At 43.9% G+C, this 72089-nt stretch overlaps 2 protein-coding genes across 2 annotated transcripts in view; both read right to left on the reverse strand.

Moving 5' to 3' along the window:
* Positions 1-20349: 20349 nt before the first annotated feature.
* LOC142209912 (urokinase plasminogen activator surface receptor-like) lies at positions 20350-49549 on the reverse strand. Its single transcript, XM_075278951.1, has 7 exons — positions 49482-49549; positions 39746-39859; positions 34213-34353; positions 33337-33474; positions 24479-24640; positions 22662-22793; positions 20350-20597 (listed from the first exon to the last, which is right to left on the reverse strand). Exons 1-7 carry the CDS (start codon positions 49534-49536, stop codon positions 20350-20352), a joined length of 990 nt encoding a protein of 329 aa, XP_075135052.1. The 5' UTR covers positions 49537-49549.
* A 16828-nt stretch (positions 49550-66377) lies between these two features.
* LYPD3 (LY6/PLAUR domain containing 3) overlaps positions 66378-72089 on the reverse strand; it is a 22831-nt gene continuing 17119 nt past the window's right edge. The window contains exons 5-9 of the mRNA XM_075278144.1: positions 70196-70360; positions 69518-69652; positions 69296-69439; positions 69030-69155; positions 66378-66644 (exon numbers count right to left, since the gene is read on the reverse strand). Coding sequence (XP_075134245.1) covers positions 66409-66644; positions 69030-69155; positions 69296-69439; positions 69518-69652; positions 70196-70360 — 806 coding nt within the window. The 3' untranslated portion in view covers positions 66378-66408. The remainder of the gene's footprint in view (positions 66645-69029; positions 69156-69295; positions 69440-69517; positions 69653-70195; positions 70361-72089) is intronic.

Genomic DNA, 72089 nt, shown 5'->3' on the forward strand with positions numbered 1-72089 from the left:
TCCTATGTACAAGAATATAACTACTATAATACTACCTCCTATGTACAAGAATATAACTACTATAATACTGCCTCCTATGTACAAGAATATAACTACTATAATACTACTCCTATGTACAAGAATATAACTACTATAATACTGCTTCTATGTACAAGAATATAACTACTATAATACTACTCCTATGTACAAGAATATAACTACTATAATGCTGCTCCTATGTACAAGAATATAACTACTATAATACTACCTCCTATGTACAAGAATATAACTACTATAATACTACCTCCTATGTACAGGAATATAACTACTATAATACTACTACTATGTACAAGAATATAACTACTATAATACTGCTCCTAAGTACAAGAATATAATGACTACAATACTGCTCCTATGTACAAGAATATGACTACTATAATACTACCTCCTATGTACAAGAATATAACTGCTAAAATACTGCTCCTATGTACAAGAATATAACTACTATAATACTACTCCTATGTACAAGAATATAACTACTATAATGCTACTCCTATGTACAAGAATATAACTACTATAATACTACTCCTATGTACAAGAATATAACTACTATAATACTGCTCCCATGTACAAGAATGTAACTACTATAATACTGCTCCTATGTACAAGAATATAACTACTATAATACTGCTCCTATGTACAAGAATATAACTACTGTAATACTGCCCCCTATGTACAGGAATATAACTACTATAATACTGCTCCTATGTTCAAGAATATAACTACTATAATACTACTCCTATGTACAAGAATATAACTACTATAATACTACTCCTATGTACAAGAATATAACTACTATAATACTACCTCCTATGTACAAGAATATAACTACTATAATACTGCTCCTATGTACAAGAATATAACTACTATAATACTACTCCTATGTACAGGAATATAACTACTATAATACTACCTCCTATGTACAAGAATATAACTACTATAATACTACCTCCTATGTACAGGAATATAACTACTATAATACTACTCCTATGTACAAGAATATAACTACTATAATACTGCTCCTATGTACAAGAATATAACTACTATAATACTGCTCCTATGTACAAGAATATAACTACTATAATACTGCTCCTATGTACAAGAATATAACTACTATAATACTTCTCCTATGTACAAGAATGTAACTACTATAATACTGCTCCTATGTACAAGAATATAACTACTATAATACTACTCCTATGTATAAGAATATAACTACTATAATACTACCTCCTATGTACAAGAATATAACTACTATAGTTCTGCTCCTATGTACAAGAATATAACTACTATAATACTACTCCTATGTACAAGAATATAACTACTATAATACTGCTCCTATGTACAAGAATATAACTACTATAATACTGCTCCTATGTACAAGAATATAACTACTATAATACTGCTCCTATGTACAAGAATATAACTACTATAATACTTCTCCTATGTACAAGAATGTAACTACTATAATACTGCTCCTATGTACAAGAATATAACTACTATAATACTACTCCTATGTATAAGAATATAACTACTATAATACTACCTCCTATGTACAAGAATATAACTACTATAGTTCTGCTCCTATGTACAAGAATATAACTACTATAATACTACTCCTATGTACAAGAATATAACTACTATAAGGGTGCATTCACACTGAGTAAACACTAGCTTATTTTGTAGAGTAAAATTACACTTGTAAATTTTGCTATCCCATTGACTTCAATGATATTTTTTTACAAGTGTAAAAATACGCCTGTAAAAAATACGCCTGTAAAAAATACGCCTGTAAAAATATGCCTGTAAAATGTCATTGAAGTCAATGGGATAGCAAAATTTACAAGTGTAATTTTACTCTACAGAATAAGCTAGCGTTTACTCAGTGTGAATGCACCCTAATACTAGCTCCTATGTACAGGAATATAACTACTATAAAACTACTCCTATGTACAAGAATATAACTACTATAATACTGCTCCTATGTACAAGAATATAACTACTATAATAGTGCTCCTATGTACAAGAATATAACTACTATAATACTGCTCCTATGTACAAGAATATAACTACTATAATACTACTCCTATGTACAAGAATATAACTACTATAATACTACCTCCTATGTACAAGAATATAACTACTATAATACTACCTCCTATGTACAAGAATATAACTACTATAATACTGCTCCTATGTACAAGAATATAACTATTATAATACTACTCCTATGTACAAGAATATAACTACTATAATACTGCTACTATGTACAAGAATATAACTACTATAATACTACTCCTATGTATAAGAATATAACTACTATAATACTACGCCCATGTACAAGAATATAACTACTATAATACTACCTCCTATGTACAAGAATATAACTACTATAATATTGCTGCTATGTACAAGAATATAACTACTATAATACTGCTCCTATGTACAAGAATATAACTACTATAATACTACTCCTATGTACAGGAATATAACTACTATAATACTACCTCCTATGTACAAGAATATAACTACTATAATACTACCTCCTATGTACAAGAATATAACTACTATAATACTGCTCCTATGTACAAGAATATAACTACTATAATATTGCTGCTATGTACAAGAATATAACTACTATAATACTACCTCCTATGTACAAGAATATAACTACTATAATACTGCTCCTATGTAAAAGAATATAACTACTATAATACTACCTCCTATGTACAAGAATATAACTACTATAATATTGCTCCTATGTGCAAGAATATAACTACTATAATACTGCTCCTATGTACAAGAATATAACTACTATAATACTGCCTCCTATGTACAAGAATATAACTACTATAATACTACCTCCTATGTACAAGAATATAACTGCTATAATACTGCTCCTATGTACAAGAATATAACTACTATAATACTACTCCTATGTACAAGAATATAACTACTATAATACTGCTCCTATGTACAAGAATATAACTACTATAATACTGCTCCTATGTACAAGAATATAACTACTATAATACTACTCCTATGTACAGGAATATAACTACTATAATACTACTCCTATGTACAAGAATATAACTACTATAACACTACTCCTATGTACAAGAATATAACTACTATAATACTGCTCCTATGTACAAGAATATAACTACTATAATACTGCTCCTATGTACAAGAATATAACTACTATAATACTACCTCCTATGTACAAGAATATAACTACTATAATACTGCCCCCTATGTACAAGAATATAACTACTATAATAATACCTCCTATGTACAAGAATATAACTACTATAATACTGCTCCTATGTAGAAGAATATAACTACTATAATACTACTCCTATATACAAGAATATAACTACTATAATACTGCCCCCTATGTACAAGAATATAACTACTATAATACTACCTCCTATGTACAAGAATATAACTACTATAATACTGCCCTCTATGTACAAGAATATAACTACTATAATACTGCCTCCTATGTACAAGAATATAACTACTATAGTACTACTCCTATATACAAGAATATAACTACTATAATACTACCTCCTATGTACAAGAATATAACTACTATAATACTGCTCCTATGTACAAGAATATAACTACTATAATACTACCTCCTATGTACAAGAATATAACTACTATAATACTACGCCTATGTACAAGAATATAACTACTATAATACTACTCCTATGTACAAGAATATAACTACTATAATACTACCTCCTATGTACAAGAATATAACTACTATAATACTGCTCCTATGTACAACAATATAACTACTATATTACTCCTCCTATGTACAAGAATATAACTACTATAATACTGCTCCTATGTACAGGTATATAACTGCTATAATATTACCTCCTATGTAAAAGAATATAACTACTATAATACTACTCCTATGTACAGGAATATAACTACTATAATACTACCTCCTATGTACAAGAATATAACTACTATAATACTACCTCCTATGTACAAGAATATAACTACTATAATACTGCCCCCTATGTACAAGAATATAACTACTATAATACTACCTCCTATGTACAAGAATATAACTACTATAATACTGCCCCCTATGTACAAGAATATAACTACTATAATACTACCTCCTATGTACAAGAATATAACTACTATAAAACTGCTCCTATGTACAAGAATATAACTACTATAATACTGCTCCTATGTACAAGAATATAACTACTATAATACTGCCTCCTATGTACAAGAATATAACTATTATAATACTACTCCTATGTACAAGAATATAACTACTATAATACTGCTCCTATGTACAAGAATATAACTACTATAATACTACCTCCTATGTACAAGAATATAACTACTATAATACGCCTATGTACAAGAATATAACTACTATAATACTACTCCTATGTTCAAGAATATAACTACTATAATACTACCCCCTATGTACAAGAATATAACTACTATAATACTACTCCTATGTACAAGAATATAACTACTATAATACTACCTCCTATGTACAAGAATATAACTACTATAATACTGCTCCTATGTACAAGAATATAACTACTATAATACTACTCCTATGTATAAGAATATAACTACTATAATACTGCTCCTATGTACAAGAATATAACTACTATAATACTGCTCCTATGTACAAGAATATAACTACTATAATACTACTCCTATGTATAAGAATATAACTACTATAATACTGCTCCTATGTACAAGAATATAACTACTATAATACTACTCCTATGTACAAGAATATAGCTACTATAATACGCCTATGTACAAGAATATAACTACTATAATACTACCTCCTATGTACAAGAATATAGCTACTATAATACTGCCCCCTATGTACAAGAATATAACTACTATAATACTACCTCCTATGTACAAGAATATAACTACTATAATACTACCTCCTATGTACAAGAATATAACTACTATAATACTGCCCGCTATGTACAAGAATATAACTACTATAATACTACTCCTATGTACAAGAATATAACTACTATAATACTACTCCTATGTACAAGAATATAGCTACTATAATACTACTCCTATGTACAAGAATATGACTACTATAATACTGCTCCTATGTACAAGAATATAACTACTATAATACTACTCCTATGTACAAGAATATAACTACTATAATACTGCCCCCTATGTACAAGAATATAACTACTATAATACTACCTCCTATGTACAAGAATATAACTACTCTAATACTGCTCCTATGTACAAGAATATAACTACTATAATACTGATCCTATGTACAAGAATATAACTACTATAATACTGCCTCCTATGTACAAGAATATAACTACTATAATACTACTCCTATGTTCAAGAATATAACTACTATAATACTGCTCCTATGTACAAGAATATAACTACTATAATACTACCTCCTATGTACAAGAATATAACTACTATAATACTACGCCTATGTACAAGAATATAACTACTATAATACTACTCCTATGTACAAGAATATAACTACTATAATACTGCCCCCTATGTACAAGAATATAACTACTATAATACTACTCCTATGTACAAGAATATAACTACTATAATACTACCTCCTATGTACAAGAATATAACTACTATAATACTGCTTCTATGTACAAGAATATAACTACTATAATACTACTCCTATGTACAAGAATATAACTACTATAATACTGCTCCTATGTACAAGAATATAACTACTATAATACTACTCCTATGTACAAGAATATATCTACTATAATACTACCTCCTATGTACAAGAATATAACTACTATAATACTGCCCCCTATGTACAAGAATATAACTACTATAATACTACTCCTATGTACAAGAATATAACTACTATAATACTACTCCTATGTACAACAATATAACTACTATAATACTACTCCTATGTACAACAATATAACTACTATAATACTGCAGCCTATGTACAAGAATATAACTACTATAATACTACTCCTATGTACAAGAATATAACTACTATAATACTACTCCTATGTACAAGAATATAACTACTATAATACTGCTCCTATGTACAAGAATATAACTACTATAATACTACCTCCTATGTACAGGAATATAACTACTATAATACTGCAGCCTATGTACAAGAATATAACTACTATAATACTACTCCTATGTACAAGAATATAACTACTATAATACTACTCCTATGTACAAGAATATAACTACTATAATACTCCTCCTATGTACAAGAATATAACTACTATAATACTGCAGCCTATGTACAAGAATATAACTACTATAATACTGCTCCTATGTACAAGAATATAACTACTATAATACTGCTCCTATGTACAAGAATATAACTACTATAATACTGCTCCTATGTACAAGAATATAACTACTATAATACTACTCCTATGTACAAGAATATAACTACTATAATACTGCTCCTATGTACAAGAATATAACTACTATAATAGTACTCCTATGTACAAGAATATAACTACTATAATACTACTCCTATGTACAGGAATGTAAGTAATGTAATGTATGTACACAGTGACTGTAGCAGCAGAATAGTGAGCGCAGCTCTGGGGTATAATACAGGATATAACTCAGGATCAGTATAGGATATGTATTTTAGGGTGACCTGATATATGGTTCTATATTCCAGGCTTACTGTAAGTAATGAGCACATATAGTGAGCTGTGTTGCAGGAGACAGTTTGTTACATCTATAACATGTTGCTCAGAGTGTTTGTCTCCTTCCTATTGTCTCGCAGTCACTTCGCTGTCACCTTGTTATAGACCCTGATGGTTAATAACCCTCATCACTTCCCCGGTCACTATATACATGTATATACTATATACAAGGTCTCCACAACTAGGTATATTTTGTATTTCTCTCTTTTCACTTGTGCCACATCATCGCCCTCTGCTGGTTAGTAGGGGAATGACTGCAGCCTGTAGTGAGTGATACGAACTCCAATATAAGACACAGAACATCTATAACAATGTCATCTTATAATTCTTGTTCTCGCTGAGGTTTTGTTACAGTTTCAGTTTTTCCATCTTTGCGGACACAGATCGCCCCATGCTGGAGTATCTGGAGCTCTCTTGAGTTCTTTCCCAGTATTCCTTGTATATTTTGGCATCTTGTACCTGTTGTGGTTGTATTATGATCCTTGTAGTCCTTCTGCGCTTTCTGGGTTTAGCTTTGCTGTGTTTTTGTCCCTGGGTCCTAGTGCTGGTCATGTTTGATTTAGGGGGTTGTATTGTATATTAGGGTTCAGGGCTGTCTAATGTTAAGGTTAATGTTCAGGATAGATATAGATATAGATTCAGGAAGACTCTGGGTTCAGTTTTTATGATTATGGGTCTACTCCATAGCCTTACTGTCTCCATCTTCTCTACACCTAATATCATCTCCATATGTTCCTCATCTATTGCTCACATCTCCTGGCTCGTCTTGTTACTTATACGTGTATACCCATTCTATAGTCTTCTAACTATCTGTCATTACTGTAAGTCCTTGAGGAGACATTGTTAGTACCAGGGAACAGTGACGGCTATAGGTGAAGTCCTCTCCATATGGTCCTCATCTATTCCTGAGCTCACTTCTCCTCGCTCTTCCTCTTACCTATTACTGTATAAGTATACATACTGTATATTATCACTCACGTGCCTGTCTTGTCCTGGTGTAAGTCCTTGGGGTATCTGAGCACCAGGAGACATTGTTACTACCAGGAAAGATGACTTTTATAGGTGACGTCTACGGGTGGACAAAGCAGTTTGTAACCAACCATTATTACCCCTGTACCAACCACCATCAGTGGTACCAGGAAGAGCCAGGTACGGTCCAGTATCTGACTATGTATTAAAGTTGGAGGCAGCTGCAGGTTGTTTATAGGTTGGGAAAGCCCTAAAACCACGTGTTTTCCCACCATGATAAGGTCAGGTTGCGGCTACTGGGTTGTATCTGGCAACTTGTGAAAAATGGGGACCCCCAAGTCATTTAAAAGAAAATAATAATAATTGTAAATATGTTGTGGTGTCCCCACCAGTTCACAGACAGGTACCATAAAGCAGCTGCCAGGCATTACCAGAGTGGAAGCTCTGGCCTTTGGCCTCTGGCCTATATGGTGATATCTCAGACTTGACATCTGGGAATTACTATATAGGCCCAAAGCCTGCTAGGAGTAACATCGGATCGCGAAGAGGTGAGTAACACAGTTTATTATGTTCTCTCACCCTCCCTGGGGCTCCCTGAAAAGACCCCCGAGTATAATAATAGAGTTAGTGGCATCATGGCGCGGGCCTATTCACTACCGCCCTCCGCGGCCTATAGTATAAGGTGAAGTGGGGGCAGCAGTGAATAGGTCCGGGGAGGTTGGTAAATAGGCCACTCCCTGCAGGGGATACTCCAGCAGGTAGCGGCGTATTATAAAGTTCTCATACTTACCGCCCTCGATGCTGATGCTGCTCCCGCTGCCGCATCCTCTTCTCCTGGCAATCATCTGCATATCAGCGTAGTTGGCGTGATGATACCTAGACGTCTGGTTCAAAGAAAAAAAATAATAAAAAAAAAAATCTCCTGGGCTGCCGCCCCCCTCCGGTTCGCCGCACAAGGCGGCTGCCTCACCTTGGCTCATTAGAGGTGCTGCGCTGAATGTAGTGCATATTGGGGGGTTTGTAGGTCAGAGTGCAGGGACTCTTTTTCCTTCTGAAGGGGTCCCCACACTAACGACCACAATTAGCTGGAATCCCTGCTGACAGGAGGCCTGGGGAGCAGAGGAGGATTTTGTCAGTCGTTGCTCCCCAGACACATTCATAATAGGGTCTATTTGCTTTATATCTTTGTTCATGGGGTCCGGTGCCTAAATCTTCATGAACACCATGTCCAGTAAGAGCTCTGTCCGGGTCGTAGTGCGCCCAGAGGTTTATCTGAGGTCTCGTCTGATCTGCTTCTCCACAGTAATGAGGCTGATAATGGGAATAATGTAACGAGGTTTTATGTAATCTCATTTCCAGATCGTCGGCGGTGCTGGTGATGGACTGTCTGCTCCTCGGGGATTATTACCATCCTATGGAGAGCTGAGGCTGACCCGCACGGTGACCCCACCTGCCCAGGGAGCTGTTTGGGGGGTCCTGACACTCTGCAGCTGCTGTCCATAGTCTGCCCCCGACATAGGTCATCCATTATTAATCCTGAGGGTGCCCTAGGGACTCCCTATGACATAGATATAGATAGCACATGGTAATTTAGGGTCCCATTACGTGTTTTGCATAGGGCCCGGGAGCTTTATGTTATGACTCTGGACACTATCCACCCCACACCATAGATAACTATAGGACCAATCCAGGAGCCGCCAGCAGCAGCGGGCACCGCGGGCCGCATACACAAGACACAGTCATAAGGCGGCACATAGTAGCCATATATAATTCATATCCCTGACTGAGGTGACGAATTACACTCCAGATATAGAAACCGCCGCCGTCCGCTAACAGGAAGCCGCACAGCCATTCACATGTCCCTGCCGGCAGGATTCTTCATAAAATGTTCTGTGCCCATAAAATTCGGATACAACATGCATCACCGACTGCGTTCATGACAGTCCTAAATGGCCGGGGGGACTGGGAGCGATTCCAGATTTGCTTAGCGTAGAAGTGTTCAGCATCAGAATATTACGGGTCAGAACCCGAGTTATGGAGGGTGTGTAGGGTTGAGCGATCGGGATCGGGAAAGATCGGATCCTGATCGGCGATCGAGCAAATTTCACGAACGGGATCGGCTGGAAAATGATCGAAAATCTCAAGATCGGCTCAACCCTAATGGTGTGGATGCAGCAACTCTCCAGAGTGGGGGAGGCCAGGGGGTTTGACAGGGAGTTAAAATTGAATGGTTTCATCCAGGAGCATCACTAGAGGCACAAGGACCCGGGTGCTAAAAATTCACCTTGGACCTCCCTGCAGAACCATCACCCGGCTGGATAAAATCAGAGGACCCCCATAGCCGTACATGTATATGGTTATCCATGGTGGTCATCTTCTGGATGTAATAGGGTGGCGGCCCCTACACATGGCTTAAAACATACATGACCACCCAGACCAGAACACGGGTCCATGCATGATCCAGGAATGGGTTAAACATGTTTCCTGGCCATAAAATCCTGATATTTGTCAGTAGGAGGAATTATCTGAGGTGGTGATGACATCATCGGTTCTTCTAATGCCACGAGGCTGGATGACATGATATCATCACACTCACTGACCGCGTCCTGTGTGTCTGAGCTCAGCGCCGGCGCTGCGGCACACTAATGGGGTCTCGCCCCAGCAAACATTATGGGATGTTCAGAAGTCATCTCATTAACTATTTACTACCCGGGATTGTATTGGAAAGCCATTATAGAATAATGTAATGTATGGAATTCAGTGAGATGGTATATACCCCCCCGGGGGACGTGTAGCGTACAGCGCAGTGTGCGAGACTATACAGAAGTCAATAATATAGATGGGTAATGTAATCGCCCGGCAGACGTCTGCGCTCCAGAGGGCTCCAAATCTCAGATTGTAGAAGAGGAAGTAGCTGCAAACTACCATAATACCTGACAACCCCCATAGCGATCTGACAACCACCATAATACGTAATATAATACCTGACAACCTTCATAGAAGTCTGACAACCACCATAATACCTAACATAATACCTGACAACCTTCATAGCAGTCTGACAACCACCATAATACCTAACATAATACCTGACAACCCCTATAGCAGTCTGACAACCACCATAATACCTAACATAATACCTGACAACCCCTATAGCAGTCTGACAACCACCATAATACCTAACATAATACCTGACAACCCCTATAGCAGTCTGACAACCACCATAATACCTAACATAATACCTGACAACCTTCATAGCAGTCTGACAACCACCATAATACCTAACATAGTACCTGACAACCCCTATAGCAGTCTGACAACCACCATAATACCTAACATAATACCTGACAACCCCTATAGCAGTCTGACAACCACCATAATACCTAACATAATACCTGACAACCCCTATAGCAGTCTGACAACCACCATAATACCTAACATAATACCTGACAACCCCCATAGCAGTCTGACAACCACCATAATACCTAACATAATACCTGACAACCCCCATAGCAGTCTGACAACCACCATAATACCTAACATAATACCTGACAACCCCCATAGCGATCTGACAACCACCATAATACCTAACATAATACCTGACAACCCCTATAGCAGTCTGACAACCACCATAATACCTAACATAATACCTGACAACCCCTATAGCAGTCTGACAACCACCATAATACCTAACATAATACCTGACAACCCCCATAGCGATCTGACAACCACCATAATACCTAACATAATACCTGACAACCTTCATAGAAGTCTGACAACCACCATAATACCTAACATAATACCTGACAACCTTCATAGCAGTCTGACAACCACCATAATACCTAACATAATACCTGACAACCCCCATAGCAGTCTGACAACCACCATAATACCTAACATAATACCTGACAACCCCTATAGCAGTCTGACAACCACCATAATACCTAACATAATACCTGACAACCCCTATAGCAGTCTGACAACCACCATAATACCTAACATAATACCTGACAACCCTCATAGCAGTCTGACAACCACCATAATACCTAACATAATACCTCACAACCCCTATAGCAGTCTGACAACCACCATAATACCTAACATAATACCTGACAACCCCTATAGCAGTCTGACAACCACCATAATACCTAACATAATACCTGACAACCTTCATAGCAGTCTGACAACCACCATAATACCTAACATAATACCTGACAACCCCTATAGCAGTCTGACAACCACCATAATACCTAACATAATACCTGACAACCCCTATAGCAGTCTGACAACCACCATAATACCTAACATAATACCTGACAACCCCTATAGCAGTCTGACAACCACCATAATACCTAACATAATACCTGACAACCCCTATAGCAGTCTGACAACCACCATAATACGTAATATAATACCTGACAACCCTCATAGCAGTCTGACAACCACCATAATACCTAACATAATACCTGACAACCCCCATAGCAGTCTGACAAGCACCATAATACCTAACATAATACCTGACAACCCCTATAGCAGTCTGACAACCACCATAATACCTAACATAATACCTGACAACCTTCATAGCAGTCTGACAACCACCATAATACCTAACATAGTACCTGACAACCCCTATAGCAGTCTGACAACCACCATAATACCTAACATAATACCTGACAACCCCTATAGCAGTCTGACAACCACCATAATACCTAACATAATACCTGACAACCCCTATAGCAGTCTGACAACCACCATAATACCTAACATAATACCTGACAACCCCCATAGCAGTCTGACAACCACCATAATACCTAACATAATACCTGACAACCCCCATAGCAGTCTGACAACCACCATAATACCTAACATAATACCTGACAACCCCCATAGCGATCTGACAACCACCATAATACCTAACATAATACCTGACAACCTTCATAGCAGTCTGACAACCACCATAATACCTAACATAATACCTGACAACCCCCATAGCGATCTGACAACCACCATAATACGTAATATAATACCTGACAACCCTCATAGCAGTCTGACAACCACCATAATACCTAACATAATACCTGACAACCTTCATAGCAGTCTGACAACCACCATAATACCTAACATAATACCTGACAACCCTCATAGCAGTCTGACAACCACCATAATACCTAACATAATACCTGACAACCCTCATAGCAGTCTGACAACCACCATAATACCTAACATAATACCTGACAACCCCTATAGCAGTCTGACAACCACCATAATACGTAATATAATACCTGACAACCCTCATAGCAGTCTGACAACCACCATAATACCTAACATAATACCTGACAACCCCCATAGCAGTCTGACAACCACCATAATACCTAACATAATACCTGACAACCCCTATAGCAGTCTGACAACCACCATAATACCTAACATAATACCTGACAACCCCCATAGCAGTCTGACAACCACCATAATACATAATATAATACCTGACAACCCTCATAGCAGTCTGACAACCACCATAATACCTAACATAATACCTGACAACCCCCATAGCAGTCTGACAACCACCATAATACCTAACATAATACCTGACAACCCCTATAGCAGTCTGACAACCACCATAATACCTAACATAATACCTGACAACCTTCATAGCAGTCTGACAACCACCATAATACCTAACATAATACCTGACAACCCTCATAGCAGTCTGACAACCACCATAATACCTAACATAGTACCTGACAACCCTCATAGCAGTCTGACAACCACCATAATACCTAACATAATACCTGACAACCCCCATAGCAGTCTGACAACCACCATAATACCTAACATAATACCTGACAACCCCTATAGCAGTCTGACAACCACCATAATACCTAACATAATACCTGACAACCTTCATAGCAGTCTGACAACCACCATAATACCTAACATAATACCTGACAACCCCCATAGCAGTCTGACAACCACCATAATACCTAACATAATACCTGACAACCCTCATAGCAGTCTGACAACCACCATAATACCTAACATAATACCTGACAACCCCCATAGCAGTCTGACAACCACCATAATACCTAACATAATACCTGACAACCCTCATAGCAGTCTGACAACCACCATAATACCTAACATAATACCTGACAACCCCCATAGCAGTCTGACAACCACCATAATACGTAATATAATACCTGACAACCCTCATAGCAGTCTGACAACCACCATAATACCTAACATAATACCTGACAACCTTCATAGCAGTCTGACAACCACCATAATACCTAACATAATACCTGACAACCCTCATAGCAGTCTGACAACCACCATAATACCTAACATAATACCTGACAACCCTCATAGCAGTCTGACAACCACCATAATACGTAATATAATACCTGACAACCCCCATAGCAGTCTGACAACCACCATAATACATAATATAATACCTGACAACCCTCATAGCAGTCTGACAACCACCATAATACCTAACATAATACCTGACAACCCCCATAGCAGTCTGACAACCACCATAATACGTAATATAATACCTGACAACCCTCATAGCAGTCTGACAACCACCATAATACCTAACATAATACCTGACAACCCCCATAGCAGTCTGACAACCACCATAATACGTAATATAATACCTGACAACCCTCATAGCAGTCTGACAACCACCATAATACCTAACATAGTACCTGACAACCCCCATAGCAGTCTGACAACCACCATAATACGTAATATAATACCTGACAACCCCCATAGCAGTCTGACAACCACCATAATACATAATATAATACCTGACAACCCCCATAGCAGTCTGACAACCACCATAATACCTAACATAATACCTGACAACCCCTATAGCAGTCTGACAACCACCATAATACGTAATATAATACCTGACAACCCCTATAGCAGTCTGACAACCACCATAATACCTAACATAATACCTGACAACCCCTATAGCAGTCTGACAACCACCATAATACCTAACATAATACCTGACAACCCTCATAGCAGTCTGACAACCACCATAATACGTAATATAATACCTGACAACCCCTATAGCAGTCTGACAACCACCATAATACATAATATAATACCTGACAACCCCCATAGCAGTCTGACAACCACCATAATACCTAACATAATACCTGACAACCCTCATAGCAGTCTGACAACCACCATAATACGTAATATAATACCTGACAACCCTCATAGCAGTCTGACAACCACCATAATACGTAATATAATACCTGACAACCCCTATAGCAGTCTGACAACCACCATAATACCTAACATAATACCTGACAACCCCTATAGCAGTCTGACAACCACCATAATACCTAACATAATACCTGACAACCCTCATAGCAGTCTGACAACCACCATAATACGTAATATAATACCTGACAACCCCTATAGCAGTCTGACAACCACCATAATACCTAACATAATACCGTTTTTCTTTTGTGTGTCCTTGATTTCTGTAATGGCGACATCCGAGATACACATCGAAAAACTAAAATTTGAGTTTCGTTGAAAAATGAGTGTGTAAGTGTTATTCCAAATCATCCGAATCCCCCGCCCAACCCTGCACATATCATACAGTATACATCATATAAGGAGGAGGCGGGTCCTCAGAGATTCACAGGCACAAATGTCTCCAAGGAGCCGCTCATATCTACAGAGAGGGGCAAATACTGTATATAAGAAGGGAAAGAACTAGGTATATACATAGTAACCAATGTATCTGTCCTGTTACTGGTTATATTATATCCCAGAGCTGGAATCATAGTTCTGTAATGTAATGTATGTACACAGTGGCTGCACCAGCAGAATAGTGAGCGCAGCTCTGGAGTATAATACAGGATAAGTAATGTAATGTATGTACACAGTGACTGTACCAGCAGAATAGTGAGCGCAGCTCTGGAGTATAATACAGGATAAGTAATGTAATGTATGTACACAGTGACTGTACCAGCAGAATAGTGAGCGCAGCTCTGGAGTATAATACAGGATAAGTAATGTAACGTATGTACACAGTGACTGTACCAGCAGAATAGTGAGCGCAGCTCTGGAGTATAATACAGGATAAGTAATGTAATGTATGTACACAGTGACTGCACCAGCAGAATAGTGAGCGCAGCTCTGGAGTATAATACAGGATAAGTAATGTAATGTATGTACACAGTGACTGTACCAGCAGAATAGTGAGCGCAGCTCTGGAGTATAATACAGGATAAGTACTGTAATGTATGTACACAGTGACTGTACCAGCAGAATAGTGAGCACAGCTCTGGAGTATAATACAGGATAAGTACTGTAATGTATGTACACAGTGACTGTACCAGCAGAATAGTGAGCGCAGCTCTGGAGTATAATACAGGATAAGTAATGTGATGTATGTACACAGTGACTGCACCAGCAGAATAGTGAGCGCAGCTCTGGAGTATAATACAGGATAAGTAATGTAATGTATGTACACAGTGACTGTACCAGCAGAATAGTGAGCGCAGCTCTGGAGTATAATACAGGATAAGTAATGTAATGTATGTACACAGTGACTGTACCAGCAGAATAGTGAGTGCAGCTCTGGAGAATAATACAGGATAAGTAATGTGATGTATGTACACAGTGACTGTACCAGCAGAATAGTGAGTGCAGCTCTGGAGTATAATACAGGATAAGTAATGTAATGTATGTACACAGTGACTGCACCAGCAGAATAGTGAGTGCAGCTCTGGAGAATAATACAGGATAATCATACCCTTTGAATATGAGATGTATTTTAATATTTGCTTTTATTCTGATTTATCTTTTACTCTGAATCATGTGACCTGTTTTCTTCTCACTACATGGTGTGTAGTTCCCCAGCAGAGGGCGCTCTTTGCTTATAAAACAAATCCATGTTACTTTCACTTGTTTAAATTTTTGGAAAAACCAGAAGTAAATTCCACTTTTAGCACTGTCCTATATATGTGCTGGTGCTGTATATACCGCAGACATGTGTGTGTTCAGGGTGCAGTATTATATAACTGGCCATGTTGTAGAATTTCCCAAGCACTGACTTGCTGTGGAGTAGTTGTTTTGTGCTGTTCAGTATTTCCTCCTGCAGTTTTGCATATTAGTTGTGTCTTGGTTGTTCTTGCAGAATGACCTCCATTATCTGTGGCCTGGACCCACACACGGAGCAGAAAAATCTGGTAGAACAAGCCCCTGCTGAGCGCTGGGAGGTCGGGCCCCGGGGGCTTAACAAGATACATATATTGTAAGTCTTCAGAACTTCCTAGATTTCGCACGAAAAACTACAATGTTGCAGGACTGGTAACAAAGTTCAGTTTTCAGGAACTAAAAAATGACAAATTCTCTGTACTCTGCATTGTGGCCCCCATGGGGGGAGCTAGTACAATGTAGTGAATGGGAAAAGGAAGGCACAATGGGTCATTGCCCCAAGGAAAGGACCATGGAGAAGACCAAGGAGAAGACCAAGGAGAGGACCAAGGAGAGGACCAAGGAGAAGACCAAGGAGAAGGCCAAGGAAAGGACCAAGGAGAAGACCAAGGAGAAGACTAAGGAGAGGACCAAGGAGAAGACCAAGGAGAAGACTAAGGAGAGGACCAAGGAGAAGACCAAGGAGAGGACCAAGGAGAGGACCAAGGAGAAGACCAAGGAGAGGACCAAGGAGAAGACTAAGGAGAGGACCAAGGAGAAGATCAAGGAGAGGACCAAGGAGAAGACCAAGGAGAGGACCAAGGAGAAGACTAAGGAGAGGACCAAGGAGAGGACCAAGGAGAAGACCAAGGAGAAGACCAAGGAGAAGACCAAGGTGAGGACCAAGGAGAAGACCAAGGAGAGGACCAAGGAGAGGACCAAGGAGAGGACCAAGGAGAAGACCAAGGAGAAGACCAAGGAGAGGACCAAGGAGAGGACCAAGAAGAAGACCATGGAGAAGACCAGGGAGAAGACCAAGGAGAGGACCAAGGAGAAGACCAAGGAGAAGACTAAGGAGAGGACCAAGGAGAGGACCAAGGAGAGGACCAAGGAGAAGACCAAGGACAAGACCAAGGTGAGGACCAAGGAGAAGACCAAGGAGAGGACCAAGGAGAAGACCAAGGAGAGGACCAAAGAGAAGACCAAGGAGAAGACCAGGGAGAGGACCAAGGAGAGTACCAAGAAGAAGACCATGGAGAAGACCAGGGAGAAGACCAAGGAGAAGACCAAGGAGAGGACCAAGGAGAGGACCAAAGAGAAGACCAAAGAGAAGACCAAGGAGAAGACCAGGGAGAAGACCAAGGAGAGGACCAAGGAGAGGACCAAGAAGAAGACCATGGAGAAGACCAGGGAGAAGACCAAGGAGAAGACCAAGGAGAGGACCAAAGAGAAGACCTCATCTTCACATCCACTGCATTGATTCAAAGCTTTGACAAATCTAATTGGGGTCCCATATCAGGACCGGGCGTGGGTCCTTGGGGGTGGTTTTGTATTCCCAGCATTCAGTGGTTCCTGTTTTGTGATGGTCGGCACGATGACGGTGATACCACATTTAGATAGATTTGTTTATGTTTTCAACGCTGTAAAAAAAAATCCGGCTCAAAATCCGCTGCCAAAAATGGCTCCCGTTGACTTCAGCAGAAAAAAGAAGCGAAGTGACCTATCATTGCCGCAAATTCTGAGGCTGACTCATCCGCGGCGTCCACGGTGCGAGATTCGTTCCCGACTAGGCCCAGTCATTTGGGCCTAATCCGGAGCGGAATGCCGCGCCAGAATGTTGATCCCATCGCGGCTGCCCGCACGCAATGTTCACATGTGGAATGCAAATATACCCTAACCAGGTATTATCTACCTATGATGATGATGAGAACAGAATAGTGAACAAACTAGGAGGTGTAAGACTAGTATTAGGCTTGGTGGTCAGAGTGAAAACATAACAAAAAATTCTTACAAAAACACCTGGCTCGTGATAATGTGACTCAAACCAGAGGGGATTTATGATGACACGTTTCACTCCGGTCGCCCCTACCGCCAGCTTTGACTTCTTGGTAGTATCGCAGAACTTGTGTTAGCTCAGACCGAAAGACACAAAAATGTGTGACAAAATAAATTTAATTTCTGGGGACAAGTAAGACATTCCAGAAGAGGCAGAAGAACGACTTAAGAAGGAACGGGGCAGTAGTCTATGTGTAAGGCTCCTCCAGGCAGGGCGGACCGGCTACAATTCTGTGAATTTCTATTTTCATACAAAAAACAACTAGGTTATACTAAAAATAATTAAAACACAACGTGGAAGGAGACGCGTCAGTCAGCGGAGCCGTCAGTAAGGCCGTGGTCACATCTGTGCCGGAAGAAGTTGGGCAGAGTCTGTCAGAAATCGTGGATGGAAAAAGTCCAGCAAGTGCAACTATGTCCCCGGGCGGTACGAGAGATACAAGGCGTCTTCAGCATAGTCCACGGGATTCCATCACTAGACGAACCATGTGTATTGTTATTCCATTACTCTGATCCTACGATGGAGTAGAAGAAGGATGCAGGTGTGAACGGACCCAAAAGAGTTAGCGAACAGTGGTGGGGGGTGAAGGTGGTGAAGATGGTGGTGGTGATGATGGTAGAGGTGATGACGATGGTGGTGGTGAAGATGGTGGTGGTGATGTTAGAGGTGATATTGGAGATGTTGGTAGTAGAGGTGATGATGATGACTATGATAATAGTTGGTAGTGATGACGGTGGTGGTGGTGATGACAATGGTGGTGGTGAAGATGGTGGTGGTGAGGTTAGTGGTGATATTGGTGGAGATGATGGTGGTAGAGGTGATGATGACTATGATAATAGTTGGTAGTGATGACGATGGTGGTGATGAAGATGGTGGTGGTGATGTTAGAGGTGATTTTGGTGGAGATGTTGGTGGTAGAGGTGATATTGGTGGAGATGTTGGTGGTAGAGGTGATATTGGTGGAGATGTTGGTGGTAGAGGTGATATTGGTGGAGATGTTGGTGGTAGAGGTGATATTGGTGGAGATGTTGGTGGTAGAGGTGATATTGGTGGAGATGTTGGTAGTGAAGATGGTGGTGGTGATGTTAGAGGTGATATTGGTGGAGATGTTGGTGGTAGAGGTGATTTTGGTGGAGATGTTGGTGGTAGAGGTGATATTGGTGGAGATGTTGGTGGTAGAGGTGATGATGATGACTATGATAATAGTTGGTAGTGATGACGATGATGGTGGTGATGATGATGGTGGTGGTGATGGCGGTACTGGCAGTGATGGTTTTCATTGTGCTGCTGTTGGTAATAATGGTGGAGGAGCCATTGGTCCAGAGGCATGAATTCCCAATAGGAGAGAGGAAAGCCAAGTTTTTAGGAACACTGACACAGTCTTTTAGAAACACTTGTATTTTCAGTCAATAATAAGGATATTCCCATTAACACTCCGTCCACCTCCATGACGTGCTGCTCCTGGCGTCATAAGAATCCATATAATAGACCTTCGGTGTCGGAGCTCTAGTCTGAAGCTCAAATAAAACCAACTCCAGATTTAGGACATAGTTTGAGTTCTACAATATAAATAGCAAGTCTTCTGTACAAGTCTTTAGTGGAGTTTTCTATAGGACACTGCTAGGGAAAGTGCCGCATTATAGTATATAATAAGCCTATAAGGAAGGCCGAGAGCCTAAAGTCTGTATTCAGTCTTGTGGAGCTGCTGTTCAAACCGGTGGAGTTGCTGGTCTGCCGGGTGAAATTATTGCACATGTTTCCGGCGCAGCACTGGATCCCTGAAACGTTGGGAACTTGAAGTGATGGAAATACGGAAGAACAGAAGGCGACCGAGCTGCAGCCCTTCATGATAGTCCTCCGGTTCTCATCTAAAGAAGGAAAGGAAAACCAGGTCAAAATCTGCTCAAAAATAATCAATTACTACAAGTTATACAATGGGCCGTGTGAGGGCAACTAAAAGAACCGAAATACCACACAAGACTAAGGACACTACAAGGACACGTATTCTCTTAAGATGGTGGAATTCACACCATAAGTAACACTAGTAGAAAACAACATACAGTGTTGGCCAAAAGTATTGGCCCCCCTGCAATTCTCTCAGATAATACTCGTGTTCTTCCAGATAATGATTACAATCACAAATTCTTTGGTATTTTCTTCATTTAATTTGTCTTCAATGGAAAACCACAAAAAGAATTGTCAAAAAGCCAAATTGGATATAATTCCACAGCAAACATAAAAAGGGGGTGGACAAAAGTATTGGCACTGTTTGATAATCATGTGATGCTTCTCTAATTTGTGTAATTAACAGCACCTATTACTTACCTGAGGCACCTAACAGGTGGTGGCAATAACTAAATCACACTTGCAGCCAGTTGAAATGGATTAAAGTTGACTCCACCTCTGTCCTGTGTCCTTGTGTGACCACATTGAGCATGGAGAAAAGAAAGAAGACCAAAGAACTGTCTGAGGACTTGAGAAGCAAAATTGTGAGGAAGCCTGAGCAATCTCAAGACTACAAGTCCATCTCCAAAGACCTGAATGTTCCTGTGTCTACCGTGCGCAGTGTCATCAAGAAGTGTAAAGCCCATGGCCCTGTGGCTAACCTCCCTAGATGTGGACGCAGAAGAAACATTGACCAGAGATTTCACCGCAAGATTGTGCAGATGGCGGATAAAGAACCTCGACTAATATCCAAACAAGTCCAAGCTGCCCTGCAGTCCGAGGGTACAACAGTGTCACCCCGTACTATCCAGTGTCAGCGTCTGAATGAGAAGGGACTGTATGGTAGGAGACCCAGGAAGACCCCACTTCTTACCCACAGACAGAAGCCAGGCTGGAGTTTGCCAAAACTTACCTGAGAAAGCCAAAACCGTTCTGGAAGAATGTTCTCTGGTCAGAGGAGACAAAAGTAGGAAAAGGCCTCAACATAGAGATTACAGGAAAAAAGAGAGACCTTCAAAGAGAAGAAGACGCCCCCTACAGTCAGACATGGCGGAGGTCCCTGATGGTTTGGGGTTGCTTTGCTGCCTCTGGCACTGGACTGCTTGGCCGTGTGCATGGCATTATGAAGTCTGAAGACGACCAACACATTGTGCAGCATCATGTAGGGCCCAGTGTGAGAAAGCGGGGTCTCCCTCAGAGGTCAGGGCTCTTCCAGCAGGACAAGGACCCAAAACACACTTCAGGTCAGCACTAGAAAATGGTGGTGAGAGAAAGCCCTGGAGACTTGTAAAGTGGCAGCAATGAGTCCAGCCCTGAATCCCATAGAACACCTGTGGGGGAGGGGGAGAGATCTCTTGGTGGCAGTTTGGAGAAGGCCCCTTCACATCTCAGGGGGGACCGCGAGCAGTTTGCCAAAGAAGAAGGGTCTAAGATTCCAGCAGAGCCTTGTAAGAAACTCATTGCTGGTTAGCGGAAGCGGTTGTGCGCAGTTATTGTGTCTAAAGGTTGTGCGACCAAGTATTAGGCTGAGGGCGCCAATACTTTTTTTACATGAAGATATTACCAAAGAGTCTGTGCTTGTAATCATTATCTGGGGGACAGCGAGGATTATCTGACAGAACTGCAGGGGGACCAATACTTTTGGCCAACACTGTATGCTGTATAATAATACTACTATGCACAATAACTACTATAAGGGTAAGTTCACACGGAGTAAAGTGCCGTGTGATGTAGCACGTATACTGCATGTGTGAGAGTTTGCGCGCCGTATATGCTCCCATTGATTTCAATGGGAGTTCAGATCGTATTTCGCCGCGTTATTTTGTGCGGCCGCAAAATCACAGGCGCAAAATAACCCGGCATATACGCTCCTAACTCCCATTGAAATCAATGGGAGCATTTTGAGCGCGTCATCTGCCGGCACGTGCCAGATCACGCTCAACGTTACATCGCGTGATCTTACCCTAATACTACGGGCTGGTACTTACCAAATACCTCCATACATCGGATGAGCCATCCTGTACACTCGACTGGTTTTTGTTTCTCCACAGCGCACTCATTATTTCCCGTCTCGTTACATCCGTAGCATGTAATACCGTTTTTGTTACTCAGTATCGGAACTAGGAAGTAAAACCAATAAAATATATAAACTGCAGTGAGTATAAGGCCGGATTCTCATCTATGGCGGCTTATATTGAATACCCCGTTGCAGTGTCCATCTAAAATCACCGTTACTTCAAACTTGACTTTTTGATTTCAGTTAAAAACAATGAAGAATCTTTTCTATTTCCCGGGTTCTGTTGATTTCTTCTATGTTAGTCATCCCCTTGTCTATGTCTTTGTCTGACTGATATAATACATTTGTTTCTCTGAGTTACACACAGAACCCTTCCTAATGTATATCCTAAATTCTTTTCTTCTACTAAGATGTGCACTGAAGACCGTTCACTAAATGTATGCATATATTATACAGTACGGCAATTCTTATTGGAAGCGATGCCACAAAGGCTACATTTCCATCGGTATAAACCTCGTGTGAATTGTAAGGCCTGTACTATAAAATAAACAGATGGCTTTAAGGTCCTTCAGACGGCTTCACTCGTGCTGTAAAGTCTTGGGTTATTGTTTTGTTCTCTGGTTGGACCCAATCTTTCCCTTCTCCCATAGGGTGCTTAAGAATTTTAAAGGGATCCTATCATACAAACGCTTTTTTTTCTCATTAACATGTCGGAATATCCTTAAGAAAGGCTATTCTTCTCCTACCTTTCGTTGTCTTCTCCGCGCCGCCGTTCCGTAGGAATCCCGGTTTTTGTCGGTATGTAAATGAGTTCACTCGCAGCACTGGGGGCGGGACCCAGCGCTCAAACAGCACTGGGGGTGTCCCCAATGCTGCGAGAGAACTCTCTCCAGCACCGCCTCCATCTTCGTTAGCAACGTTCTCTTCATCCTCTTCTTCCGGCGCAGGTTTCAGACTTCTAGGCCTCGGGCAGAGCAGACCGCGCACACCACGAGAAAATGGCTGCTTGCAGTATTGTAAGCGGCCATTTTATTGTGGCCTGTGGGCATGCGCAGTCTGCCCGAGGTTTGAGGCCTAGAAGTCTGAAACCTGCGCCGGAAGAAGAGGATGAAGAGAACGTTGCTAACGAAGATGGAGGTGGCACTGGAGAGAGTTCTCTCGCAGCATTGGGGACGCCCTCAGTGCTGTTTGAATGCTGTGTCCCGCCCCCAGTGCTGCGAGAGAACTCATTTGCATTTTGACAAAAACCAGGATTCCTACGGAACGGCGGTGCGGAGAAGACAACGAAAGGTAGGAGAAGAATGGCCTTTCTTAAGGCTATTCCAACGTGTTAATGAGAAAATAAGCGTTTGTATGATAGGATCCCTTTAAGCTCACAGATAATATGGTAAATCCCTAATTTGAGTATCGTAACCAAATTCTACCCCAATAAGCATCATCTACAAGCTGTGCTGTGAGCTCTAGGACTTGCCGCTCTTTCCCACTGTTGCTCCTTCTCCCCTCTCACAGAATAGAACCTGCAGCTCCATCTCCCTCCTCTGTGTCTTCTACTGTTCAGTAGGTAACAGAGGGTCTACAAGGTGATGAAAAATAAGAAGTTTGGGCTTATTCATCTGTATACTTATGGCCAAGCACAACCTATGCTATATCCAGTGCTATAATGATGTCACTGGATCTCTTCTACACCATATACTTGGACTTCCTGATGTCTTGTGATATCAGAGTGCACATTGATGCACCATATGGAAACCAGTTGTGTAAATGCGATGGCTACAAAGTTGTACTCACTTGATGCTGTGACAGAATTGCATTGATCCTGGTTGTTACAGCATCTAAGATAAGAGTAACGTTGGTAAACTCCTGTATTGAAAGCAAAATAGCTGGTGTCCATTGAGCATTGTCCACTGTACGAGGAACCGCAACCCTTCATGTAGGATGTAGTAGTCACACCTGTAAGAAAATATTGATATATTGTAGATCAGATTCATTCAATATTCCACACGTAACACGTTAACCATGATCGCCACCTCCTGATCTTATAATGGTGATGGACCATGGATGGAGCTACAAGGCTCACTTGTCCTTTGCTCCATTATTTAGGTCTAAGCTCCGAGAAGAACATGGACATACTACGGTCATCATTTACAGCCTTAGACTGATAATGTTTTTGGCTTCTTGGTTGGATTGGAAGTTGTAACCATGATCATAGAGCCATGGTCATTGAGAACAGTGCAGAGGAACCAAGGTCAGTAGATGAAGACGGTGGAGAACATCTGGTATTCTTTTAATTTAGTCATGTTTTTAGATATTTCATCAAAATTCTGCCATTACTTTGTGTTTTAGCTCTTTAGAGACTTTAGTTTGCCTTCTTCTGGATCAATAGAAGTCACGAGAACTTCCTGGCCCAAGGACATACAGAGAGAAAGAAGCCCAAGCTCAGGTGGTCTCTATCACCTTCCAGAAACATGGAATCTCCTATGGGTTGAGAGGTCAAGATCTAAAGATTCCTTCTGCAAAGGTGATGTCACCTAATGTTCTTCTACTCCACATGGAACACCATTGGGAGGAAGGAGGAAGCGGCGACAACTCCAACAATGGGTGATGAGAAGGGATAGGTGGAAGATGCTCCATCCACAAGATGTGGAGAGAGGAACCCAGTTCCAAATGAAGTCCTTGTTTTGATTTTCTCAGGGGTGGATTTGATGGATTATTTTCCGCCATAGTATGATGTTGATCTGTTGTGGGCGGCAGATTTATGTCTTGGGTTGGGTTAATATACAGAACATGCCGAATGTCACTGTGTGTTTTACTAACGCTTAGAATTCTTGTGATACCTAGGACATTTGGCCCTGAGAGGGAAGGACCAGCTATTGTTTATCTGCCATACTTCTACCTGTGTATCTAATACCAGAGGAAGGTTTGTTACCTCTTTGCTGCCTACCAGGAGGTAATGGTATATTGTAGGGATTCCTGCCCTAGTTATATCTGGGGTACATTGTAGCAATGAGGCATTGCCCAGTGGTGTCCACTAGGAGGGCTTTGTAATATCATCCTTATATTTACAGGCATCAGAACCGACAGTGTAGAGGCATCTAGAACACAGTCATCAGAACCGACAGTGTAGAGGCATCTAGAACACAGGCATCAGAACAGACAGTGTAGAGGCATCTAGAATACAGGCATCAGAACCGACATTGTAGAGGCATCTAGAACACAGTCATCAGAACCGACAGTGTAGAGGCATCTAGAACACAGTCATCAGAACCGACAGTGTAGAGGCATCTAGAACACAGGAATCAGAACCAACAGTGTAGAGGCGTCCAGAACACAGGCATCAGAACCGACAGTGTAGAGGCATCCAGAACACAGGCATCAGAACAGACAGTGCAGAGGCATCTAGAACACAGGCATCAGAACTGACAGTGTAGAGGCATCTAGAACACAGGCATAAGAACTGACAGTGCAGAGGCATCTAGAACACAGTCATCAGAACCGACATTGTAGAGGCATCTAGAACACAGTCATCAGAACCGACAGTGTAGAGGCATCTAGAACACAGGAATCAGAACCAACAGTGTAGAGGCGTCCAGAACACAGGCATCAGAACCGACAGTGTAGAGGCATCCAGAACACAGGCATCAGAACAGACAGTGCAGAGGCATCTAGAACACAGGCATCAGAACTGACAGTGTAGAGGCATCTAGAACACAGGCATAAGAACTGACAGTGCAGAGGCATCTAGAACACAGGCATCAGAACTGACAGTGTAGAGGCATCTAGAACACAGGCATTAGAACCGACAGTGTAGAGGCATCTAGAACACAGGCATCAGAACAGAGAGTGTAGAGGCATCTAGAACACAGGCATCAGAACAGACAGTGCAGAGGCATCCAGAACACAGGCATCAGAACAGACAGTGTAGAGGCATCTAGAACACAGGCATCAGAACTGACAGTGTAGAGGCATCTAGAACACAGGCATCAGAACTGACAGTGTAGAGGCATCTAGAACACAGGCATCAGAACAGACAGTGCAGAGGCATCCAGAACACAGGCATCAGAACAGACAGTGTAGAGGCATCTAGAACACAGGCATCAGAACTGACAGTGTAGAGGCATCTAGAACACAGGCATAAGAACTGACAGTGCAGAGGCATCCAGAACACAGGCATCAGAACAGACAGTGCAGAGGCATCCAGAACACAGGCATCAGAACAGACAGTGTAGAGGCATCTAGAACACAGGCATCAGAACAGACAGTGCAGAGGCATCCAGAACACAGGCATAAGAACTGACAGTGTAGAGGCATCTAGAACACAGGCATCAGAACTGACAGTGTAGAGGCATCTAGAACACAGGCATCAGAACAGACAGTGTAGAGGCATCTAGAACACAGGCATCAGAACTGACAGTGTAGAGGCATCTAGAACACAGGCATCAGAACCGACAGTGTAGAGGCATCTAGAACACAGGCATCAGAACTGACAGTGTAGAGGCATCTAGAACACAGGCATCAGAACTGACAGTGTAGAGGCATCTAGAACACAGGCATCAGAACCGACAGTGTAGAGGCATCTAGAACACAGGCATCAGAACTGACAGTGTAGAGGCATCTAGAACACAGGCATCAGAACTGACAGTGTAGAGGCATCCAGAACATACACATCAGAACAGACAATATAGAGGCATCCAGAACATAGGCATCAGAACAGACAGTGTAGAAGCATCTAGAACACAGTCATCAGAAACGACAGTGTAGGAGTATCCAAAGCACAAGGGTCAGAACTAACAATGCAGGAATATCCAGAACACAGGCATCAGAACAGACAGTGTACAAGTATTCGGAGCATAAGGGTCAGAGCAGAGAGTGTAGAGGCATCCAGAGTACAAATGTGAGAACATGTAGTGTAGGAATATCCATAGCATAAGAGCCAGAACATACGATGTAGAAGCATCCATAGCATAAGAGTCCAAACAGACAGTATAGAGGCATCCAGAACACAAGTGTCAGAATATACAGCGTAGAGGCATCCAGAACACAAAAGATCGTTGGAACTGATGATGTAGACTCTATACTGTAGAGGAATCCAAAGTATAAGGACAGACAGTATAGAGGCATCCAGAACACAGGCATCAGACCAGGTAATGTAGAGGAATCCCGAGCACAAGTGTCAGAAGAAATGTAGAGGCAAACAGAGCACAAACATCAGAACAGATGATGCAGAAACATCCACAGCACAAGGGTCAGAACAGATGGGATAGAGCAGGGGTAGGGAACGTGCGGCTCTCCAGCTGTTGCAATACTACAACTCCCAGCATGCATACGTGCTCTGTTGTTCTTGGAACTCCCATGGAAGTGAATGGAGCATGTTGGGAGTTGTAGTTTCACAGCAGCTGGAGAGCCGAAGGTTCTCTACCCCTGGGATAGAGATATCCAGAGCACAAGCACCAGATCAGACAATATAGAGGTGTCCAGAACACAAGTGTCAGAACAAATGTTGTAGAGGCTTCTATAGCGAAAGGGTCAGAACATATTGTGTAGATGTGTCCGGAACACAAGCAGCTGTGGTGCAGTTTGCAGTTTAGCCTATCATCCAACTGTTGTGTTGTTTCCTATCAGTTTGTGTAACCACTAAGTGTGTTGCCTCTCCATTGGACAATCCCAATCACAAGTCATTAGCTATTCCCTCTCTTGGCCTCCTTTGTAGATATTGTCATTGTCATTCATTGAGAATTGTAAAGAAACATTTAAGATGATTTTTAGAGTTGTATTATGTAGAGTTGTATTGTGTAGCGTTGTATTTTGTAGCGTTGTATTGTGTAGCGGTGTATTGTGTAGCAGTGTATTTTGTAGCAGTGTATTATGTAGCGGTGTATTGTGTAGCGGTGTATTGTATACAGTTGTATTGTGTAGCGGTGTATTGTGTACTGTTGTATTGTGTAGCAGTGTATAGCGTAGCGTTGTGTTGTGTAGCAGTGTATTGTATACAGTTGTATTGTGTAGCGGTGTATTGTGTAGCAGTGTATTGTGTAGCATTGTATTGTGTAGCGTTGTATTGTGTAGTGGTGTATTATGTAGCGGTGTATTGTGTAGCGGTGTATTGTATACAGTTGTATTGTGTAGCGGTGTATTGTGTACTGTTGTATTGTGTAGCGGTGTATTGCATACCGTTGTGTTGTGTAGCAGTGTATTGTATACAGTTGTATTGTGTAGCAGTGTATTGTGTAGCAGTGTATTGTGTAGCATTGTATTGTATACAGTTGTATTGTGTAGCGGTGTATTGTGTACTGTTGTATTGTGTAGCAGTGTATTGCGTAGCGTTGTATTTTGTAGCAGTGTATTATGTAGCGGTGTATTGTATACAGTTGTATTGTGTAGCGGTGTATTGTGTACTGTTGTATTGTGTAGCGGTGTATTGCGTACCGTTGTGTTGTGTAGCAGTGTATTGTATACAGTTGTATTGTGTAGCGGTGTATTGTGTAGCAGTGTATTGTGTAGCATTGTATTGTGTAGCGTTGTATTGTGTAGTGGTGTATTATGTAGCGGTGTATTGTGTAGCGGTGTATTGTGTACTGTTGTATTGTGTAGCGGTGTATTGCATACCGTTGTGTTGTGTAGCAGTGTATTGTATACAGTTGTATTGTGTAGCAGTGTATTGTGTAGCAGTGTATTGTGTAGCATTGTATTGTATACAGTTGTATTGTGTAGCGGTGTATTGTGTACTGTTGTATTGTGTAGCAGTGTATTGCGTAGCGTTGTATTTTGTAGCAGTGTATTATGTAGCGGTGTATTGTATACAGTTGTATTGTGTAGCGGTGTATTGTGTACTGTTGTATTGTGTAGCGGTGTATTGCGTACCGTTGTGTTGTGTAGCAGTGTATTGTATACAGTTGTATTGTGTAGCGGTGTATTGTGTAGCAGTGTATTGTGTAGCATTGTATTGTGTAGCGTTGTATTGTGTAGTGGTGTATTATGTAGCGGTGTATTGTGTAGCGGTGTATTGTGTACTGTTGTATTGTGTAGCGGTGTATTGCATACCGTTGTGTTGTGTAGCAGTGTATTGTATACAGTTGTATTGTGTAGCGGTGTATTGTGTAGCAGTGTATTGTGTAGCAGTGTATTGTGTAGCATTGTATTGTGTAGTGGTGTATTGTGTAGTAGTGTATTGTGTAGCGTTGTATTGTGTAGTGGTGTATTGTGTAGTAGTGTATTGTGTAGCGGTGTATTGTGTAGCGGTGTATTGTGTAGCAGTGTATTGTGTAGCATTGTATTGTGTAGCGTTGTATTGTGTAGCGTTGTATTGTGTAGTGGTGTATTGTGTAGTGGTGTATTGTGTAGTAGTGTATTGTGTAGCGGTGTATTGTGTAGCGTTGTATTGTGTAGCAGCGTATTGTGTAGCATTGTCTTGTGTAGCGTTGTATAGTGTAGCGTTGTATAGTGTAGCGTTGTATTGTGTAGCGTTGTATTGTGTAGCATTGTATAGTGTAGCGTTGTATTGTGTAGCGGTGTATTGTGTAGCATTGTCTTGTGTAGAGTTGTATTGTGTAGCGTTGTATTGTGTAGCGTTGTATAGTGTAGCGTATTGTGTAGCATTGTATAGTGTAGCGTTGTATAATGTAGCGTTGTGCTGTGTAGCGGTGTATTGTGTAACGGTGTATTGTGTAGCGTTGTATTGTATAGCGTTGTATTGTGTAGCGGTGTATTGTGTAGCGTATTGTGTAGCGTTGTATTGTATAGTGGTGTATTGTGTAGCATTGTCTTGTGTAGAGTTGTATAGTGTAGCGTTGTATTGTGTAGCGTTGTATAGTGTAGCGTTGTATAGTGTAGCGTTGTATTGTGTAGAGTTGTATAGTGTAGCGTTGTATTGTGTAGCGGTGTATTGTGTAGCGTTGTATTGTGTAGCATTGTATAGTGTAGCGTTGTATTGTGTAGCGTTGTATAGTGTAGCGTTGTATTGTGTAGCGGTGTATTGTGTAGCAGTGTATTGTGTAGCGTTGTATTGTGTAGCAGTGTATTGTGTAGCGTTGTATTGTGTAGCGGTGTATTGTATACAGTTGTATTGTGTAGCGGTGTATTGTGTAGCGGTGTATTGTGTAGCGGTGTATTGTATACAGTTGTATTGTGTAGCGGTGTATTGTGTACTGTTGTATTGTGTAGCAGTGTATTGCGTAGCGTTGTATTTTGTAGCAGTGTATTATGTAGCGGTGTATTGTATACAGTTGTATTGTGTAGCGGTGTATTGTGTACTGTTGTATTGTGTAGCGGTGTATTGCGTACCGTTGTGTTGTGTAGCAGTGTATTGTATACAGTTGTATTGTGTAGCAGTGTATTGTGTAGCAGTGTATTGTGTAGCATTGTATTGTGTAGCGTTGTATTGTGTAGTGGTGTATTATGTAGCGGTGTATTGTGTAGCGGTGTATTGTGTACTGTTGTATTGTGTAGCGGTGTATTGCATACCGTTGTGTTGTGTAGCAGTGTATTGTATACAGTTGTATTGTGTAGCGGTGTATTGTGTAGCAGTGTATTGTGTAGCAGTGTATTGTGTAGCATTGTATTGTGTAGCGTTGTATTGTGTAGTGGTGTATTGTGTAGTAGTGTATTGTGTAGCGTTGTATTGTGTAGTGGTGTATTGTGTAGTAGTGTATTGTGTAGCGGTGTATTGTGTAGCGGTGTATTGTGTAGCAGTGTATTGTGTAGCATTGTATTGTGTAGCGTTGTATTGTGTAGCGTTGTATTGTGTAGTGGTGTATTGTGTAGTGGTGTATTGTGTAGTAGTGTATTGTGTAGCAGTGTATTGTGTAGCGTTGTATTGTGTAGCAGCGTATTGTGTAGCATTGTCTTGTGTAGCGTTGTATAGTGTAGCGTTGTATAGTGTAGCGTTGTATTGTGTAGCGTTGTATTGTGTAGCATTGTATAGTGTAGCGTTGTATTGTGTAGCGGTGTATTGTGTAGCATTGTCTTGTGTAGAGTTGTATTGTGTAGCGTTGTATTGTGTAGCGTTGTATAGTGTAGCGTATTGTGTAGCATTGTATAGTGTAGCGTTGTATAATGTAGCGTTGTGCTGTGTAGCGGTGTATTGTGTAGCGTTGTATTGTATAGCGTTGTATTGTGTAGCGGTGTATTGTGTAGCGTATTGTGTAGCGTTGTATTGTATAGTGGTGTATTGTGTAGCATTGTCTTGTGTAGAGTTGTATAGTGTAGCGTTGTATTGTGTAGCGTTGTATAGTGTAGCGTTGTATAGTGTAGCGTTGTATTGTGTAGAGTTGTATAGTGTAGCGTTGTATTGTGTAGCGGTGTATTGTGTAGCATTGTATTGTGTAGCATTGTATAGTGTAGCGTTGTATTGTGTAGCGTTGTATAGTGTAGCGTTGTATTGTGTAGCGGTGTATTGTGTAGCAGTGTATTGTGTAGCGTTGTATTGTGTAGCAGTGTATTGTGTAGCGTTGTATTGTGTAGCGGTGTATTGTGTAGCAGTGTATTGTGTAGCGTTGTATTGTGTAGCGTTGTATAGTGTAGCGTTGTATAGTGTAGCGTTGTATTGTGTAGCGTTGTATAGTGTAGCGTTGTATTGTGTAGCGTTGTATAGTGTAGCGTTGTATAGTGTAGCGTTGTATAGTGTAGCGTTGTATTGTGTAGCGGTGTATTGTGTAGCGTTGTATAGTGTAGCGTTGTATTGTGTAGCGTTGTATAGTGTAGCGTTGTATTGTGTAGCGGTGTATTGTGTAGCAGTGTATTGTGTAGCGTTGTATTGTGTAGCGGTGTATTGTGTAGCGTTGTATTGTGTAGCGGTGTATTGTGTAGCAGTGTATTGTGTAGCGTTGTATTGTTTAGCATTGTATTGTGTAGCGTTGTGCTGTGTAGCGGTATATTGTGTAGCAGTGTATTGTATAGTGGTGTATTGTGGAGCGTTGTATTGTGTAGCGTTGTATTGTGTAGCGTTGTATTCCTGGAGAACACTCTCCCCTTGTGCAGTTGTTGCGCCGCGATCCAGGCCGCACATTTTTCTCCATTACACAAGCGCTGCAAACAGCAATATGTAAATAACAGATCAATTTCATGGCGCGTTAGGAAGAGCCGGGATAAAGGGTTGCGATATTCACATCAAACAGCGAATGGAAATGAGGCCGCGAGACGTTGTGTATAATGACAGGACAGCAGCCGGCGCGTATGATTAAATAGCCTCCTGGGGGCGACACTCTGCGCTGCCTGACTCCAAAATAGGCCATTGTAAGCCGATCACTGGGGTGCCGATGTTGACTCTCAAAAAAAGTAGAGAGACAAAGAAAAACTTTCCGTTCCTGCCCTGAGGGTGGATTTACAAGATGCAGAATGAAATGAAATAATTGCACAAATCCCCTCCCCGTCGTGAAAAACCCAAATACTTTGCTAGTACGGTGCAAAAAGGTTGACCAAGATTAGAGACACACGGAACAGCGCTCCACTGGTCCACAGTTTGTAGGTGGTACTGCAGCTCAGCCCTATTGAGCACAACCGCAATACCGAACTCAATCTATGGACTAGTGGGGTGCTGTTTCATTGAACTTTCATTGCAACTTTTTGATAGACTTTGTGTTTCCATTCCTCACCATACCGAAACGTTTGCAGCTACTGAAGTAAGGCGTTGTGAGATATAACCGGGCTCTTACCGTTCTTCGTTTCTGTCGTTGCCAGGTCCACACAGTAGTTGTTAATTTGATCACAAAATACGGATTGAGTAGACAAGCAAGACAAAGAAGAGCTGGAACACGTGTTACACGTCAATCGGTTCGAGAAGACCTGAGAAGCTGAGAAAAGGAAACCATTGGTCAGTGGGCGAGCAATGTCACATGACACAAGTAAGGAGGGGCAACAAGGCAGACACTTCCCGATAACTGATATTTATCCTACAAGCCAGGATCAGACCATTATTTTATACATGGGTGCAGTATAGTATAATATAACACTGCAAACATAAAGAAATCCCGGCCTTAAAGGGGACCTTTCACCACCTCCACCAACTTTGGGCATCCTTAATAGGCGCTGCTCCGCTGATTCTGGCGCAGTTAGAATTTTTTCTCTAGCCCTTACCATTCCTGAGCAATCAGCATTATTAGTTTCATCACCCAATGTGTTCATTCAATTCCTACTTCTAGGTGGGTGGGGCTCAGACTACCAGCCTAAGTCTAGGACCGCCCACTATCTGGAGCTGAAGCTAACAGCGCCAAGTTCTCAGGAACGGTGGGGGCTAGAGAAAAAATTCCAACTGCGCCGGAATCAGTGATGCGGTGGCTATCAAATGAGCAGAGAGGTGGAGGTAGGGAGAGGTCTGCTTTAAATAGGGTTTCCCATCTCATATATTGCTGGCATATGTCATCCCTTTTGAGCGATGGGAATGAGAATGAAGGGTCCACGGTGCTGATTTTGGTCGTAGTAATGGCATACCCTATTGGTGAGTGATGGGAAGGCCCGTTTAAGGGAACACCAGCACCAATGCATACAACGCCCAGTACGTCTTGACAACTGCAGAGGATGTGGATACTTACTGGAGAATTTGTTGATGTTGCAGAGGTCGCTCTCGCAGCACGTTGACGTCATGTAGAGGGCTTTGCTCCCGATATCGATGATTGAGGTTTGGTTGCACATTGTGGTGGTGGAGCAGCCCTTCATCACGGTGTTACTGCCATCTATAGGTCACAAATGAGAAGCTCGTATGACGTATTGACCATCCTCATCTTCATACACTATATACTGACACAAGTCATGCTCCATCTCATCGTATCTGCCTAATTCTAACACGATTCCTGCATCACAAGAGCCACGGCCACCAACTAGGTAAGTGCAGAGGTCAGTTCTGTGCAACATCCCTGGAAGTGCAACTCTTATAAGTGCAACAATGTCGCCATACCATGCAATAGTTACATAATGTCACGCACTAGAATTCTATTCTTCTGTTGTTATTCCCCTACGCGTTATAGTGACTTACATGGGTCGATATTAGATATGGTCGTCTCTGATCACTACTAGGGGTGACTGACTGTCTTATGTGATGGCCCCCCACATCATCACACCAGTAGGGGGCAATTTGTCGCTCCACAGTACAGGCAGGATTGAAGAGCTCACCACAAGGTGTTATCAGATCCCAAACACATCCCGGATCCATCACTATGGCGGACACAGATCCTGAATCTATCACTTTAGACGATACGATAGATTCCGCCCTCGTGTGACTACTGCGCCCAACATCTCCTAACCCCTAGGTCAGAATGGTCTCGATGGTGGACAAGTCATCCTCCATCCATCCTGCTCCTCTAAGTTTGAAGACGCCTCCTCTTAAGTCTGTCAAGTGGGCCAAACGTCTTTGATTGTGTCTTAGAGACAGGTCTACCAGTTACTGATCTCTCATCAAGATGTACACTACCCAAAAGTAGCCGATGAGAGCCTCTTTGTAGTGCAGAGGCGGAAACCCTTTTGCGCCCTCTTGTGGTCAGTCCCAGCATCTGATCAGACCCCTGTAATAATTACCTATGACATATAACTACGTGCCCCATCTGTCTGGGTGCGGTAGTTTTTTTATCAGTGAGTGTATTTTAGGGTCGGTCACTCCATGATCCCGTGGATCCGCCGATCTCCAGGACGCCATCTATCTGGGGTCTCGCTGGGACTTTGTTTCCAACCAGATCGCCTGCTATGTTTTCTGCTTTGCATTCTGCAGGGCGGCGGGGGTGTGGGGCAGAAGACGTGGGGGGGAAGGAGATGGCGTCATGTTAGCTATGCGGATGAGTAGAGATTTATAGGCGACCCAGATAGCAAAAGGCCTTAAATTATTGTGGGTGAGCACGTCAGCCGCGCCTGGAATGTGTCCCCATTGTAAGAAGACTATGGCTATAGCCGGCTGGGGGCCACTGTGAATTTACTGCGATGACAGAACCTGTCTAGACAACTTCAGCCCCACAACATCGGTGTCAGCCGCCCCGTGTGATGTCACCGCCGCCCAGGCAGCGCTGCGCCTCTAACGCTCCGTATTGTCACACAGTGTTTGGTTTATTTGTATAGCGCTATTGAGTGTGTGCTGAGAACTAATCCCTATGTGGGGGACACCAGGGGGCGCTTTCTCCTATGTGGGGGATATAAAGGGGCGCTTTGTCCTATGTGGGGGACACAATGGGGGGATTTGTCCTATGTGGGGGACACATGGGAGGCTTTGTCCTATGTGGGGGACACAAGGGGGCGCTTTATCCTATGTGGGGGATATAAAGGGGCGCTTTGTCCTATGTGGGGGACACAATGGGGGGATTTGTCCTATGTGGGAGACACATGGGAGGCTTTGTCCTATGTGGGGGACACAAGGGGGGGCTTTGTCCTATGTGGGGGACACAAGGGGGGCTTTCTCCTATGTGGGGGACACAAGGGGGGCTTTGTCCTATGTGGGGGACACAAGGGGGGCTTTGTCCTATGTGAGGGACACAAGGGGGGGCTTTGTCCTATGTGAGGGACACAAGGGGGGCTTTGTCCTATGTGGGGGACACAAGGGGAGCTTTCTCCTATGTGGGGGATATAAAGGGGCGCATTCTCCTACATGGGGGACACAAAGGGGCACATTCTCCTACAAGGGAGATATAAAGGGGGGCTTTCTCCCATGTGGGGGATACAAAGGGGTGCTTTCTACTATATGGGGGGTACAAGGGGGCGCATTCTCCTATGTGGGGGATATAAGGGGGCGCTTTCTCCTACGTGGGAGATATAAAGGGGCACTTTCTCCTATGTGAGGGATATAAATGGGCGCTATTCCACTGTGAAACAAGGGGGAGGATGGCTACCTTGTGTATGCAGTTATATTATAGGGCACAAGGGGGTCCTCTTAATTTGTAGGGGCTGAAAGGGGGCTGCAGGCTGTTAGTGTTGTTTCAATGGGTCACATAAGAGGTCCAGCAATGCAGTTGTAAGTTACAGAAAAATTTGGCATGAAAGAAGCCATAAGGGGACACAGGGGCCCGGGTGAACTGCCCCCTGTACAATAATATAGTAATAAGGGCTCCCCCTAGTGGTGGCCACAGACAAGATCTCTTCACCCTTTGCTCTCTGAAGGGGGTTTGGAGCTGTGTATCAGAATACCAGAGGTCAGATGGATCTAAAGATCTCTCAGAAATGAGTCAGACATTGAGCACTCTCATTTCCCTGATCCTGGGCTCCTCTGTCCCCCATTGTGGCCCCCGACACTCGTTTTCCGATTCGCTGCCTTCCTGGATTATCTTATTGCCATTTTCTTATTCTTCCATGTGATCGGGTGAAATGATCCGAGAGACGTCTGCAGGGCCCGGGGGAGTCGGGAGACGCATGAACAAGCCATCTCCAGTCCACTGAACCTTACACAGATGGATAAACTGGTGGGCGAATGGCCAGGAGACGGGTCACTGAAGGACAGGGGGTGACATCCAGTGACAGCCGCGCCTGCCCCGCTATCTATATCTGGGCTTATGTAGTAAATCTCCAGGAAAATGAGGAGATAGGAAGGACCATTAACCCTATCCCAAACACATTGGGTGCACAGCTAAGCAGTGAGAGGGTTAAAAGTATTGGCTAAAGGCAGAGATTGCCCAGGGACTTTATTAGGGCACATGAAGAGGTCAAATAGGAAGAGGACAAATCACTGCCAGACCCCCTGCCCACTCCAACACTCTAGCCTCCTCCAGACCCTCTGTTCTCCTCAAGATTCTTCTGACCTCCTCCAGGCTCCTCTGTCCTTCTCCAGACCCCTCTGACCTCCTCCAGGCTCCGCTGTCCTTCTCCAGACCCCTCTGGCCTCCTCCAGGCTCCTCTGTCCTTCTCCAGACCCCTCTGTCCTCCTCCATATTCCTCTGTCCTTCTCCAGACCCCTCTGACCTCCTCCAGGCTCCTCTGTCCTTCTCCAGACCCCTCTGGCTTCCTCCAGACCCCTCTCACCTCCTCCAGGCTCCTCTGTCTTTCTCCAGACCCCTCTGGCCTCCTCCAGACCCCTCTCACCTCCTCCAGGCTCCTCTGTCCTTCTCCAGATCCCTCTGGCCTACTCCAGACCCCTCTCACCTCCTCCATATTCCTCTGGCCTACTCCAGACCCCTCTCACCTCCTCCATATTCCTCTGTCCTTCTCCAGACCCCTCTGACCTCCTCCAGGCTCCTCTGTCCTTCTCCAGACCCCTCTGGCTTCCTCCAGACCCCTCTCACCTCCTCCAGGCTCCTCTGTCCTTCTCCAGACCCCTCTGGCCTCCTCCAGACCCCTCTCACCTCCTCCAGGCTCCTCTGTCCTTCTCCAGACCCCTCTGGCCTACTCCAGACCCCTCTCACCTCCTCCATATTCCTCTGTCCTTCTCCAGACCCCTATGACCTTCTCCAGGCTCCTCTGTCCTTCTCCAGACCCCTCTGGCCTCCTCCAGACCCCTCTCACCTCCTCCAGGCTCCTCTGGCCTCCTCCAGACCCCTCTGTCCTCCAGACTCCTCTGTCCAGCTTCCACACCCCTCTGTCCTCCTCTAGACTACTCTGTCCTCCTCCAGATTCCTCTTTCCTCCTCCAGATTCCTCTTTCCTCCTCCAGACCTCTCTGTCCTCCTCCAGATCACTCAGTTCTAATCCAGACCCCAACACTCTAGCCTCCTCCAGACCCTCTGTTCTCCTCAAGATTCCTCTGACCTCCTCCAGGCTCCTCTGTCCTTCTCCAGACCCCTCTGACCTCCTCCAGGCTCCTCTGTCCTTCTCCAGACCCCTCTGTCCTCCTCCATATTCCTCTGTCCTTCTCCAGACCCCTCTGTCTCCTCCAGACCCCTCTCACCTCCTCCAGGCTCCTCTGTCCTTCTCCAGACCCCTCTGGCCTCCTCCAGACTCCTCTCACCTCCTCCAGGCTCCTCTGTCCTTCTCCAGACCCCTCTGGCCTCCTCCAGACCCCTCTCACCTCCTCCATATTCCTCTGTCCTTCTCCAGACCCCTCTGACCTCCTCCAGACACCTCTGTCCTTCTCCAGACCCCTCTGGCCTCCTCCAGACTCCTCTCACCTCCTCTGTCCTTCTCCAGACCCCTCTGGCCTCCTCCAGACCCCTCTGACCTCCTCCAGGCTCCTCTGTCCTTCTCCAGACCCCTCTGGCCTCCTCCAGACCCCTCTCACCTCCTCCATATTCCTCTGTCCTTCTCCAGACCCCTCTGACCTCCTCCAGGCTCCTCTGTCCTTCTCCAGACCCCTCTGGCCTCCTCCAGACCCCTCTCACCTCCTCCAGGCTCCTCTGTCCTTCTCCAGACCCCTCTGGCCTACTCCAGACCCCTCTCACCTCCTCCATATTCCTCTGTCCTTCTCCAGACCCCTCTGACCTCCTCCAGACCCCTCTCACCTCCTCCAGGCTCCTCTCTCCTTCTCCAGACCCCTCTGGCCTCCTCCAGACCCCTCTGGCCTCCTCCAGACCCCTCTCACCTCCTCCAGGCTCCTCTGTCCTCCTCCAGATTCCTCTTTCCTCCTCCAGATTCCTCTTTCCTCCTCCAGACCCCTCTGTCCCCTCCAGACACCTCTGTCCTCTTCCAGACCTCTCTGTCCTCCTCCAGATCACTCAGTTCTAATCCTGACCTTTCTCTTCCTTCCAGAGTCCTTTATCCTTCTCCAGATTCCTCTATTCCTCCTCCATGCCCCTCTGTCCCTCTCCAAACTCCTCTGTCCCCTCCAGAACCCTCTGTCTTCTCCAGACTCTTCTGTCTTCTCCAGACCCCTCCTGTATTCTCTCCAGACCTCTGTCCCCTTTAGACATCTCTGAGACCCATCTTGTGATTTATCTCCTCCAGACCAAGTTTGTTGTAATCCAGTAGGTTGGGCTGACCTTCCCCTATTATGTGAGGCCACATGTGTAGCGGGGCGGAGGATCAGACTGGACTACACTGGATTTGTTTATAGTCTTTAACCATGGAAGCTCACACCACTCTACAATGGAGCAGAATACACAGAACTACAGGACACATTTACAAAGCTGATTCATGTTGTGCATCAGATATACTGGGGGATTGCAAAAGTCTACACGTCCCTCAATATAATGTATTGGATTGGTGATTGGTTATCCATTGGGCTCACCTTCTGCCCTGTAGGCCAGGGAGATGCAGGTGGTCTCATAGGACTGGCACTTCCGCACCACCATCCGGCACGTGGAGCTGGAGCCAACGCACTGCAAACATCTCAGGCAGAGCACTATGGGAGAGAAGTGGACAAGGTTAGGACAAGGACCCGCATCCCCCGCTCTATATGTATACATAGATATGCTATGGCTGCTGGGGCTGGAGGACCCTTTTACATCCAGCTCAGAGGGCCACAAAACTGACCAAGATGCCTAAGCAGGGACAAGATAAGAGCGCCCCCTGTGTCTGGAGAAACAAAGGCTCAGCCCAATGAGGAGTCAAGGCAGTGACCGGTGACAGCTATAGAATATACTGAGCTGGTATATGGCGGTCTGCACTCCTGTGCCCCTCACCCTCTCCCCTAGGTAAGTATGTCAGGCATGTCCGCAGTACAGGGTTGGCGGTGACTTACAGGACAGGGTGGGTTTGTACTTTTGTATAGTAACAATGTGTCTGTTATTTCAGGCCGGCTGTGCCCCTTGTGCGCTCCTGCTGGGCCCTTGTAGAGCATATAAAGGAGTGGGCGGGGTCAGAGGCTGCACACAATACGCAATGACAGGATATTTACTGAGGTTACACACACAAAGGCAGCAGCTACGGCGGGCCCCAGCCCCACATGCCTGCCATTGTCAGCCCACCAGGCCTTGACCTTTCATGATGCATTTGGTTAGGTTTGTTGCTCTAAATAGAAATCGCTCTTTTCAGAAGAATTACGTCAAAGTCACTCGGGCATGAAGATTCCTAAAATCTGATGTTTCTGAATGGTGGAAGGAATGTGAAAGCAGAGCTGAGCGGGGTCTAGAGAAGATTCTGCTGAGCATCGTCCTAAACATTCAGGGCTGCTCTTATTCCATGTCACACTAAAGTCTGCTCCATCTGCACCCCAAAACAAGAACTGGGATCCCGGGGAGGAGGCTTCAGCACCGCGCGGGGCGGACAGCTACAAGTGACTATCCCAACATGGATCCCTGCAGAGAAGGACTTCTAGTCATCTACACATAGTATCTATACAGAGTAACATCCTACTAATATTATACATGTGACAGTATATATATATCCTATCCTACTAATATTATACATGTGACAGTATATATATATCCTATCCTACTAATATTATACATGTGACAGTATATATATATCCTATCCTACTAATATTATACATGTGACAGTATATATATATATATATATATATATATATATATACTATCCTACTAATCTCTCTATATTATAAAAATGAATTTCTGTCTGTCTGTCCGTCTGTCTGTCTGTTCTCTAATGCGAACCAAACGACTGGACCGATCTTCACCAAATTTGGTACAGAGATACTTCAGGTATCCGGGAAGGTTTAAGACGCGACTCCAACTCGCTCGGACGAACTGTTGCTGAGATACAGCATTCCAAACACAGTGCCCCCCCTTAGCCAATACAAACCTGCAAGACTTTCACTCATATTCCAACTGCAATACACACGGTCACTCCACATGCACAACCCAACACTTATATCCAAACTGAGATACACGCATCAGAGGATTAGATACACGGGTCTGCACACAGTATCACACGCCAGAGGATTAGATACACGGGTCTGCACACAGTCCCACACACCAGAGGATTAAATACGCGCTTCTGCACACAGTTCCACACACTGAAGGATTAGATACGTGCGTCTGCACACGGTTCCACATGCCGAAGGATTAGATACACGCGTCTGCACACAGTACCACATGCCAAAGGATTGGATACACGCATCTGCACACAGTTCCACACACCAGAGCATAAGATAAGAACGTCTGCACACAGTACCACACGTCAGAGGATTAGACATGTGCATCTGCACACAGTACCACACCAACAAGGATTAGATACTTGCATTTAAACACAGTACTACACGGGGAAGGATTAGATACAGCTTTACTCCAGGTATCCATAACAACTGATCACAGGTTTTTCACTGATAATCAAAATGAGATACACATAATCACATGACGCTTATGGACATACACGAACAACATACAAAATACATCAGTGCAAAATTGGACAAGTCTTATGGGGCCACTACACAAACATAAAATGTAATATACCCGTGCAAAGCCGGGTCCTCCTGCTAGTACTATATATGTGGTAGTTTGGATATTTGTTCCTCAATGAGGCAAAAACGGCTGAACGGATATGAATGAATTTGTCCCATAGATACTCTGTAACCTGGAGTAACATCGGCTACATTGTATCCGGGTACATGACATGGCTTCACTACTGTTCTGGATTTATGGTCACATACTATATTACACTGCTCCTGCAGCCGCTTATCTCAGGTCCCAGGTCTGTTATCTCTCTATGTAACACACAGATAACACTGAGTCCATTGTGTACAAGCATCTGCATATTATCTGATCTGCTCCAGGCAGTGCTGACACACTGGAGGGGAAAACACCTTTACTCCACATTGGCAGTTTCCCAACTTTAAACATGGCAGGAAAAAGAAAATCTAATTTGTCGCAAACAACGAGAGCTATGAAGGAGCCAGAAGTCACAGAGTTCTCCTCAAGAGGAGCTGAGGAGAATTGAGCAAACTAGGCATTAAGTGGCTCTTACAGCTGCCAAATCGCTATAGCAGGCAAATCATCGACACCAACAACATGCAGACGAAGTTGCGGGCAGAGTCTAGTAGAAAACATATAGAGAAAGAAATCACAATATTATCTATCATCTATCTATCTATCTATCTATCTATCTATCTATCTATCTCCTATCTATCTATCTATCTATCTATCTATCATCTATCTATCTATCTCCTATCTATCTATCTATCTATCTATCTTCTATCTATCTATCTATCTATCTATCTATCTATCTATCTCCTATCTATCTATCTATCTATCTATCTATCTATCTATCTATCTTCTATCTATCTATCTATCTATCTCCTATCTATCTATCTATCTATCTATCTATCTATCTATCTCCTATCTATCTATCTATCTATCTATCTATCTATCTATCTATCTCCTATCTATCTATCTATCTATCTATCTATCATCTATCTATCTATCTATCTATCTATCTCCTATCTATCTATCTATCTATCTATCTATCTATCTATCTATATATCTATCTCCTATCTATCTATCTATCTATCTATCTATCTATCGCCTATCTATCTATCTATCTATCTATCTATCTTCTATCTATCTATCTATCTATCTATCTATCTATCTATCTTCTATCTATCTATCTATCTATCTATCTATCTATCTATCATCTATCTATCTATCTATCTCCTATCTATCTATCTATCTATCTATCTCCTATCTATCTATCTATCTATCTATCTATCTATCTCCTATCTATCTATCTATCTATCTATCTATCTATCTATCTTCTATCTATCTATCTATCTATCTATCTATCTCCTATCTATCTATCTATCTATCTATCTATCTATCTTCTATCTATCTATCTATCTATCTATCTATCTATCTATCTCCTATCTATCTATCTATCTCCTATCTATCTATCTATCTATCTATCTATCTATCTCCTATCTATCTATCTATCTATCTATCTATCTAGCTATCATCTATCTATCTATCTATCTATCTATCTCCTATCTATCTATCTATCTATCTATCTATATATCTATCGCCTATCTATCTATCTATCTATCTATCTTCTATCTATCTATCTATCTATCTATCTATCTATCTTCTATCTATCTATCTATCTATCTATCTATCTATCTATCATCTATCTATCTATCTATCTATCTATCTCCTATCTATCTATCTATCTATCTATCTATCTATCTCCTATCTATCTATCTATCTATCTATCTCCTATCTATCTATCTATCTATCTATCTATCTATCTATCTCCTATCTATCTATCTATCTATCTATCTCCTATCTATCTATCTCCTATCTATCTATCTATCTATCTATCTATCTATCATCTATCTATCTATCTATCTATCTATCTATCTCCTATCTATCTATCTATCTATCTATCTCCTATCTATCTATCTATCTATCTATCTCCTATCTATCTTTCTATCTATCTATCTATCTATCTATCATCTATCTATCTATCTATCTATCTATCTATCTATCTCCTATCTATCTATCTATCTATCTATCTCCTATCTATCTATCTATCTATCTATCTATCTATCTATCTATCTTCTATCTATCTATCTATCTATCTATCTATCTATCTCCTATCTATCTATCTATCTATCTATCTCCTATCTATCTATCTATCTATCTATCTATCTCCTATCTATCTATCTATCTATCTATCTATCTATCTATCTATCTATCTCCTATCTATCTATCTATCTATCTATCTATCTATCTATCTCCTATCTATCTATCTATCTCCTATCTATCTATCTATCTATCTATCTCCTATCTATCTATCTATCTATCTATCTATCTATCTATCTATCTATCATCTATCTATCTATCTATCTATCTATCTCCTATCTATCTATCTATCTATCTATCTCCTATCTATCTATCTATCTATCTATCTATCTATCTATCTCCTATCTATCTTTCTATCTATCTATCTATCTATCTATCTATCTATTATCTATCTATCTATCTATCTATCTCCTATCTATCTATCTATCTATCTATCTATCTATCTATCTCCTATCTATCTATCTATCTATCTATCTATCTATCTATCTATCTATCTCCTATCTATCTTTCTATCTATCTATCTATCTATCTATCTATCTATCTATCTATCTATCTCTCTCTCTCTCTCTCTCTCTCTCTATCTATCTATCTATCTATCTATCTATCTCCTATCTATCTATCTATCTATCTATCTATCTATCTCCTATCTATCTCCTATCTATCTATCTATCTATCTATCTATCTATCTATCTCCTATCTATCTATCTATCTATCTATCTCCTATCTATCTATCTATCTATCTATCTATCTCCTATCTATCTATCTATCTATCTATCTATCTATCTATCTATCTATCTCCTATCTATCTATCATCTATCTATCTATCTCCTATCTATCTATCTATCTATCTATCTATCTATCTCCTATCTATCTATCTATCTATCTATCTATCTATCTATCTATCTCCTATCTATCTCTCTGTCTATATACAGAGAGCAGGGTTCCTCCTGCTGCTCCTCCTGGCTCATACACAGCCTCCTCCTATCCGGGCACACAGGTCCATGCACTTCATTGCTGTTCACCATCTTTATCCTGCTCCCTATGGGTAAGAAGTGACCTGGGTTGGGGCCCAAAAGCCCTTCTAGACAAACCGTCTCCTTGAGAAACTTTGCAATGCTTTTTGTCACATTACTCAATTATTCCTCCTGGAAATACATGCATAACCTAAGAAATGGCTACTACCTCTCATCTTCCCTGCCCATTGGACAGTGTCAGGGTGCATTATATATTTCCAGGAGGAATAACAGAGGGACACCACAACCTAATGTTCTCCAGCATTGTTACTTACTAACTTAGACATGTCGTGGGGGGGTCGTCAGGTCCTCTATAAGGGTTTGTGGTGACGGTCCATTATCGGAATAATCGTGGTAGATCTGTCAGATCTTCGGTTACAAAGATTTCCTCTGTAGTTACTGGTTGGATCGCACAGGTCAGGACAATCTCCTGAATGGCGCGGCGCCACTCCAGGTACGGTGGTGATAAGATATTATAATATGGCGCCACTCCAGGTACGGCAATGATAAGATATTATAATACGGCGATTACCGTTAATTATCCCAATTTATTGCCTTAATTTATATTGTCTTAGAAAAAAAATTTGCTAATTTCATCTCATTTGTGCAGATTCTCTAATTTTCCGTCTTCAATGACTTCACTTCAGATATCTCCATGAACACGCATACTTATCTCGGCTCAGCGGCGGCGACGGCGACAGACGACGACGACTCAGATAACGGCGCTTGTAAAATATGAAAGAACAAATTGCTAAAAAGGGAGATAACGAGTCTTCAATCAGCGGAGACATCAAGGCGCGAGCGTCGGCTGGGGCCGAAAGACTTCAACGGGGGGCGGCAGTCAGGATTTGGTCACGATGGGTCTGCGGTCTGTATTGTATTTAGTTTGGCTTGCCAACCTTTGCCCCGCCCCTTTCCAGTGATGCGGGGTCTCCCCTTATTTTGGGAGCCATCAGGACAGTTGGCCCAATTAGAATAGCTTGCTAAAATTTGGATGTTTAAGGTCTGCCCACTGTGCAGGGAACCCCTATGACATCACAAGTGACATCACAGGGTTCCCTACAACTCCCCACACTCTGAGCAGGATTGATTTATTTTTTACCCCCAAAACTTTTTGCATAAATTAGATTTTTTGCAAAAATTTGCACCTTTTTTCTCCTTTGCGCAGCCCATGGAGGAGGCCGTGTCGTGGACGGTGCACTATATTCACCTGCAGCTGGTGCAGATACCACTGTGCGGGCGCACGGCTCGGTGGAGTTATGAAGAAGTGTGCACCTCCTCCTAACTGAAGCGCTCCGCACCGGTCTTCATAAATTTCGCCCACCGAGGTGAGGTTTCAGACAAAATATTACCCCATATAGGACCAGGATGCCGATGCAGCTGCCCAATCCAGCAGGCGGCTCACCTAGGACCAGGCTGCTGGCACAAGGACCGTATTGGTTGCCTGTTTATATTTGGGCAGGGAAGGGGTTAAAGGGACACTCAGGTACATCTGAAACCCTATGTTATGCCGGCTATAGAGCCCGAGGGGCAATCTGAGCGAGAATTCAAAGAACGCCAGTGAGATGGCCCGTGTGGTCGGCTCCGCCCCCGGAGTCCTGCGGAAGGACTAATGGAGCGGTGTCTGGAGTGATCCTTTAAGGTTTGATAATAGATTGAGTAGAGGGTCTCTTGTCATGGAGGGGGAAACGGCCGGAGAGTCTACATGCTCTGGGAACCCCGACTCCTTACTGATACCAAGGACTGGACATCAGGTGTCGCCGCGTCTTAAAAACTACAAAACCGAAGCTAGATCTGAAGTCGCAGATTTGGAACGTCCTACGGTCAGAGCCGATGAGTCTCATCTGATCATTTCATTGTGGGTATCGCACCGGCCCCGTAACTCATAGTGGATGAGACTCCGTCCTGGCGATGGGTAACCAGGCGGGAATTGTTTTCTGAATATCCACCGGGTTTGCCCAACGACTACGTTCCGAACTCTTGGGTTGGAACTGTCTTTATGATACTATGAGGTCACTGCACACTGGAGATTAGAAAAATCAGAGGCCCATGGGAGGTGCGGACAACATAACACACTGACACTCATCTTCCTGACCGCAGTCAGACACTTGGTCTTCTTTCCTGGCGTCCAGTCTTCACCCACCAAACCCTTCTCCAAATACACGTCCCGGGGTCACTGCGGGGTCCGCTGATTTGGATCTCAGTGGTCACTTAGGGTGCGTCAATGTCATGGGGTACATTGGGGAGGTAGACTGAACACTCAGGAGAGGTGAGGGGGACAGGTGGGTTTGTTATGGTGTCCGCACCTCCCTGGGCCTCTGATCATTCCACCCTGAGGTTTAAAGAGAAACCCCGGACTATTATAACGATTTGTAAGTAGCAAACCCCCAAAATTTCAAGTTTGATTGAACCTGAAATTTTTGGAAAATTCGTTACAAGGCGCTCGGCTCCTCTTGGTCATAACACAATGGCGATGACACGTAGAGTCGGCTAAGTGAACGATATTGAAGGGCAACTCCTGGTCAGTGGCCGTCCGGGCTTGTCATCGGACTGACATCAGTAGACGGGTCTCCCGTAGCCAAATGTGACCACACCAAGAGGACCCGTCCTCACTCTATTGAACTGCAATTGGGGCAACATAAAAATTCGCTTGTGGGGCCCAATGTAGAGATGTAAGAAGTAAGGAGCCTTGTACTAAGATCAGAGGTCACTGCTAGGGTGGACTGCTGTAAAGGGGAAGAGTCTGGGCATATTGGTGCCCAATGTAGAGACGTAAGGAGGAGCCTTGTACTAAGATCAGAGGTCACTGCCAGCGTGGGGCGCTGTAAAGGGGCAGAGTCTGGGCATATCGGTGCCCAATGTAGAGACGTAAGAAGTAAGGAGCCTTGTACCAAGATCAGAGGTCACTGCCAGCGTGGGCTGAAGTAAAGGGGCAGAGTCTGGGCATATTGGTGCCCAATGTAGAGACGTAAGGAGGAGCCTTGTACTAAGATCAGAGGTCACTGCCAGTGTGGGCTGAAGTAAAGGGGCAGAGTCTGGGCATATTGGTGCCCAATGTAGAGACGTAAGGAGGAGCCTTGTACTAAGATCAGAGGTCACTGCCAGCGTGGGCTGAAGTAAAGGGGCAGAGTCTGGGCATATCAGTGCCCAATGTAGAGACGTAAGAAGTAAGGAGCCTTGTACCAAGATCAGAGGTCACTGCCAGCGTGGGCTGAAGTAAAGGGGCAGAGTCTGGGCATATTGGTGCCCAATGTAGAGACGTAAGGAGGAGCCTTGTACTAAGATCAGAGGTCACTGCCAGTGTGGGCTGAAGTAAAGGGGCAGAGTCTGGGCATATTGGTGCCCAATGTAGAGACGTAAGGAGGAGCCTTGTACTAAGATCAGAGGTCACTGCCAGTGTGGGCTGAAGTAAAGGGGCAGAGTCTGGACATATTGGTGCCCAATATAGAGACGTAAGGAGGAGCCTTGTACTAAGATCAGAGGTCACTGCCAGTGTGAGCCACTGTAAAGGGGCAGAGTCTGGGCATATTGGTGCCCTGCGTACATGTTATTAAGTCTTTGCAAATTGCAAGTTCATCCAACAGTATATTGTGCAGCCTGATACAAACATCTGTGATACACCGGCTCCATCACAACCCGATGTAACTGTGTACAAGGTTTCCCCATAAGAGGGAGGACCAACCCAAACAGAGGCCCCCGGAATAAGCAAGGCCAGGAGATGAAGTGCTACTATGGATGATCATGTCACCTCCATCCATGGTGTATACCTGTGGTCTTCAGTCTGGGTCCAAAACTACAACTCCCAGCATGCCCTGACCAAAACAGGTAGTCTCATTGGGGGTTGTGTCATAGTATCTACATACGGCATGGGGCGGACAGGCACTGATGTGGGCCCCACCATGGACACTCAGAGTCTCGGCCCCTTTCCGGCCACTATAGCCATGATACACTGTAATAGTCCACTACCACTACGACTATGTGCCACCCCCCCTGGCCATTGGCCCTCAGCAAGGGTGTAGGTGAGTGACTGATTTCCTATTTTACATGAATACTCTGTGACCATGTCAAGCACATATATGGGCCATGTTGTCCCCGCTAGTTAGATTAGGAGTCATACACCAATGCTGAGGCCCCACTACAATGGTCACAGGGGGTCATAGGGTCACCAAAGTGATGTCTGCACCATAAACCCCCCAAATAAGGCGACTACCCCAATCACATCCCATTATGGCCACGAACAATCCCATGCACAGCCCTAGCTCTTTCCATAGTAATGTTATAATGGTGCCCTCGCAGATCAGCCCCGAGCTCTAGGTCACTATACAGATGTAGCAGAGCCAGCGCTGACATTTACATCTACATTACAAAACATCAAAGAACATGAGGGCAGCGGGCGCGGACCTGTGACAGGTCTCCCTCCAGCAGGTACAGGATGAGGTTCCTCTACAGATCCCCCATTATTCGGGGGTTGTGCACCCACCTTGTGAGATGTGCAGGCAGAGGAGTAGCAGTAGGGTCCAGCCTTTCGCCATCATCTCCCGGTGCCCCTCGGCTCTCTCCCCCCTGTTGTCGGTCTGTGGGGGGGGAGGCAGCGTCCTCACCTGTGGCTCAGCACTATAGTAATAGAGAGGACATAGCTGAGAACTGGTTTGGTGATGATGATGATGGACACACCTCGCGCTTTATTCTCCCTCCCCTGCAAAAAATGCAGCAAAGAAACTGTAAATTTTACAATCATGACCTATAGAGGAGGCACCACCCGAAAATGGAAAATACCACAAAGTGTTACTCATGTGACCTGACGTCCTCGTGCTCGCAAGAAATGTCCAATATATCAGACAGCGAGAGGAGTGGGGAAAGGAACACGGAAGATAGGAATATAATATGTAGCCAAAAATATCCTACAACATAATAATATACAATAATATAACAATATAATATAACATAATAATATACAATAATAGAATAATATAATATAATAATATAGAATAATAGAATAATATAACATAATAATAGAGAATAATATAATATACTAATATAATATACTAATATAATATCATAATATATAATAATATAATAATATAATTTAATAATATAGAATCATATAACAATATAATAATATACAATAATAGAATAATATAATATAACATAATAATATAGAATAATATAATATAATGTAACAATAATATACAATAATAGAATAATATAATGTAACATAATAATAGAGAATAATAGAATAATATAATATAATAATATACACTAATATAACAATATAATATAACATAATAATAGAGAATAATATAATAATATAATGTAACATAATAATATACAATAATAGAATAATATAATGTAACATAATAATAGAGAATAATAGAATAATATAATATAATAATAGAGAATAATAGAATAATATAATATAATAATAGAGAATAATAGAATAATATAATATAACATAATAATATAGAATAATATAATATAATAATATATAATAATATAATAATATAACATAATAATACAGAATAATATAATAATATAACATAATAATATAGAATAATATAACAATATAATATAACATAATAATATAGAATAATATAATATAATAATATAGATAATATAATATATAATGTAACATAATAATATACAATAATATAATAATATAATATAACATAATAATATACAATAATATAACAATATAATGTAACATAATAATACACATTAATATAATAATATAACAATAAAATATAACGTAACATAATATTATAGAATAATATAACAATATAATATAATGTAACACAGTACTAGTGAATTATATGTGTCCGCACATTACTTAGAGGAGAATCGGTTTCGGCTCGTAACATAAAAACATAGTTTAAAAAAATAGATGATTTTGTGGTTTTGTCACCTCCGGAGTGAGATGCTGTAAATGTATGAAGTGCTCTCTGCGCCTCGCTATAAACTTGTTGCGTCTTAGGCCATCTGTAAACCACAGTCTGTGCAGACTCAGATTTTCTTCTCTATAATTCACGCCAATGGCTGGCACCAAGTCCCAGACCTTGCACTTCTACTTCTGCTTACTTGGGGTGATCTACTATTGAAGATTAAACTTATGTAAGTAAATGAGCCTGAACTGCAATACCAGACATGGCCACAGATAAAGGGGGCGCTGTTTCCATAAAAAGCATCAAGTTAGTTAACCTTGTATATAGATTTATGAGGCATTTCCATAATAATAATAATAATAATAATACATTTTATTTATATAGCGCCAACATATTCCGCAGCGCTGTACAATTTATAGGGTTCAGATACAGACATACATAACAAAGAACGTCATTTCACACAATGGGACTGAGGGCCCTGCTCAAAAGAGCTTACAATCTATGAGGTAGAGGGGGTGACACAAGAGGTAGCAGGGGCGGCATTGCTTATACAGTGTTCAGACAATTTTGTGCATTAGGAATTGTGATCGGCTTGTCTGAAAAGATGCGTCTTTAGTTTGCGTTTGAAACTGTAGAAGTTGGGAGTTAATCTTATTGTCCGGGGTAGAGCATTCCAGAGAAGTGGTGCAGCTCGGGAGAAGTCTTGTATACGAGCGTGGGAGGTTCTGATAATAGAGGATGGAAGTGTTAGATCATTGAGTGAGCGGAGAGCACGGGTTGGTCGGTAGTCAGAGATGAGGGAAGAAATGTATGGAGGTGCGGCATTATGGAGAGCCTTGTGGATGAGAGTAATAACACTATATTTTATTCTATAATGAATAGGCAGCCAATGTAGTGACCGGCACAGACCGGAGGCCTCGCTGTAGCGTCTAGCCTGATAGATGAGCCTGGCCGCTGCATTCAGAATAGATTGTAGAGGAGAGAGTTTAGTGAGGGGAAGACCGATTAGTAAGGAATTACAGTAGTCAAGGCGAGAATGAATCAGAGAGACAATAAGTGTCTTTAGTGTATCTCTGGTAAGGAAAGGGTGTATTCTGGAGATGTTTTTGAGGTGGAGGTGACATGAATGTGCGAGTGATTCAATATGAGGGGTGAAGGAAAGGTCTGCGTCAAATATGACTCCAAGGCAGCGGGCATGCTGCCTAGGAGTTATAGTAAGGCCTGAGACTGCAATGGATATATCAGGGACAGATCTGTTAGATGGTGGAAACAGTAGTAGTTCAGTCTTAGAGAGATTTAGTTTCAGATAGAGCGAGGACATGATATTAGAGACAGCAGAGAGACAGTCACTGGTGTTCTGTATGAGTGCAGGGGTGATGTCACGGGAAGATGTGTATAATTGGGTGTCATCAGCATAAAGATGGTACCTGAAGCCAAAGCATAATCCAAAGCATTGGAACATGGGTAATCGTCTCCATTATTGTGGCAGCACTTCCCATGTTTTCATGGAGGGGGGGACGTAAAAAATGAGATCAACCCACAAGTCAGTGTTTATTGTGTCTATGTGGGATAAATATCATCATGAACGTTCTGGGTATTGCTTGTATGGTCAGTAATTGGCCCTTAATAGGAGGAAAACATTACCCCATCCCACAAAAAACAAGCCCCACAGATCTTTACACACAGAAAAGAAAAAAAAAGATAGTTGTGGCAACAACAAAACAAAACTGAAATAAATTTGATATCGCCATAAATATAGTAACCTGCAAAATACTATTAGCACTGTACGTCAATTACAGCTTGAAAATGAAACCCATAAAACTAGGCCCCCTCCCCCCAAAAAACATGCTGTGTTATTACGTCCTCTCTAACAATACTGAACGTTCATCAGTAAATTATAGAAACCCCAAAATGGTCCCAATGAAAATGAAAATCATCCCACAAAAAACAAGCTATATCTATACTGATAGAAAAATTTTGGGTCTTGAGGATACATTTTTTAAAAAATGGCTGAATTGGGTCTTTCAGTCATTAAGGGGTTAAGTTATGTATTGAGTGGAGACTTTCGGTCTCGTGTTTCGCAGTCCTCATTGGGCTATGTATTGAGTGGAGACTTTCGGTCTCGTGTTTCGAAGTCCTCATTGGGCCATGTATTGAGTGGAGACTTTCGGTCTCGTGTTTTGCAGTCCTCATTGGGTTATGTATTGAGTGGGGACTTTCAGTCTCGTGTTTCGCAGTCCTCATTGGGTTATGTATTGAGTGGAGACTTTCGGTCTCGTCTTTCGCAGTCCTCATTGGGCTATGTATTGAGTGGAGACTTTCAGTCTCGTGTTTCGAAGTCCTCATTGGGCTATGTATTGAGTGGAGACTTTCAGTCTCGTGTTTCGCAGTCCTCATTGGGCTATGTATTGAGTGGAGACTTTCGGTTTCGTGTTTCACCATCCTCATTGGGCTATGTGTTGAGTGGAGACTTTCAGTCTCGTGTTTCGCAGTCCTCATTGGGCTATGTATTGAGTGGAGACTTTCGGTTTCGTGTTTCACCATCCTCATTGGGCTATGTGTTGAGTGGAGACTTTCAGTCTCGTGTTTCGAAGTCCTCATTGGGCTATGTATTGAGTGGAGACTTTCGGTCTCGTGTTTCGCAGTCCTCATTGGGCTATGTATTGAGTGGAGACTTTCGGTCTCGTGTTTCGCCGTCCTCATTGGGTTATGTATTGAGTGGAGACTTTCGGTCTCGTGTTTCGCCGTCCTCATTGAGCCATGTATTGAGTGGGGACTTTCGGTTTCGTGTTTCGCAGTCCTCATTGGGCAATGTATTGAGTGGAGACTTTCGGTCTCGTGTTTCGCCGTCCTCATTGAGCCATGTATTGAGTGGGGACTTTCAGTCTCGTGTTTCGCAGTCCTCATTGGGCTATGTATTGAGTGGGGACTTTCGGTTTCATGTTTCGCCATCCTCATTGGGCTATGTATTGAGTGGAGACTTTTGGTTTCGTGTTTCGCCATCCTCATTGGGCTATGTATTGAGTAGAGACTTTCGGTTTCGTGTTTCACCATCCTCATTGGGCTATGTGTTGAGTGGAGACTTTCAGTCTCGTGTTTCGCAGTCCTCATTGGGCAATGTATTGAGTGGAGACTTTCGGTCTCGTGTTTCGCAGTCCTCATTGGGCTATGTATTGAGTGGGGACTTTCAGTCTCACATTTCGCAGTCCTCATTGGGCCATGTATTGAGTGGAGACTTTCAGTCTCGTGTTTCGCATTCCTCATTGGGCCATGTATTGAGTGGAGACTTTCAGTCTCGTGTTTCGCAGACCTCATTGGGCTATGTATTGAGTGGGGACTTTCGGTTTCGTGTTTCGCCATCCTCATTGGGCTATGTATTGAGTGGAGACTTTTGGTTTCGTGTTTCGCCATCCTCATTGGGCTATGTGTTGAGTGGAGACTTTCAGTCTCGTGTTTCGCAGTCCTCATTGGGCTATATATTGAGTGGAGACTTTCGGTCTTGTGTTTCGCAGTCCTCATTGGGCCATGTATTGAGTGGGGACTTTCGGTCTCATGTTTCGCAGTCCTCATTGGGCTATGTGTTGAGTGGAGACTTTCAGTCTCGTGTTTCGCAGTCCTCATTGGGCAATGTATTGAGTGGAGACTTTCGGTCTCGTGTTTCGCAGTCCTCATTGGGCTATGTATTGAGTGGGGACTTTCAGTCTCATGTTTCGCAGTCCTCATTGGGCCATGTATTGAGTGGAGACTTTCAGTCTCGTGTTTCGCAGTCCTCATTGGGCCATGTATTGAGTGGAGACTTTCGGTCTCGTGTTTTGCAGTCCTCATTGGGCTATGTATTGAGTGGAGTCTTTCGGTTTCGTGTTTCACCATCCTCATTGGGCTATGTATTGAGTGGAGACTTTCAGTCTCGTGTTTCGCAGTCCTCATTGGGCTATGTATGGAGTGGGGACTTTCAGTCTCGTGTTTCGCAGTCCTCATTGGGCTATGTATGGAGTGGGGACTTTCAGTCTCGTGTTTCGCAGTCCTCATTGGGCTATGTATTGAGTGGGGACTTTCGGTCTCATGTTTCACTGTCCTCATTGGGTTATGTATTGAGTGGAGACTTTCGGTCTCGTCTTTCGCAGTCCTCATTGGGCTATGTATTGAGTGGAGACTTTCAGTCTCGTGTTTCGCAGTCCTCATTGGGCTATGTATGTATTGAGTGGAGACTTTCAGTCTCGTGTTTCGCAGTCCTCATTGGGCTATGTATTGAATGGAGACTTTCAGTCTCGTGTTTCGCAGTCCTCATTGGGCTATGTATTGAGTGGAGACTTTCGGTCTCGTGTTTCGCCGTCCTCATTGGGTTATGTATTGAGTGGAGACTTTCGGTCTCGTGTTTCGCCGTCCTCATTGGGCAATGTATTGAGTGGAGACTTTCGGTCTCGTGTTTCGCCGTCCTCATTGAGCCATGTATTGAGTGGGGACTTTCGGTTTCGTGTTTCGCAGTCCTCATTGGGCTATGTATTGAGTGGGGACTTTCGGTTTCGTGTTTCGCCATCCTCATTGGGCTATGTATTGAGTGGAGACTTTCGGTTTCGTGTTTCACCACCCTCATTGGGCTATGTGTTGAGTGGAGACTTTCAGTCTCGTGTTTCGCAGTCCTCATTGGGCAATGTATTGAGTGGCGACTTTCGGTCTCGTGTTTCGCAGTCCTCATTGGGCTATGTATTAAGTGGGGACTTTCAGTTTCATGTTTCGCAGTCCTCATTGGGCCATGTATTGAGTGGAGACTTTCAGTCTCGTGTTTCGCAGTCCTCATTGGGCCATGTATTGAGTGGAGACTTTCAGTCTCGTGTTTCGCAGACCTCATTGGGCTATGTATTGAGTGGGGACTTTCGGTTTCGTGTTTCGCCATCCTCATTGGGCTATGTATTGAGTGGAGACTTTCGGTTTCGTGTTTCGCCGTCCTCATTGGGTTATGTATTGAGTGGAGACTTTCAGTCTCGTGTTTCGCCATCCTCATTGGGCTATGTATTGAGTGGGGACTTTCGGTTTCGTGTTTCGCCATCCTCATTGGGCTATGTATTGAGTGGAGACTTTTGGTTTCGTGTTTCGCCATCCTCATTGGGCTATGTATTGAGTGGAGACTTTCGGTTTCGTGTTTCACCATCCTCATTGGGCTATGTGTTGAGTGGAGACTTTCAGTCTCGTGTTTCGCAGTCCTCATTGGGCTATGTATTGAGTGGGGACTTTCGGTTTCGTGTTTCGCAGTCCTCATTGGGCTATGTATTGAATGGAGACTTTCAGTCTCGTGTTTCGCAGTCCTCATTGGGCCATGTATTGAGTGGAGACTTTCAGTCTCGTGTTTCGCAGACCTCATTGGGCTATGTATTGAGTGGAGACTTTCGGTTTCGTGTTTCGCAGTCCTCATTGGGCTATGTATTGAGTGGGGACTTTCGGTCTCGTGTTTCGCAGTCCTCATTGGGCTATGTATTGAGTGGAGACTTTCGGTTTCGTGTTTCGCAGTCCTCATTGGGCTATGTATTGAGTGGAGACTTTCGGACTCGTGTTTTACAGTCCTCATTGGGCTATGTGTTGAGTGGGGACTTTCAGTCTCGTGTTTCGCAGTCCTCATTGGGCTATGTATTGAGTGGAGACATTCAATCTCGTGTTTCGCAGTCCTCATTGGGCTATGTATTGAGTGGAGACTTTCGGTTTCGTGTTTCACCATCCTCATTGGGCTATGTGTTGAGTGGAGACTTTCAGTCTCGTGTTTCGCAGTCCTCATTGGGCAATGTATTGAGTGGAGACTTTCGGTCTCGTGTTTCGCAGTCCTCATTGGGCTATGTATTGAGTGGAGACTTTCGGTCTCGTGTTTCGCAGTCCTCATTGGGCTATGTATTGAGTGGGGACTTTCGGTTTCGTGTTTCGCCATCCTCATTGGGCTATGTATTGAGTGGAGACTTTCGGTTTCGTGTTTCGCCATCCTCATTGGGTTATGTATTGAGTGGAGACTTTCAGTCTCGTGTTTCGCAGTCCTCATTGGGCTATGTATTGAGTGGAGACTTTCGGTTTCGTGTTTCGCAGTCCTCATTGGGCTATGTATTGAGTGGAGACTTTCGGTTTCGTGTTTCGCAGTCCTCATTGGGCTATGTATTGAGTGGAGACTTTCGGTCTCGTGTTTCGCAGTCCTCGTTGGGCTATGTATTGAGTGGGGACTTTCAGTCTCGTGTTTCGCAGTCCTCATTGGGCTATGTATTGAGTGGAGACATTCAATCTCGTGTTTCGCAGTCCTCATTGGGCTATGTATTGAGTGGGGACATTCAATCTCGTGTTTCGCAGTCCTCATTGGGCTATGTATTGAGTGGAGACTTTCGGTTTCGTGTTTCACCATCCTCATTGGGCTATGTATTGAGTGGGGACTTTCGGTCTCGTGTTTCACAGTCCTCATTGGGCTATGTATTGAGTGGGGACTTTTGGTCTCGTGTTTCGCAGTTCTCATTGGGTTATGTATTGAGTGGGGACCTTCGGTCTCGTGTTTCGCAGTCCTCATTGGGCCATGTATTGAGTGGAGACTTTCAGTCTCGTGTTTCGCAGTCCTCATTGGGCTATGTGTTGAGTGGAGACTTTCGGTCTCGTGTTTCGCAGTCCTCATTGGGCTATGTATTGAGTAGGGACTTTCGGTCTCATGTTTTACATTCCTCATTGAGCTGCCGTTCCTGATATTTCATTATTACGACCAAGATTGGACTTTCCAGCCAACAAGGAAGCAGTCACTGACTGCTGCGGGGAGGAGAAGGTGACAGGTGAAGGGTTAACCCCTTATTTGTAGCTGTTCCTGCTTCTGTCTACACCGGAGGGGAATGTAAGGTTGACCCTTGACCCTCTCGCACCCACTTTTATCATACCGTAGTTTTTGTTATTGCCCTCACAGGACGGATCATCAGTCAGATTTTTTAAGGACCTGGTGACAAGTGCATACCCTGATGTCACCTCTAGGTGGCGATGTCTTCTTCTGTTGCGTCTGGTTACGTCAGAGTCTTATTGAATCAAAGTTCACATTTCAGAATATTTCCGAAGCTCAAGTGCGGTAAATTCCACCTCTGTTTTGTCGTCACCGTCCAGAGACTTCACTTCTATGTAGACAACATTGTCCAGGTATAAAGGTCCTTTTGTCTTCCAGGACACCCTCCACTTCTTCCCATCATGGTTGAGCAGTTCTACATGGGTCCGAGTCACCAGTGGGAGAAAGGAGCGGGCGCGAGGGTGACGGGACTTGTGAATGGATTGAACTGTCTGTGACATCTAATCGTTCACCTGAGTTATGGTTATTGGATGGATGTTGCAGACAGATCTGTAAAGTGGGCGCCCAACCAGTGTCCAGTGGTGACATTGCTCAGGTCACCACCAATCTGCTACCTATGTCATATCTTCTGGTTAGGGGATACATTGCATTGTTGAAATCCCATTTTGGGGATAAGCCCAGGATGCTGCACCTTCTAGCTTCCGGATTTCCTACATTCCCGAGTCACCTGAATGCCGGGGCCCTGCACGTTGCATAAATGCCACAGTTTGACCACGGCAGAAACGCAAATCCTATCCACACATTGTGGCAAAATACGGTTTAGTAAATCACAGCAAGTCAATTACACCTCTGGAAACTTGCAGACTTTTCCGTCCGTGTCCTGCAGCGCTCAGCGCTCTACATTGAAGGTTTTGCGTGTTCAGCCGTAAACATGAAGATACCTGATCTTTCTGGTTCAGAGGCGCACAGTAGCGCCCTCTAAATAGTTGAGGTATTTGATGATAGAGACTTCGCCATCTCACTGACTGGAGACGCACAAACAGTCCAATGTGTATGGTGGCCGATATCGGTAGTCATGTTGTAGGTCACCGTGCCGGATTTCTGAGATTTTTGGTGGCCACTGTATACACCAGACTGAATAGTTTTGTGATGTTTTTGCCCTATAATTTAGGATGTTTTTGTGTGTGTTGTAGGGTGTGTTCGGCACGCCCGTCGCCTTCCATGGAAAGCCCATTCTTATTGTGTTCGCTCTTTTTGAATTCTTCTTCTGACTTTAGTTCTTGGCATATTTGCGGTGGTTTCATCTGCTCATTGTTTGCTGTGGGTGTGGGAAGGGCGGACCTCGTAAACATGGTGACTATTACTACATTGGCATGTGCAGGGCACGGTGGGCACCAAGATTCATTAGGATAAGCCCTCAGTATCCATACGGTGGGGGTGGATTGATGCGACTCTAGCACTCGACTTGTTAGAACGTAGCAGGTCTCACCACCACTCCAGGTCCTCATGGTTGGGCTCATCTTGGAAGAACACTTGGTTGGCCGCTGACTTATTGAGCCAACCCTGTGTAACAGATGAGTTGTCAGGAACCAAATCACCGACCTGCTTTCCTGCTGATCTGCAGGAGGTCCAGACATCGATGGCCATAACCTTGGTATCACAAGCTCTACACAATGTGCGGCCGTGTCCTGCTCAGTCAGATCTTCAGTTCTCCTTCTGAAGACGTGTTGTGTTGTGCTTTGTTCGTGCACATGACTTTTAGTCTTTGACTTGTCTTTTCTCCAGCAGAACAATAGTTAATCCTTCCTTTGTCTCTGGACTCACCTGTCTGCTAAGGAGGATGTAAGGACAAGCGACATGTAGTCATGCCCTTGTCTGAACATACAGGTTGTTCCATGTATGACCTGCGGCCATTGCCTCATCTGTCCTACTGCTTCTAAATTGGCCATGAACAAACAGATCCTCACTAGAGATGAGCGAACAGTAAAATATTCAATGTTCGTTATTCGTTACGAATAGAATCTCAATATTGGACTATTCAATCAAATATGGAACCCCATTATAGTCTATGGGAGAAAATGCTTCGTGTCAGGGGATCCCACCATTCCCACCAAGTCCACTATGACACCCCAGGAAATGATGCCAACACCTCTGCAATGTAACTGGGCCAGCAGGGGGTGCATGTCTGGGGGCATCTAACACACCAAAGCCCCTCTATTACCCCAACATCACAGCCTAACAACTACACACTATACACACTCACTACAACCTCTATCACAGTGGGAAAATACCTGGAAACCTTCTTTACTCCCCAAATGGAGGGACACAAACCCCAATGTAAGCTCAACAAACATTAACAAGCCCCCCTTTATATCACATTCCCCATGACAATCACAGATGGAATAGACAATGGGAAATCCTTCAGTCCCCCCCTGACCTGTCATTGTGTGTGTGTGTGATGTGGGGAGACCTTCCAAAATTCACTGTTATGGCCCTTAACATGAGCCCTTCCAAATGAAGTTCCAGGCCCTTAAAGGGATTCTACCATTAAACTACCTTTTTTTTTTCTAATTACCACGTCGGAATAGCATTAAGAAAGGCTATTTGTCTCTAGAAATACTGGTTTTAACCAGTATGCAAATGAGCTCTCCGCAGCAATGAGGGCGGGCCCCAGCGCTGAAACACCGATGAGCGCATCCCCATTGCTGCCCAAAATGGCCGCCGGCCGGCTCCTGTATTGAACTGCAAGAGCAGCTACCCAAAAGTAGGGTAGCCATTCTTGCAGTTCAATACAGGAGCTGGCGGCCATTTTGGGGTGGCCTCTCTATGCTTCTGTATAGAACTACAAGAGCAAGAGAAGCCAAAAGAGGTGGAGTTGCTGCAGAAGAAAGAGGCGGCGCAGGAAAGAGCTCTCGGACAGCAATGGGGATGCGCTCATCGGCCTTTCAGCGCTGGGGCCCGCCCTCATTGCTGCGGAGAGCTCATTTGCATACCGGTTAAAACCGGTATTTCTACGGAACGGCGGAGACCACGTCTAAAGGTAAGAGACGAATAGCCTTTATTAAGGCTATTCCAACGTGTTCATTAGAAAAAAGGGTAGTTTAATGGTAGAATCCCCTTAAGCTGAGCTCCCGGCAGAGATTGCGGCCCTTCAGGTGACTTCAGCCTCTACCTGCAGAGGTTTAGGCCCTGTAACTTAGTTCAGCCTTCACCAGCAGAGATTTGTTGGTTCTTTGGGTGAGTGGAGCCTTTAAACAGCAGTGTTTTTGGCCCTTGGGGTGACTAGAGCCTCGCAGCAGCAGTGTCTCATTTTTTGGCCCTCGAGGTGACCCCTAAAAAATTAGATTTCAGGCCCTTGGGGGGGAGCCCTAAAACATTGAGTTCCAAGCCCCTGGGGGAGAGTATACTGGAATTTTTTTTTTTTTAATAAAAAAAAAATATATATATCACATTCAGTAGTAGGGGCTGGGGTTGGAGGAGGAGAAGGAGGAGGAAGAGTGAATGGGGTGCTGGCAACCCCTCTCCAGTATCTGGACTGTGGGGTGGATATACAGCTGGGTATACACGTCCTTGCCCACATCCCCTGCTGCTACGCTGCTGTATGATTTGCAGATTGATTAAGCTCTGATCTGTTATTTCCAGCCTAACCAAAGATAAAAGCCCTGTATTGCCCTGAGAACAAGCTCTCTCTATGACTCCAAAATGAAAATGAGACGAAGATGGCCGACACTATTCTTATGAACCAGAGGTCACGTTTTCGGCAGCCAATGGGTTTTTTCAATTTTTTTCACTGCCTCCATTGTCGTAGTTCCTTTCCTACCTCCCCTGCACAGTTATTGGTGCAAAAAAAGTGCCAGGAAAGGTGGGAAGGGACACAAAATTTTACTGCGTTTGCAGCCTTGTGTTCGATTGGAATCGAATATCCCAAACAGCCTGATATTCAATAGAACGGCGTTCGCTCATCTCTAATCCTCACTAACTCAACTCTGCAATGCCAAGCTTCCTCAGCTCTGCTTCATTGCAACAGACTATAACTTTACTATACAACTGGTTCTAGCTCTGCTCCATCGCTCCATTAATACATATCTGTTATGCAACTGGTCCAGTTCTCAGGATCCCCTGGAATTTTTGGATCGCCGTTTAGCAGATCCACCACACGTATCATGGCCATGTCAGTTGTCTGGATTTTGTGCCCCGATAGACCACCATGATCTACGTTAACTACAAGGCTCGTATAGGGTTCATCTTTTCATACATGGCAATGCAACGTCATGAGCCTGGAGCCCACCAATAGGGGGCGCAACACCCCATAGACCTCAACCACCCTTTGGTCTGGCCATGGTCATATTCCCCTATAAATGTCCCCATAATTGAAAGGGTCTCCAGTCTTCTGATCTATCCTTTAGATGGGTGGGGGTCTTTGCATTGGTCTCTGCTTCTGCGTGCTGGGTGGGGAATCAACCCCCTACCCCTGCCAATCTGATATTAATGACCGCTCCTAAGTATAGGCCAATATCATAAGACTGGAAAACCCCTTTAAGAAGATTTTCGACTCTTGAACCCAGGAATGTGACTTGTGTTTTGAGTCTTGTGTTGGGGCTTTATGGGGGCAGCTAGGACTGAACCATGTAAAGACCTGGGGGGCTCCCGGGTGATTTGCATCTCCCTAATTCCTTGTATTCCCCTTTTTTTATTCATTATTAGCGTCTTCCATTTGCTTAAAAAAATTACTGAAATATTGATGGCGACGGCTCCTTTAACTGCGCAGGTTTAATGTGAGAAGATGAATTTACCGGCCACGTGAAGGTTCCTCACAAGATACCGAGCCCTTGAGGCAGCGTCTTAAAAGTCAGTTTCTGCAAGAAGCTGCCAATTATTTATAGATGTGACAAGTCTCTGAAGTCGCTGGTGACTCACGCGGAGCGACGCGAACAAGCACAGCCTGTACATGGATATGACACAATCCGCAGCTCACCTGAAATATTCACATCATCCACCGCCCCGAGAATTCAAAAAGTCGCCTTACAAGAGGAAATGGAGCAATAGTGAAGATGCGTCTTTATTCAGGGGTCCGTGAGGGACAATTACATGTATTTACAGATGGGCACCAGTGGAATCTACCCCAAGAAACCAAGACAGAGGCCGCCATATTGTGAGCTGTATCAGTCCACATCTCCATCCCGAAAACTCCCGGGACTCCTTCCAAAGGGTGGACAAGAGTCAGTCTCCGCCCACTGTGTCCGGATACAATGTTTCAGTATTAACACTATGGGTTATTGTTGAGTGACTCTGGCAACTTTGTTGGGACCATCTAATGTGTATTGTGGCATCTTGTGGTGGGTCGTCCTCGTAGGATTTGTTACATGGAGTTCAACTTGAAACTGGGGCCCTGTGGCTGGTACTGTCATGGCGAAACTGTGGCAGGCAATTTTTTTTTTGGGGGAGCACGGTTGAGGCACTACTATGGGGGCACTGTGGCTGGAACTGTCATGGAGGAACTGTGGCAGGCAATGTTGGTGGAGCACTGTGGCTAGCACTGTTATGGGGACATTGCCTGGCTCGGAGGGGCACTGTTATGGGGACACTGCCTGGCTCGGAGGGGCACTGTTATGGGGACACTGCCTGGCTCAGAGGGGCACTGTTATGGGGACACTGCCTGGCTCAGAGGAGCACTGTTATGGGGACATTGCCTGGCTCGGATGGGCACTGTTATGGGGACACTGCTTAGCTCGGAGGGGCACTGTTATGGGGACACTGCCTGGCTAGGAGGGGCACTGTTATGGGGACATTGCCTGGCTCAGAGTGGCACTGTTATGGGGACACTGCCTGGCTCGGAGGGGCACTGTTATGGGGACATTGCCTGGCTCGGAGGGGCACTGTTATGGGGACATTGCCTGGCTCGGAGGGGCACTGTTATGGGGACATTGCCTTGCTCGGAGGGGCACTGTTATGGGGACATTGCCTGGCTCGGAGGGGCACTGTTATGGGGACATTGCCTGGCTCGGATGGGCACTGTTATGGGGACACTGCTTAGCTCGGAGGGGCACTGTTATGGGGACACTGCCTGGCTCGGATGGGCACTGTTATGGGGACACTGCCTGGCTCGGATGGGCACTGTTATGGGGACACTGCCTGGCTCGGAGGGGCACTGTTATGGGGACACTGCCTGGCTCGGAGGGGCACTGTTATGGGGACATTGCCTGGCTCGGAGGAGAACTGTTATGGGGACACTGCCTGGCTCGGAGGGGCACGCTTATGGGAACACTGCCTGGCTCAGAGGAGCACTGTTATGGGGACACTGCCTGGCTCAGAGGGGCACTGTTATGGGGACACTGCCTGGCTCAGAGGAGCACTGTTATGGGGACATTGCCTGGCTCGGATGGGCACTGTTATGGGGACACTGCTTAGCTCGGAGGGGCACTGTTATGGGGACACTGCCTGGCTAGGAGGGGCACTGTTATGGGGACACTGCCTGGCTCGGAGGGGCACTGTTATGGGGACACTGCCTGGCTCGGAGGAGCACTGTTATGGGGACATTACCTGGCTCGGAGGGGCACTGTTATGGGGACATTGCCTGGCTCGGAGGGGCACTGTTATGGGGACATTGCCTGGCTCGGAGGGGCACTGTTATGGGGACATTGCCTTGCTCGGAGGGGCACTGTTATGGGGACATTGCCTGGCTCGGAGGGGCACTGTTATGGGGACATTGCCTGGCTCGGATGGGCACTGTTATGGGGACACTGCTTAGCTCGGAGGGGCACTGTTATGGGGACACTGCCTGGCTCGGATGGGCACTGTTATGGGGACACTGCCTGGCTCGGATGGGCACTGTTATGGGGACACTGCCAGGCTCGGAGGGGCACTGTTATGGGGACACTGCCTGGCTCGGAGGGGCACTGTTATGGGGACATTGCCTGGCTCGGAGGAGAACTGTTATGGGGACACTGCCTGGCTCGGAGGGGCACGCTTATGGGGACACTGCCTGGCTCAGAGGAGCACTGTTATGGGGACACTGCCTGGCTCAGAGGGGCACTGTTATGGGGACACTGCCTGGCTCAGAGGAGCACTGTTATGGGGACATTGCCTGGCTCGGATGGGCACTGTTATGGGGACACTGCTTAGCTCGGAGGGGCACTGTTATGGGGACACTGCCTGGCTAGGAGGGGCACTGTTATGGGGACACTGCCTGGCTCGGAGGGGCACTGTTATGGGGACACTGCCTGGCTCGGAGGAGCACTGTTATGGGGACATTACCTAGCTCGGAGGGGCACTGTTATGGGGACATTGCCTGGCTCGGAGGGGCACTGTTATGGGGACATTACCTGGCTCGGAGGGGCACTGTTATGGGGACATTGCCTGGCTCGGAGGGGCACTGTTATGGGGACACTGCCTGGCTCGGAGGGGCACAGTTATGGGGACATTACCTGGCTCGGATGGGCACTGTTATGGGGACATTGCCTGGCTCGGAGGGGCACTGTTATGGGGACATTGCCTGGCTCGGAGGGGCACTGTTATGGGGACATTGCCTGGCTCGGAGGGGCACTGTTATGGGGACACTGCCTGGCTCGGAGGGGCACTGTTATGGGGACATTGCCTGACTCGGAGGGGCACTGTTATAGGGACATTGCCTGACTCGGAGGGGCACTGTTATGGGGACACTGCCTGGCTCGGAGGGGCACTGTTATGGGGACATTGCCTGGCTCGGAGGGGCACTGTTATGGGGACACTGCCTGGCTTGGAGGGGCACTGTTATGGGGACATTGCCTGACTCGGAGGGGCACTGTTATGGGGACATTGCCTGGCTCGGAGGGGCACTGTTATGGGGACACTGCCTGGCTCGGAGGGGCACTGGTATGGGGACACTGCCTGGCTCAGAGGGGCACTATTATGGGGACTTTACCTGGCTCGGAGGGGCACTATTATGGGGACATTACCTGTCTCGGAGGGGCACTGTTATGGGGACACTGCCTGGCTCGGAGGGGCACTGTTATGGGGACACTGCCTGGCTCGGAGGGGCACTGTTATGGGACACTGCCTGGCTCGGAGGGGCACTATGACTGGTGCTGTTATGGGTCTCATTGGCCAGCAACGTTATGGGGTAACGGTTCCTGGCACTGATATGGGACACGTGGCTGGTACCATTACATTGGCTCTGTGATGTGGCTTGTTTGTGGTGTTTGTGGTCTCTGGGACTTGTGCAAGGGCTGCATGATGAGTGCAACAGAGGTGTAGCCCAGGGTTCACACAAAGGAGGGCCAAGAGGCCTTAGGGGGCCAACTCAGCTGGGGTAGTTGCACATGTTGCACCCTGCACCGTGCTCTTTATGGCTTCTGGTGCTGACACATTGTCTCTCTTATGGTATTGCCTCTTGTCATCAGGGCCCTCCTTCTTATAGCTGAGAGGGGGACACACTAGTCATGTCACCAAAGGGGGGCAGTGTTCTTAAAGGGGCAGCATATGCATGGCAGGGGTGAGTTATGGCATCCCTAACCTTACAGGTAGGCCCCACCATATAAGAGGGCCCAGGGCTGCCACTTACCCACCCACCTGATACCTGTGACTCAGGGTGGATGACTTTGTGCCTGTGGGAACCCCAATATATATATCCCCCTGCCTACAGTATACACCTATATACCTATGGGGCAGCTTAAAAAAAATGTCCTGTTTGTATAGGGGAGACTCCGGATCTTCATGGTGGGGAGTTTATGGCTCTTCTTCCTCTTCTTGCCCCCCAGTGACTTTGATCATAGCAATGTCCATAGGCTCTTCACAAGTACCAGTAGGGCGCCCCCTATCAGGACCACATTCATGGGTGTAGTGGAGGCCGAGCTGAAGTACGACGCCACGTTTCCGTTGTTACACAGATTGCCCTGACAGCAGTACAGCTTCTGGCTGGCCTGGATATTCAAGGTGGCCGAAAGCCCCGAACACACGTCCTGGGAGCAGCAGCCGCGCAGCAGAGTGTTCCCCCGAGGAAACCCTGTACAAAGAGCCATAGGACAGAATGAGTCTGATGGTCGTCTACATACAGTATATGACATCACACAACTATACAACCATATCGCAGGTCATATCAGTGACACCACTGGGGGATCCTCGTCTTCACGATCCCATGATGTAAAAGGATTGAACGGTGGATAGAACATTTTCTATTGTGCTGAGATTCCAAGATATTATTTGTATCCAGCCACCGCTGAAGTTCTGCAGTGGTGGCCGCGCTTACACAGGTTCTGCTTATCTCTGTGGCCCGACCACCGCTCTTTACTGCTTTGTAAGTGGATAGCACAACTCCTGGGCGCGCACAGTATCCTGAGCGCCATTGTATTTACCCCAATAGGCATCAACTGCCCGAGATTTGTCCTGTTCACTCCTATAGGCATCAACTATGAGAGAGCCGTCCTGTTCACTACAATAGGGATCCAGTGCCCAAGAGCTGTCTTATTCACTACAATAGGGATCCAGTGCCCAAGAGCCATCCTGTTCACTACAATAGGGATCCAGTGCCCAAGAGCCGCCCTATTCACTACAATAGGGATCCAGTGCCCAAGAGCCATCCTGTTCACTACAATAGGGATCCAGTGCCCAAGAGCCGCCCTATTCATTACAATAGGGATCCAGTGCCCGAGAGCCGTCCTATTCACTACAATAGGGATCCAGTGCCCAAGAGCCGCCCTATTCACTACAATAGGGATCCAGTGCCCGAGAGCCGTCCTATTCACTACAATAGGGATCCAGTGCCCGAGAGCCGTCCTATTCACTACAATAGGTACCAAGTGCCCAAGAGCCGTGCAATTCACTACAATAGGGATCCAGTGTCCATAAGCCGCCCTATTCACTACAATAGGGATCCAGTGCCCAAGAGCCGTCCTATTCACTACAATAGGGATCCAGTGCCCGAGAGCCGTCCTATTCACTACAATAGGGATCCAGTGCCCGAGAGCCGTCCTATTCACTACAATAGGGATCCAGTGCCTGAGAGCCGTCCTGTTCACTACAATAGGGATCCAGTGCCCGAGAGCCGTCCTGTTCACTACAATAGGGATCCAGTGCCCGAGAGCCGTCCTATTCACTACAATAGGGATCCAGTGCCTGAGAGCCGTCCTACTCACTACAATAGGGATCCAGTGCCCAAGAGCCGTCCTATTCACTACAATAGGGATCCAGTGCCTAAGAGCTAGCCTATTCACTACAATAGGGATCCAGTTCCCAAGAGCTGGCCTATTCACTACAATAGGGATCCAGTGCCTGAGAGCCGTCCTGTTCACTACAATAGGGATCCAGTGTTCGAGAGCCACCCTATTCACTACAATAGGGATCCAGTGCCCAAGAGCCGTCCTATTCACTACAATAGGGATCCAGTGCCCGAGAGCCGCCCTGTTCACTACAATAGGGATCCAGTGCCCAAGAGCCGCCCTGTTCACTACAATAGGGATCCAGTGCCCGAGAGCCGCCCTATTCACTACAATAGGGATCCAGTGCCCGAGAGCTGGCCTATTCACTACAATAGGGATCCAGTTCCCAAGAGCTGGCCTATTCACTACAATAGGGATCCAATGCCCAAGAGCTGGCCTATTCACTACAATAGGGATCCAATGCCCAAGAGCTGGCCTATTCACTACAATAGGGATCCAGTGCCTGAGAGCCGTCCTGTTCACTACAATAGGGATCCAGTGCTCGAGAGCCACCCTATTCACTACAATAGGGATCCAGTGCCCAAGAGCCGTCCTATTCACTACAATAGGGATCCAGTGCCCGAGAGCCACCCTGTTCACTACAATAGGGATCCAGTGCCCAAGAGCCGTCCTGTTCACTACAATAGGGATCCAATGCCCAAGAGCTGGCCTATTCACTATAATAGGGATCCAGTGCCCGAGAGCCACCCTGTTCACTACAATAGGGATCCAGTGCCCAAGAGCCACCCTGTTCACTACAATAGGGATCCAGTGCCCAAGAGCCACCCTGTTCACTACAATAGGGATCCAGTGCCCAAGAGCCGTCCTGTTCACTACAATAGGGATCCAATGCCCAAGAGCTGGCCTATTCACTATAATAGGGATCCAGTGCCCGAGAGCCACCCTGTTCACTACAATAGGGATCCAGTGCCCAAGAGCCACCCTGTTCACTACAATAGGGATCCAGTGCCCAAGAGCCGTCCTGTTCACTACAATAGGGATCCAGTGCCTAATAACCGCCCTATTTCCCCTCCATTATATCTGAACTGGCCAATAGCCAGTGTCATGAAGGTTATACAGCTGATGTCCAGTAACACACACGGCCTGAGTACAGGAGTGGCGCTGTTTTTGGAAATAGCCAACCCTATCTTTCTATATTTGGCACAACATGTAGCTTTACTGTGCGGTATTACCTACTACATCCAGGCAGGTGGTCATGTCTCCGGTACACGAGACGGTGCTCGGTGTGGTGCACTCCCCCCTGCCGGTCTCGTTGCACGAGTAGCACTGGATGCCATTTTTGGTCTCGTTCACGGTCACTGTGGGAGACAAATATTTGACATTTCCTTCCATCACAGTAATATCTGGTTTGTGTAAGGACAGTGGGGCCCCTGTGGTCATATGCAGAGCTCCCCCTACAGGTGATCGCCCCGTAACTGCAGTCGAGCGAGTCCATTACCTGTTTGTACATCTTTGTTGCAGTTGTCGTACCCACAACATGACACCGATGTGTAAACCCGGGGACCTCCGGAGTTATATTTCAGGAGCCGGCCACACAGGTTACCTGTACCGCAACCTTTATATACAACGTCAGAACTGGAGCCTGCAGGAATGGAGAACGTTAGTACATGGCGCCTGAGGTGGCGGTCATACGTGTGTCACGGGCCGGGCTCGGGCTCACCATTTACATACACGGTCTTGATAGTCATACAGCGATCTTGTAATCCGGCACATTGCAGCGACGTCAGGTTGGACGCACAGGAGGCGCTGTTACCGACACAGGACTGACACAACAGACCGGAGACAGGGACCCGCACTGGAAAGACAAGAACAAGTCCTCAACGTGACCCGACCACCGACATCGGGACAAACTGTACTCATCGGGATCACATTTACTATTCCCATATGGCCATCAGGATTGGACCAGGATCTTCTCGGATATGACAAGGCTCCTCCTCAAATGTAACCAAAGGCTCCAAAGAAATTTTTGGCAAGCCCATTCACATCTAGTGATCAGCAGGTGATTGCCCAAGTTCTGCATCACCCGAGACCTGGAGGTTTCTGTAACTTGCCAACAAAGTCGTACAGAACCAGAGCAATGTCTGAAGACACTGGCCATGGACGTACGAACATTGCTATAATACCGGGAAGGTCCATCAGTCCTTGCTGTAGACTGTGACTGTGTCATGTAGTGGTGGAGTGGCTGGGAGAGAGAAGACCCTGCGTCCACTGAAGATCAGGACCATCGGTGGACTGACACCATCCATCAGATTCCTTACAATATTCAACATCAACCTTATACTGATAGAGAAGAATCTATTGCTATAAATACAAAGAAAAGCGCAACAAATAAAGTTACCGTAATATGTGCCGGTGTTACACAAATCTGTATTACAGCACTGAGTACTGATGTAGGTTTTCTTTGAGCCGAGATCCAAATAAACGGATTCATTGCAGACAAGTCCTTGTGTACAACCTTTATATGTCCATTCTGTGACGTTCCCAGGATGACTGCCCTGTGGGGCTGCAAAGAAAAGGAGGATTGTTATACATAGAGGGCGGTATTATAGTAGTTATATTCTTGTACATAGGAATAGTATTATAGTAGTTATATTCTTGTACATAGGAGTAGTATTATAGTAGTTATATTCTTGTACATAGGAGTAGTATTATAGTAGTTATATTCTTGTATATAGGAGCAGTATTATAGTAGTTATATTCTTGTACATAGGAGTAGTATTATAGTAGTTATATTCTTGTATATAGGAGTAGTATTATAGTAGTTATATTCTTGTACATAGGAGCAGTATTATAGTAGTTATATTCTTGTACATAGGAGTAGTATTATAGTAGTTATATTCTTGTACATAGGAGTAGTATTATAGTAGTTATATTCTTGTACATAGGAGTAGTATTATAGTAGTTATATTCTTTGTACATAGGAGTAGTATTATAGTAGTTATATTCTTGTACATAGGAGGTAGTATTATAGTAGTTATATTCTTTGTACATAGGAGTAGTATTATAGTAGTTATATTCTTGTACATAGGAGTAGTATTATAGTAGTTATATTCTTGTATATAGGAGCAGTATTATAGTAGTTATATTCTTTGTACATAGGAGGTAGTATTATAGTAGTTATATTCTTGTACATAGGAGTAGTATTATAGTAGTTATATTCTTGTATATAGGAGCAGTATTATAGTAGTTATATTCTTGTACATAGGAGTAGTATTATAGTAGTTATATTCTTGTATATAGGAGTAGTATTATAGTAGTTATATTCTTGTACATAGGAGCAGTATTATAGTAGTTATATTCTTGTACATAGGAGTAGTATTATAGTAGTTATATTCTTGTACATAGGAGTAGTATTATAGTAGTTATATTCTTGTACATAGGAGTAGTATTATAGTAGTTATATTCTTTGTACATAGGAGTAGTATTATAGTAGTTATATTCTTGTACATAGGAGGTAGTATTATAGTAGTTATATTCTTTGTACATAGGAGTAGTATTATAGTAGTTATATTCTTGTACATAGGAGTAGTATTATAGTAGTTATATTCTTGTATATAGGAGCAGTATTATAGTAGTTATATTCTTTGTACATAGGAGGTAGTATTATAGTAGTTATATTCTTGTACATAGGAGTAGTATTATAGTAGTTATATTCTTGTACATAGTAGTAGTATTATAGTAGTTATATTCTTGTACATAGGAGGTAGTATTATAGTAGTTATATTCTTGTACATAGGAGTAGTATTATAGTAGTTATATTCTTGTACATAGTAGTAGTATTATAGTAGTTATATTCTTGTACATAGGAGGTAGTATTATAGTAGTTATATTCTTGTACATAGGAGTAGTATTATAGTAGTTATATTCTTGTACATAGTAGTAGTATTATAGTAGTTATATTCTTGTACATAGGAGGTAGTATTATAGTAGTTATATTCTTGTACATAGGAGTAGTATTATAGTAGTTATATTCTTGTACATAGTAGTAGTATTATAGTAGTTATATTCTTGTACATAGGAGGTAGTATTATAGTAGTTATATTCTTGTACATAGGAGTAGTATTATAGTAGTTATATTCTTGTACATAGTAGTAGTATTATAGTAGTTATATTCTTGTACATAGGAGGTAGTATTATAGTAGTTATATTCTTGTACATAGGAGTAGTATTATAGTAGTTATATTCTTGTACATAGTAGTAGTATTATAGTAGTTATATTCTTGTACATAGGA

Source organism: Leptodactylus fuscus, chromosome 6 (assembly GCF_031893055.1).
Source record: "Leptodactylus fuscus isolate aLepFus1 chromosome 6, aLepFus1.hap2, whole genome shotgun sequence".
In the NCBI taxonomy this organism is placed as follows: Eukaryota; Metazoa; Chordata; class Amphibia; order Anura; family Leptodactylidae; genus Leptodactylus; species Leptodactylus fuscus.

What these genes read in the sequence shown, in the direction of transcription:
- LOC142209912 (XM_075278951.1), bottom strand. Translation starts at nt 49,536, where the DNA reads ATGATGGCGAAAGGCTGGACCCTACTGCTACTCCTCTGCCTGCACATC. An exon ending in CAATTCTGTCACAGCATCAA is followed by an intron (nt 22,794 to 24,478) that starts GTGAGTACAACT and finishes TTTACTTCCTAG; the next exon opens with TTCCGATACTGAGTAACAAA. An exon ending in CCGATGTATGGAGGTATTTG is followed by an intron (nt 20,598 to 22,661) that starts GTAAGTACCAGC and finishes TTCCTTCTTTAG; the next exon opens with ATGAGAACCGGAGGACTATC.